General features: G+C 44.3%; 2 protein-coding genes across 5 annotated transcripts; one reads left to right on the top strand and one right to left on the bottom strand.

Moving 5' to 3' along the window:
• Positions 1 to 2,842: 2,842 nt before the first annotated feature.
• Positions 2,843 to 34,672, top strand: RFFL (ring finger and FYVE like domain containing E3 ubiquitin protein ligase). Its single transcript, XM_009977179.2, has 8 exons — positions 2,843 to 3,091; positions 4,962 to 5,199; positions 21,675 to 21,865; positions 27,099 to 27,512; positions 29,394 to 29,477; positions 29,852 to 30,059; positions 31,393 to 31,416; positions 31,984 to 34,672. The coding sequence occupies exons 2-8, from the start codon at positions 5,190 to 5,192 to the stop codon at positions 32,163 to 32,165; spliced, it is 1,113 nt and encodes a 370-aa protein (XP_009975481.2). The 5' UTR covers positions 2,843 to 3,091; positions 4,962 to 5,189; the 3' UTR covers positions 32,166 to 34,672.
• On the bottom strand, positions 29,451 to 50,778 carry LIG3 (DNA ligase 3). 4 transcript variants are annotated; one of them, XR_015222768.1, is made up of 21 exons: positions 50,738 to 50,778; positions 49,767 to 50,348; positions 49,134 to 49,271; positions 47,997 to 48,194; positions 47,415 to 47,566; positions 46,318 to 46,484; positions 45,643 to 45,720; positions 45,365 to 45,533; positions 44,529 to 44,684; positions 43,947 to 44,078; positions 43,098 to 43,177; positions 42,563 to 42,650; positions 41,568 to 41,645; positions 41,173 to 41,296; positions 40,652 to 40,794; positions 39,727 to 39,801; positions 39,057 to 39,203; positions 37,825 to 37,999; positions 36,832 to 36,923; positions 35,742 to 36,036; positions 29,451 to 29,488 (listed from the first exon to the last, which is right to left on the bottom strand). XR_015222768.1 is itself a non-coding variant. In XM_086624835.1 (21 exons), the coding sequence occupies exons 2-21, from the start codon at positions 50,326 to 50,328 to the stop codon at positions 35,803 to 35,805; spliced, it is 2,892 nt and encodes a 963-aa protein (XP_086480961.1). In that variant the 5' UTR covers positions 50,329 to 50,348; positions 50,738 to 50,778; the 3' UTR covers positions 35,607 to 35,802. The 4 variants fall into 4 exon arrangements, 2 of the variants coding, with proteins under 2 accessions (XP_086480961.1, XP_086480960.1); XR_015222769.1 differs by lacking the exon at positions 29,451 to 29,488 and adding an exon at positions 34,725 to 35,306; XM_086624835.1 differs by lacking the exon at positions 29,451 to 29,488 and having other exon boundaries at positions 35,607 to 36,036; positions 49,767 to 50,151; positions 50,248 to 50,348.
• Positions 50,779 to 60,057: the final 9,279 nt, after the last annotated feature.

The following is a 60,057-nucleotide window of genomic DNA, read 5'->3' as shown; positions in this document are numbered from 1 at the left end:
ATGTATTTATTTGCATTTCTAGGCTTCCCAAGCTTGGCAGGGGAGGTTTGGCCCCAGGGGTTGCAGCCTGGCTGGCTGAGGTGAGGAGGATGGTCTTCATGTCCGCTGGAGACTTCTGATGATATGGCTGGTCCTTAGAAGAAGAAAATTTCATGGAATCATAAAACGGTTTGGGTTGGAAGGGACCTTAAAGATCATCTAGTTCCAACCCCCCTGCCATGGGCAGGGACACCTTCCACTACACCAGGTTGCTCAAAGCCTCAAATTTTGAGGCTTTATTTATGAGGCTAAATTTAACAAATTTAGCTTGTGTCTCTTGAAGCTGTGAATAAAGAGCTGGTACACACAAATTTCAACCAAAATTGTGTGCTACTGTTTTATCTCTCTGCTTGAGGTTCTGTGGTGGAAGCAAAGCTCTTGCAAGGGAGCATGGAGCGGGGGAAGAGCAATAGAACCTTCTTTGGTTATGTTTGAACCAAGGGGGCTCTCTCCTTCCCCTAACTAGCAGGAGGATGAGAAGGGGAGCAGCCCATTTTGAACCTTGCACCAGCCTCAGCGTGAGACCAGCTGTGCACCCAGTGTGTGTCTTTGCCATGGCCCTCAGGAAATGATAGAAGAAACTCTGCTCTTGCAGAGTCACTGGGGAACCGTCATGGCACTGTGATTCAACGGGGATGGTGTCAGTTGGTTGGGGAGAGACTGAGGAAAGGCAACAATGTGCGGGCTTTGCTCCTCCAAACCCACCCATCCTGGGGTTTTGGGCATAGCTGTGACCTGGGGGGATTTTCTCTCCTTGGCTGTCAGCTAATTGAGGCTGCAGCAGTTTTATGCCCTCTTGGGAAGCAGCTGGATAGGAGGGGGAGGAGGGCACGATACGAGGCATGGCTGAGCTTTGGGTGGCAGCTCCACCACTCACAAGTTTGCCACCAGGGTAGGCAGCGTCTGTGTGAGGTGACAGTGACATCCTGAATTTCTGGCTATGTGGCCACAGGGAAGGCGTTGCTGTGGGTGCTGGTTATTGCCTGGCGGGGGGACAGTGGAAGGATTCAGGCTATGGGAATCTGTAACGCGATCTGGAAAAACTTGACTTCTTACTCAAGCTCATTTGCCCTAAATTTGCATTGTCAAATTAGGCTGAAAAGAGTTTGTGACCTAAATATCCTAATTCAGCCTTTCTCCTCCATGCTTAGATGGGCAATTCTGCAACCCGGCAAGACGGGCTGGCTGTGCCAGTGCGTACCAGGACGTCCCCTCTCCCTGCTCCTTCCCCTTGCCTAAATCAGCTGGAAAACTGTGGGAAAGGCCTGGAGCGGGGTGATAAAACCCATCCCAGGGCAGATAGGGCACCCCTCACGCGAAGCAGTGGGGATGCCTTTTGGCACTGAGGGCTTGTTTGCCCTTTGTGTGTATAAAATGCATAAAAATGCATATGTAAGTGTGTGTTTATAGGTTTTGTGTGCATATATGTGTACGTGGGGGTGTGTATCTATATAGGGGTGTACGCGTATGTATGCGTGTGCTTCCCGTGCCGTGCAGCTAAGCCCCCATGCACACAGCAGAAACCGACCCCCCCCCCCCGCTCTGTCCGGACGGGGTCTCGAACCCGGGACCTCCAAGCCGCCGCGGGCGGCGCTGCCCTCTCGGCCTCCTGAGGGCGCCAGAGAAGCCGCCGCGCCGCCAGGGGCGTGCTGCCCGCTGGTGTCGCCGGCTCTCTGCTCTGTGGCTGCCGCTCTGGCCGGCCTCTCGATGGTTGGCCGCCGCCGCGGTGGGCAGTTGCCATAGCGCCGTTGCCGCCGCGCCGAGCGGAGGGTTTGGGGCTGGCCTGCAGCTCGCTCGGCCCGGCCCCGCCGTTCGGTCCGGGACGAGGCTGCTGAAGAAGACAGGTGAGGGGTGCTGCTAGGGTTTGGAGGGGTGCGGCTGTGGCGGGGGCTGCCACGTTGGGGGTGTGAGGCCTTTGGGAGGGCCGCCGGGGCTTGAGGAGGAGTGTGGGGTAGCGAGGGGCAGCGAGGGGGCTGGCGAGGTTTGGGGGGTGCGGGGCAGCGGGGGGCTGGCAGAATAGGGAGGGTGAATGCGATAAGGGGGGGGGGTCAGGTAAATGTGGGGGCCGTGAGGCGGTGGAGCGGCTGCTGAGGGTTGTCAGGGGGCTGCGGGGTGGGGGAACGGCTGTGGGTCGGGGGTTTTGTCAAGTGAGGGGGGACACGGGGCAGGAGGGGCTGCCGGGGCTTGGCGGGGTGGGGGGCTGCTCGGACCGGGGCTGACAGGGGGACAGGGAGGGGCTGGAAGGGGGCTGCGAGCTCCGGGATTGTAGTTTTGGGGAGATGGAGCGAAGGGGCTGCTTCGCGGGGAGCGCTCGCAGGGTTTCCCTGGCGAGGGCGGGTGGCACTCAGGTACGGGCTCTTTGCTCGTGTTTAGGAAGCAGTGCTCAGAAACCCTTTCCTTTTCTGAGTCGAGCTCCTAAAGGTGCTCTGAGGCTCAGTAAGTTATTCCACTTGATATGCCATGAGAATTGAGGAATTCTGGCTAAGCGTCGGCCTTCAGCACAGCTCTTTGCTTAAATCGTTGTCTCTGCGTCTCAGCAAGACTAAGGCACTAGTTTGTTTGGTGTGGTGTCAGCGTACCTGAGGTGGTGCTTCCTTGGTGGCAAGCCCCCACGTGATTTTCTTAATGAGGAACTCTGTCTGACTTCTGCTCAAAATTAGTGGCATCCAGCAAAATGAGAGCTAGGCAAGTCCTTCCTTTGCCAAGGCAGGCGAAAGGAGTTCAGAAAATGAAAGTACTCAACTGTTCTCAGAACAGTTAGTTCCTGGAAACTAGTCAAGGTGTTTCCTGTGAAGAAAGTCTCAATGTATCATCCAACCGTTTTCTTACCAGTATTTCAGCGTGTGATTGTGAGTTAAGGAATGTAAACTCTCCGCAGCGTGAGCCTGTGCGCAGCCCAGTCTGAGCCTTCACAGATCAGGGACTTGGCCAAATAGCGAAGGATGAACGCGCTCGATGTTACGACTGTGTGATAAATAAGCTGTTGCACTTGATAGCTGCACGTGTTTTCAGATGCTGCAAGGGTGGCCAGGCTTGCTTAGATCCTGCAGAGGTAAGTAAAATATTAAAGTGTAGATAAGAGTGTTTTAGTTTTATGGTTCTTTAAGATATGTTCAGGGTAACGTTTAATTTGCTGAGACGTAAAAAGGCTTTGTTGTGTTGTGTTTTGAGCTCACTTCCTCCTCTCTGATGCAGAACGTATCTTCCATGGGTAGCACAGGAGGTCTTGGACGTTGTTTTGGAGAACTGTTTCACGGCAGCGTAGGAACCTGGGGCAGTTATCTGTTCTTTCTAATGTGGTTATGGAATTAACTGGATTTACAAAATGCTTTTTTTTTCGTTCTCCATTTCATTAGGATGGGGGATGACAAGTGCATTATAAATTGGCAGTTTTTGTGTGTTTACATGGTAGTTTTGCGTTCACAGTGACCGGGAGGGGGATTTTGTGTTCATTCTTTGTAAACATAATTGCTTTTGGTAGAACAATTTGGCCTAATTAAACAAAACAATTTACTTAGGCTATTGTCGTGTTTTCCATTATGGGCAATTCTCTCTGCTTTTGTGAATCCCACTGCAGTCACCCAGCTGCAGCCCTCTGTGGTTTGCATGTCCCCTCAGCTGGTAGCAACTGAACTCTTAATTAAATGCTGATTACCTTGACATTTGTGCTCATGGGTTGATGCTTAATTGCTCAACTTTTTGCTGAATCGTATTAGTTTTAAAGCCATCACTTAAATATAGTGTTTAATTGTAAAGTAGAAAAAGTAGGCTGACTTTCAGTGAGGCTTAGCCTTTCTTGTTGGAAGGTACATGTGGTTGGGCTCTTGGGACTCGACTTAAAACGAGAGTCAAATGCAATACTCTGCAATGAGAGCACAAAGCAATAATATGTATGAATTATATTTTGAGGCTGGTGGTCACTAGTTGAGCTGATGACTGAAATCAACATATCATTTCTCCAGGTCTTCATTTTTCTCTTTATTGTGGTTAACTTCAGTGTGTTTTTTTGTTGGTGGTTGTTTCTTTGTTTTGTGGTGGGTTTTGTTTTGTGGGTTTTTTTTTTTTGGTTTTTAATTGTGTAATTTTCACTGGTTATGCAACTTTGTACCATGGTTTGTTGTTTATAACAACTTAGAGAGACTGTAAACTCTTCAATCGGGCTAGAGCACGATTTGAGTTGAATTGCCAGTGCTATATATAGAAGTGTGATTAAGACTTGTGCTTTAGACTTTGAACCAGCTCTTGCATGGTGGAAGGGTGTAAGCAGATTTTCACGCACTCCTCTGCTGCGCTGTTCTCGTATCCGTGTGCTGCCGCTGGCTCACCTGGACCTGGTTGGAGGCAGGTGGTAGAGCTGGACAGGCCAAGCGTCTGCCTTAGCACTGCAGCTTTGCATCCCCATGTCTAGCCAGGTAAAATGCTGCACTTCGCTGGCAGAGGGATGATGCACAATGTGTATAACTGTGTGCACATGTCCCTTTTTTGGACACAGCTGTGTGTGAGCTGCTGCTGACCAGGGAAAGAGGACCTGTTGGTAGTAAAAACTGAGGGAACTCCGTTCTTGTCTGTAGTCTGAGCTCTGACTACAAGCATAGCATGGCTTTAAGTTACCTGAATATTGCTGGCAGTCTGGCGAGGGCTGAATACTCGAGCATCGATCTAACTTCTCGGGGAAGCGTTACGGTCAGCGCAACGGTAAGGTCTGTGCTGCCACAGTGACGCTGCTATTGATCTGCCTGCACTTTGTGTATTCTGCACTTCAATGTACTCACGTAGAGCAAATGTTTCTCCAGCCCTCCGCTGACTGTCTGCTGCCACTGCGAAACCCCAGCCAGTCTCCTGCTCCCCAAAGTAATTCCAGTTATTAGTCTTGATAGTACCTGTGTCTCTCCATATCAAGCTTGTTTTCCTCTGCTTCCCAGGGACAGTCATTACATGAAGCCAGAAATTAGTACCTTGAGCTTCCACCGACTGGCAGTCAGGGAGCGTGGAACGCTTTGCAGGGATGAGTAAGTGCAGTCTCTGTTTCACAGATGGGGAGAATCGCATCACCGCTGGACTGATGTCAGAAACAGAACTCATCTGTGTGCCAAGTCTTCTAACCACCTGATGGTATGTCCCTCCAAAGTTGATTATTCAGTCTTCAAAGAATGTTGCAAGGTTGAAAAATTGCAATTTTCTCTAAGAAACAGTATGACTGTCAGATAAAGAATTAAAATCTTGTATTCGTTTCTCTCTTCTTTCTCAGTCAGTTTCCTCAAAACTGAGATGGTTTATTCTAACCTCTGACAGCCCTTTTCAGCTTTTGTAATTGATGTTCCCCTAAGGGACTTTCTTTAAAAAGAATTGTTGCTTTTGGAGACACTGTTTGTTCTTCTCAGTGTCTGTAAAATCAACGAATTCTTCACATTGATTGCTCTTGAGGTTTTCTCTTTACTCCAAAATATTAATTAGGCTTCTTTCTCTAATGCCTTCTTGCTCTCTGCCAAATAGTCTTGGAATAGGAATTTCCGCATTGTAATTCACTGTAGACTAAAATATTAATTTAACATCAGGGTTTTTTTTTATGCTGCTACCTTTTTATTTATATTCTGAAGGTTGTGGGATATGCTTATAAGAATATATTTAAGCAGCATATGCTTTGAAACTTTTTGTTTAGCCTTTAGACTGATGTTAAGTGAGATTTTAAACAGGCAAATTTAAAATACTCTCTTTCGGGAGTAGCTTGTTGCATAGTAACCTCTGCTGCAGAAGGACAGGCTGAGAGAGTTGGGGCTGTTCAGCCTGGAGAAGAGAAGGCTCCGGGGAGACCTTCCAGTACCTAAAGGGGCTACAAGAAAGCTGGACAGGGACTTTTGACAGGGGTGTGTCACAAGGGGACAAGGTGCAATGTCTTTAAACTGAAGGAGGGGAGAGTTAGATTAGATCTAAGGAAGAAATTTTTCACTCAGAGGGTGGTAAGGCACTGGAACAGGTTGCCCAGAGAAGTTGTAGATGCCCCATCCCTGGAAGTGTTCAAGGCCAGGTTGGATGGGGCTTTGGGCAACCTGGTGTAGTGGAAGGTGTCCCTGCCCATGGCAGGGGGGCTTGGAACTAGATGATCTTTGAGGTCCCTTCCAGCCCAAACCACTCTGTGATTCTATGATTGTTCCTTTGGGCATTTTATATTCTATATATACACACGGATAATTTCAAATTGCAATGTCACAAGTGGCATCATTGAATGAATGCCACTTTCTGTGTGCATGAGCTTATATTGGTTTGGCTTGCTCCCCAAATGAGTCAGAAACCATAATATTGCATCCCCTGGAAGTCCAGACTGAATCATGTGGCACCACTTTTTGCTGATGTCAGAATACCTTGCTCAGAAAGCAGTAGCTCTGGCATCAGTGAATGGCTTCCACGTTTCATTCACCCAGGTACTTTGAGTTGTCAGAGTCACTTGGCTGAATAATTTCTCCAGTGTTGTGTTTGAGGACATACTCCATGAGGTTGCATCATGCATTGATAAGTCGTCTTCCATGAACGTGTTGGTGCTTCTTAGGGCTTTGCCTGAGCCACAGTTATTTGGAAAAGTGCTGAGCAGTGGCGTTCCCAGGAAGGGAGGGTCAGTGAGCAGCAAGTTAATACTCTGCTGCATTATGGTGTTAGAATAATCACAGCTGGGCTGCAGCCACAACTGGTACTGCTGGAGGAATCCCTTCGCTATACCATTGCCTTTGAATTTGTTTTCTACCTACCTTAAACCGGAGCTTTTATTCGTCTGGTAGAATAGGTTTCTTTACAGATAGTTTGGAGGACAGACAGGCCCATGGTTTCCTGAACAGGTTTTAAAAATGACAAATTAATCATTAGAAGAAGGGAAATGTTTCTCAGTTTAGATTAACAAAATAATTTACTGAATCCTTGAACCTCTTCCTATATATTCCCTGTATTCTGGGCTAGCAGCAGAGACGGATAAACTGTCAAGCTTGATAGATTGTCGGAGCTGGTTTTAGTAGTTAAACAATAATGAAACTGTTACATGCTTGCAGGGAAACACTGCTCTCTGTGTGCGGACTTCGTCCTGGAGAAAGTTCCAATTGTTCCAAAGAAGGGTGATGTCTAAAATGCAGCTTCTGTGGCTGGTCACACAGCTGTCTAAATTACTGGCTGTCTTGAGGCCATTGCACAAGCATTACAAAATAGTTTGGAAACAGTTTATTTTTCAGATTCCAAATACAGTGTAAGTTTCAAAGTCCCTTTTGACTATATAATCAAAAAAAGCAGAAATTTAATCTGGTGTTTATATAGAGGCTGATTTGTGCTCTCGGAGCTCAGGATGCAGGTTTCTTCCAGTCAGAGGCTGATACTTGCATAATTCATACCTCGTTTCTTGAATTGAAAGGCTTATCAGTAGTTGCATGTGATGATGTGTTTCCTTGTCGGCTTAGTCAAATCTGGTCTGTCGCTGGGCGTCTTTTTGTGCAAAGGCCCCTTGGGGAAAAGGAGTACAGTCTTGTCTCATATGCAGAAGAGAAGCGAGAGGAAGTTGATTCAGGTATTTAATAAAAATAAAGCCCCAAACCTCAGCCTTCTTTTAGGCAAACTTCTTGTTCTTTCTATTCCTGTTGTTGTTTGTACTTCTTGTTACTTGCTTCTCTGGCTTGATGACAGATCGCAGACTGATTTTGCAATGGAAATAACTAAATCAAGAATATCGCTCTGAGTAGAAATTCCTGAAAAAGTAAAGTAAGAAATTCCTGAAAAGAACTGAAATATGCTGCTTAGCTTGCTGCTGGAGCTTCAGAAGTGAATTGCAATGCCTACAAAATGTGCCTAGAGAATGCAGCAGGAACCCAAAGCAGCAGTAAATGACTGCTTGTATATGGCAAAGTAACGCACTTGAAACCAAAGCACTGCAGCATTTCTTTTTATCTGCCCAGCATCTGCCTTCAGAGACATCTGAAATCTGCAGGTAGCTTTATCTGATAGTCCTGAGTGGTGCTGATATCATCTCTGAAACCTTCCTCGGGTGAAAACCTACTTAAAGATTTTCAAAATGGGTCTATTTTAGAGATAATAAATAGCACCTTTAATGCAGTTTTACCATTCTGGTTTGTTCACCTTTTGCTGCGTTAAATGCTATTTGTATCCCGTTTTCAAACAATGTGTTCAACTGCATACAACGAAGCCTTTTCATACAACAGAATGCAAGCCAAACTCAAGCCTAAGTCATGAAAGGCTTTACTTTGTCCAAGCGAAGTAAGATGATCATTCCTGGAATGAGTCCTGTCTCGTTGTCAGTGTTTTCCAAGTGGTGTTCTGCTCAAAACCTGAGTAACTCGGTAAGATGTTGTTATGGAGGGCTGAGCTTGTCTTTTTACTTCTGGATGGGACTGTTAGTAATACAAGTGAAGGCTTTTGCTACTCTGTCTGGAATAACAGATGCAAGCTTGAAATTAAATCTGTAATACGTGGTAGTGTTTCATAAAAAATTCCCCTAAGAAAAACAAACGTGAAGGATATAAACTATTACTGTATACTTGACTGATCAGCATTAATCCTTGATTATGGAGGAAACAGTCTAAAAATATTTATCAAACCTTCTGACCTTTTAAATAAAAAGGAATTTTTACAACGTCTACAAAAGATTTGAAATCTAAAATCCTAGATGTTTTTCTAAACAGTAATTTGATAGCATGCAGCCTCCTTCAGACTTTAGTTTTGTCTCAAGTACCAAGAATGTCTTTTTTTTTTTCTTTGACAATGCCACATTTGTCATGACACTTTTTTTTCTTAAGCTAAGAAGTAAAACCCATTAAGTAAAACCAAACTTTTTGAGCAGTATTTTATTCTGCATGTTACCATAATTTTCACTGTGAACTGGTAAAGAGTTAAACCAAACAAACTCACCCCAACAAAAAAGATCAAAAAACTAACTGGACTTGCATTGTCTTTTGCACTTGTGTGAAACAAAGTTGGCCTCAAAATCATCTTATCTTGTCCTTTTTTTTATATTTGTGTTTTGTTCTAATGTTAAATCATTAGGATGCTCTGCAAAAGCACAAAGAGGTTGTTCACTGTAAGCATTTCTTCCCAGAAGTGCCTTACTTCTGTGAGCTGTGATGATTCTCTGAAAGTATTTTAACTCCATTATGAATACAGTGCTTTGAAGAAATGAAATATTAACTTGATTCCACTCCCTGGTGAGGTATGATCTGTATTTTACATATGGAAAACTGAAGCACAGAGAATTGAGGTGGCCCAGATGCACAGAGTGCCCGTAACAGCTAGAAACTGAAACCAAAAATCCTCGGCCTGATTGTCCCATATTATTTTATCCCATTAATAACCTGAAAGTAATTACCTGGTGGAACTTGTTGAACTTCAGATCTTTTTTAAAAATAGGAATAAGTGGTATGTGATTTTTGTGTGTGTAATAAAAAATGGGCAGTTTCTGCTGAACTATTGAACTGAGAAAAGTAAAACTCAAAATGGAAGTTGATGTTATCAGGTTACTGGTGGAGAAGATTGTGTCGCAGGGAGCTTCGTAGCAGCAGAAGCCACGTCTGCTTTTGCTGAAATGCCAGATAAATTATTGTTTGTTTGGGATCTGACAACAGAAGTGAAGATGTTTTGAGGTTTTATTTAAAAAAAAATAAGTGTTCTTTGTTGTTAAAGGGCTGTGTGAAAGTACAAGACAGCACAGTATATCTTCCCAACTTCCATGATAGTTGGTATGTTGTTTTTTTTCTTAACGCTCCAATGGCAGAATTTAGTCTAATATGAAAATCTATCTGTCATTTTACAAAGCAAACAAACCCAGAATGGAAAAAAGAGCTCCTCCCAGTAACAGAGAAGCAAAATGAAAATGCGATGATGCCTGTGTACTGAAAAGGTGGAGAAAAAACCCTGACAAACCCAAGGCAAATTAAAAACCCCAAATTAAGTAGATTTATTGGTTTATAAAAACCCGATGATTTCTGGAGCTCTGACTCATGCTTGGGCTTGGCCAAAAGCCATGAACTGAAACGTGACCCTCGTCTGCTTGTCGGCTTGGGCCATATATGGGAAATTTCCTCTTCGTGACAGAGGTAGGGAATCCAGAAGGTGCAGGTCCTTAAAGACTGTCAGAAGCTTTCATTACCTAGCATCTCCTCAGTCATTTTTTAAAATGTATTTTATACGGGCAGGATCCAACACCGATTTCATGTTCAGCAATCCTGACTTTCTGCTTTGATCAATGTAAATGGCAGCGGTTTTGGGTGAGCTGTGCCTTCAATCGATGCCCTGTTCTACCTGTTGGCAGTTCATACAGGTGCTTAAAATGCTTGGCACAGAATTTTAATGTTCTGCCATAATATATGTATAGAGATCTGACAATAAAGGAAACTTACCTTTTTTTTTTTGAGGGGAGTCGTAGCTTTAGTTCCAAGAGACAAATGTTTACTTGTATGGTTTGTACTGATAATGTAGGTAAGCTGCTGTGTGAGCTCTTGCAGAGTCTCCTGGGGATGTTGCCCTTCAGCTCGGTAACCAAAAACATGGGACGAGATGGCTGTTGGGTTCGTTCATGTTTCACTTTGAACAAAGCCCAGACTTCAGTCTGCATTGTTTCGGGGTTACTCGTCCTTAACGTTCTGCAGAGATTGAGGCTAGAAGGAGGAGAGGCATGGCAATCGAGCGAGGGCAGTGGCAAAGGAACCAATTTAGGGTCTTTTAGCCCTAGAAACAAGTCTGGTATAGATGGTTGGAAATGGACTTTTTCACAACATCTGTCCCATGAATGTCACAAGCAGTTCATACGAGTTCAGCCGACAGACACCGGATGGAAAGACTTGAACTTTCCCTCGGTTTTCAAGCTCTTCTCCAGGGCTACATGTAAGCAGTTTTGAATTTCAAACCCTTCAGTGCCAAATGAAGATTGGCACAAAAATGATACTTAATATTTATGGAAATGCTTTAAGGGTGCAACTTCAAAGGCTCTCTCAAATTTTCACCTCTACTAACTTACTTCAAATGAGGGTGGGTGTTTTTCCTTGTCCACAGATGAGGTGACTAAGCCATAAATAAACTGACTTTTTTATTTCGATATCTTTTGTTGTCTCAGTAACAAAACTAGAATTCAGGTGTGTTGCTTTTCAGTGCTGTGTTCAGTATCCTGGACCTTTCTTTAACTGCTGACAAACTCCTAAGTGTTTCTGTAGTCTGGGAGAACAGAGCTTTCCACATCGTTTCAGGTGTGATGTATGTGCTGGTCTTTGTGCACGTCTACTGCAGGAGATAATACACAGTTGCATTTTATTCTATTTCAGCACCTAGTTTGGATTTGAATTCAGGTTAATTTGGAATAGGCATAGCTCTGAGATGAGTCTGCGGTGTTTGTACTTGTTATGATGTGCCTCAGTTACATACATTCAGATCTTTTTCAGTCTAGCCAAATAAAAATGATCCTTTTTCAGGCTACAGATAAATAGGTTAGAGGTTGCCTGCCAGTCTGCACGGATCTTTGTTACGTGCAATTTTGCTGCACGTGCACTTCTCCACGTGTATGAATTCCAAGGCTTTAGGTTGATTTTTCTGCTATAACAGCTCCTGAAATAAGGGGGAAGAAAGGATAGGCTTTGTGTCAGGAATTTTGAGGCTATCTTTTGGTTTCTGAAGGAAAAAAAGATTTAGAAGTTTACTGTTTAAAAATAAACCCCAAGCTTGGCATGAAATCTAATTTACAGGATTTCCAGCTGGTGATGTAGCTTATTAGCAAACCCTCTCGATTCTGAGTGTCTGAGAAACAGCGATGGCACGGAGTCGTTAGAGCATTAGTGCCAACTGCAATCCCAATTTCAGACAAACAGTGTAATTCTGACTGATCCTGTACCACCTCCAACCCAAGCTCAGCTGTTGGATGGGTAACACTGCAGGACTGAAGACTGTGCTTATAACTGTCTCTGTTTTGGGAACAGCTGCTCTAGAGTACTTCAGCTCTCTGAATCCTTGTACACCACGTGGGATAGGGAGTTTCTGTGCACATGGCTGCAATTTGTGGTGAGGTGCCTCCTGTGTTCTGTGTCCCTACTCTGTCTCTGTAGGTTGGGGGTAAGGGATTTTATAAGTTTGGGGAGCTGTGTCTGGGATAATGCCTCTCTTTCTCCTTTGTTCAACTGGCCCCATATGGTTGTGCTTCATTCCAAAGATGAACTGTTGATGAATATGTAACTTATCCAGTTGGAGAGAAACCTCCTGTCACAATGAAACAAGATGTGCAGCTGTCATCATAGGCCTCTTGGGCCAAGGATTTCAATGGAAATAGCTTGATCGCTTTTTATCTGAAGTGGGAACTCTAGTGATATGATGAAAATACAAATTGACATCCTTTCTTCTCCCCTTTTTTCTCCAGCTCCCTCTATTCCCTCCATTTAGGAGGAGAATATCATTAAAGCCATCCAACAGTGGTTGCCTTCTTCTGTGGTGAAAGCTGAGACGGTTCAAAGCTGTCCCCCTGGTGTTCCTGGTTAATTGGGAAACTGCTCCTGCTTGTTTGTAATATCTGAATGCTGAAGTCATTTAGTTCATAGCAGTCTTTCGCAGCGCAGCAGAAAGAGCAACTTTCTATTCTGGGCAATGTAAAATTTGCAAAGCGAGTGAGGTATTTGTAGTGTTATGAAGAGGAAGACTCCCTGAAAAGCTTCTGTTGTGCCTTTGGAGACCATTTCTGGCTTTCAGGTGGGCACAGATCCAGCCAACGTCCCCAGCTGTTGCTGTGTGGCTGTCACACAAGAGTGGTCTAGGTGAGTTTTGAGATGAAGTCTGGAGAGTATGGAATGACGACCTCCCTTGAGTGGAGCTGGTTAAGGAAGCTACAGTTATTTAAATTTGGGGGTTTTCCTTTAGCAATTTATTGCTACATATTGCAATTACAATTTTAGCAGCTATCCACTGCTTGAAAAAAAACAGCTGGCTGAAACTAAATCCAAGGAAGACCTGTGGTGATGGGAATGAACAGAGAAAAAAATTCAGAGTGCAAGCCAGCATTGACCTTTTTCCCCGTAATGAAAAGAACCGATTGAAATGGTACGTGGTAGTCTGGGATTCCTAGACTGCTCATTGCTAAAGTTATGACAGAGAGCTTCCACTTTCACTGCTGCTTTTGTGTGTGGGACAAGGGATCGAGGCACACACACACCCGCGCAGGATGCTGGAAGGGTGGGAATGGTAATAAATGGAGCACTCTGGAATCTTACTTCTCCAGAGTTTTCTTTCTTCTCTTTCTGACTTGGTTCATGCTGACTTAATATTGCCTTGCTGATGAATACCATAGTAGTGTGAGAGAGTGTGCTGAATTTTTTTAATTGTTTTTCAGCATAGCAAGAGAGTGGAGGACAAATAGTCTATCTGAGGTCACAGCACATTAATTGGGAAGACTTATGGGACTAAGGAATTAAGATAGACTGGGTAAGATAAATAATTTTCAAAAACTAGTTGCATGGTTTCATTAATCACTTTGTTTTGTTTTGTGTTAACTCACTGGAAGAATGTCACTGACCTGCAAAGGAAAAAGGCTGTTGTTGAATTTCCATCTTAGCAGATGTCTAGAGACCTAATTACAGTTAATAGCGAGAACAACTTTTTATCTAAATATTTTTCAACATATAAAGTGCAATTTTGGGTCAAAATAAACAGTTTATATTGAAATAATACACACCCAGGTACCCAGTTCCTTTTAAAACAAAATAGGATTTCCAAGCTTCTCATGTTAAAATTGGGAAAAATCATTCGGTTTTACTTGTGCTACAGAGGAGCAAGTGGGTGAGAGCTGAATTTGCAATTTGGGTGACAAGGCTGGGAGTCAAGCGAGAGGGTTTCTGTTTGTGCCTCTGGAGTTAGCTTCCTCTGCAGCGCTGTCTAAATCACACAGCGTTCAAAACCCATTTTCTCAATTTTAAAATGAAATTTGCAGCTCTCTAGTTTCAAAGAGGTGCTTGAAGCTTAGGTCGTTCGTGCTTGTAACAGTATTGGGAGGATTTACTGATGGGCAGAGGGGCTTTCACTGAAGATCTGCCCGTAAATCTAACAAACAGAGCATCAAGTGTGGCTGAACGCTTGCAAATTGCCTGTAAGATAGTGTGCTGGTAAACACTGATAAAGCTGCAAAATGTTCTTAGAGAACACCCACTGTATTTTTTTTCATGTATTTGAGAACTCCAGTTCTTAATTTTCCTCTCTTTTAAGCAAACTTTCTAAGGGCCTACCTCGAAAATTATTTACTCCGATGTAAACCAGGTTATAGCAGTACAAAAGGATCTCTTTCTGCACGACGGTTTCCTCCGTGCCATATAACTCGGGAGTTACTTTGCCACTTTTCTCAGAAACGGCAATAATTTAAGGCGAAAGCGTTGCGTTGAAGTTGTGTGGGGCTGTCTCTGTGCTGAGCTGCTGTGGCCCCATTCCAGCTTTTTCCTGCGCTGCTTTGCACCCTGCCCCAGTGGGCTACGCTGTTTACTTTCTGCTCTGTGGTAAACGGATGTCACTTCCTTGATTAAAATGCTGGTGTGCAGCCAAATTCTCTTCCTTTGGACTCGCACGCTCGGAGAAGCGGCGCACCTAGTAAGCACGCACGCTGCTGAATCCAGTTGTGTGCCACGCTCCTTGATCCGGCTCCTGGCTGGACGTGTTGGGATGTGCTGCGTCTCCTGCCTTCTGAAACGCCCGGCGCCCACCTGTAGAGGCTTTTGAAGGCATCTCTGGTGTGGAGAAGCACAGATGTCATGCTGTGTATTAAAGAGTCTGAAGATGGATGACCAGAAGGTACAAGCTGAGCTACCAGCCGTGTACCGTCCTTGTCCAACGGGGAAGGTCTAGACAATGTATGGGCATGGGGTGCCGGTATCAGCCTGCTCAGTCCATCGAAAGCAGCCAGTGGATGTGAGTGTGCAGATGCTGTTCAAGTGCAACTGCTAGCCCTCGTGTGCCCGACAGCGCAGGCACTCTTGGATGCACAGAAGCCTGACCAGGACGCCACAGAAACTAACCTGGACGCCCAGTTCTGACTATGCTCGACACAGATTGACCCAGATGCCCCGTCCTCTGCCTTTGTAGCTGGCCAGTTTCTCACCTGAAAGATTTTAGACTGACATCAAAGTTGCTGATCAGACTGGTGAGCAATCATATATTTGTCTTTGTAAAGATTATTGGTGTTGCATACTTAGATGATTAGAGATGTGAAATGTCTCCAGATGTTTTGAAAGCACAGAACAAAATGGAAAAATGTCTCTTCTCTCCATACCAAAGTTTCAGTATCTTTTCCCTCTGAACATGCTTGTTTCTGGCTGTGATACAGTGCTGATATTTATTTATGTATTGTTTCAAGATGTGCACGCTGTCACCTTGGACTCATGTGAACTCATCAACACATTTTTTTCTATCCTTAGGTAAAAACCTTATGTGTTCAATCCAGTTGTTGTATATAGCAAATTAGATTTACGCACTTTGTGACCAGCCAGGGCTGGTCCCCACTCTTCATTTTTCTTACGCTTTGTACTGGTTAAGACTCCATCTCTGCAAATGTCATGCCCAGGCTGGCAACCTGCCTCCTTCCCTTGTGCCTCCTGCGAATGGCTCATTTGCTGACTTTTCCACCTGTCCCAACATATGGTTGCTCCAATTTATCATAATTCAGGTCTGTGTGCCTGTGACACAGGCTGATAAAAATAATGCTTAATGTATAAATGTCATTTGAGCAGGTTATTCTATAGCTCTGTTACCAAGTAAATACTAATTTTTGACCGAGCAAGCTGTGAATTCAGTTTGTAAGTGGTAGGCTATTAGTGAAACTAATTTTAGCAAGGCGTTTCTTATCAGTGCAGGTTTACTTAAAAAAAAAAAAAAAAAAAATTGGAACAAGGAGCAACTGTAACCAGGATGGTTAACTCAGTAAATACTTAAATCATTGCAAAACAGCGTTAATGAAAGTGGGACCTGATGAATTTTGCAAGGGGATACAGCATGGATTAATAATATAAAAATAATTTTGAAAGTGCTTTAGCAAGACACGAATATTTTAAAGCCACACTGCTCTGTTCTGGCTTCCTGAATAGATTTCAGTGATCTTCAAGCTCCTAGAAATGGCAGAAATTACTTCTTTTGTGGAGAGCATTAATCCCAGTCTGGGTGTGTTGCCTTGAAAGTTGTGTCTTACCAATGAACGTGGTTTTGCTGTTGTGGAGGCCACACAAAGGATAACAGGTTGGATATGCATTGCTGTATAGCATCTATACTTGAAGCACATAGGCGTTACTGGATTCTGCAGTTCAGCAGTTACCTGGTGTTTGGCAAAGAGCAAGGGGAAGGTGGAAGGAGAAGACTGAGACACTTTGCAATAATCTCGTGGAAACTGAAAAACAGGAAAAGGCAATTCGGGATCATTGGAGAGTTCTGAAAGGTAGTGAGAGAGTAGTCAGGGAGGATGGCCTCTCGCTGAATGAGATGGAAGGAGCTCGATGGTTCAGGGAGCTAACAGAAAAGCAGGTCCTTGTGGTGAACAGAGTCTCTAAATTCGGTGCAAAGGCAGCTGATCGAGCTAATGAGCAAACATTGTTGTAGGAGAGCATGCCCTAGCAAAGCTGCTATTTGTCTTGCATCTCCCTCCCTTTTTGGCACCCTTCTCTGTTCGCAGTTGCCTCAAAGGTCATCAGCCTTGGTGTTCTGGTGGTTGAAGACCTCTCAGGAGGAGGAAGAGTACTTGTTGCTGTGGTTCTCCTTGTGTGGGAGCAAAATCAGCTGCCCATGGGAGCTCAGTTCCTTTTGATCCCTTAAGTGTCTCATTGGTGCTGCTGCATCGCAGCCCCCAAATTCCTGAGCAGTCACAAAAAGGAGAAGCCAGACACCATCACTGAGAACTCTATTATACAGAGCCAAAAGCTCAATGATTCTAAGAGATGTTCCTTTTCCTTGTTCTAGTTCCTTATTGTTTGGACTCTTAAGAAAATAAAGGGAAATTTTATATTCAAACATAAGTCACAGTTTTCCTACACAGCCAAAGCCTCCTCTTTGATAGAAAATCCACAAAGCATGTGTAATAAATCGTGTATGTAGACAGCAATCTCTGATACTCCAGCCAGCAAGATTATGGCATTAATGTTGCATATTTAGTGAGAACCTGAGTTCAAATGCTTTTTTAAATGAAGATGGAAAGTATAAAAATCCAGACTTGCATTATGAATGCTATCTTCAACAGCGTATGGGAGGAAAACTTTGACATAACTGGTATTTCCTCTGGAATTAAATAATGCTTGCAAATTTATACAAAACTCCTGGTGATGTATAAAATGTGTTAACGAACAGGTGGTGAAATGAATTTCACTCTCTTGTTTAAAATCAGTGAAGAGAGTCATGGCATTCACAGCTTCCTACTGGGGAAAAAAAAAGTCCAGCAGAGCATGGTAGAGGGCTGGCACTGCTTTGCCCACAGACCATGGCAAGCAACTCGCTGTCTTGTCCTGTATTTACTGGATTTCTTCTGGCTTTTCCTTAAAGAAACTGAAGAAAGAAGATAAAACAATCCCCCTTCCCAAAATCAAGCCCAGCATGATGATTGCCATGTTGGTGGCTGCATTTGAAGGTCCAGGATAGACTGTTTGATCTTCCATCTCCGCCCCTGGTGAAGCTCCTTCTCCCATTGCTCTTGCAGATGCTCCAAGCGCAACATGCAGTTAGGATTTAGGGCAGGTACTTTTTGGCTGCCAGAAGTCATCCGTTGAGTGCCTGCCATATAGATTTCAGTTTCCAAAACCACGCTCAGCTGCATAGTTAAAAAAGTTACTTTCTGTGGCTCCCATTGGCCAATATGAGCATCATGTCCAAGAATAACTGAAAGTGCTGATATCAGTGACGCCTGTAATGTCAGTCATGCCAGTAAGTCAACATCTTTTATTCAAGAAGTTGCTTGAGAATTCCTGAAACCTGTGGTGTCGTTAACTTTTCCAAACAGACATGTTAATACTAGTCAGGTTACTGTAAGTGTTTACCAAGCTCTGGAGCACAACAAAGAAGCAGCTCTTTCTGCTGGGACGTTTTGTGGCTGGGCATTTGTCACTTCAGTGTAGTTGAGGAGCTCCTCGAGTGCCAAACAGCCATCCATCTGCCAAGGATTGGTGGGCTTTACACAGGGCAGTGATTTCCCATCTGCACCAGCACTCCATCCGTCAAAGCATTGCTGAGGGAAATTACCAGTTTCTGGATGGTGCTGACTACATCCCCCAGAGACGTTTTAGCATCTTAAGCCCCATTCATGTCTGTTTGGTGGTACAGCTGCCAGTTAGCAAAGCTGCTTCTAACTGGTGGCAGCATTTTCAGTTCCCATGTAGCAGCCAGTGCATGTCCCAGCTATCAGTGGTATTCTTCTTGCTTTTCAGCCATTGTGGTCTCCTGGGGATTTGGAAATGGTAGCAGATATCTACACAATTAGTTAGGGCGATGTTGACTGAGATGCAGAGCATGATGGCCACTGTATAGGAAGAGGTGGAAATGTTTGTGAGCTCCTTTTCTTGCCCTTGGAGCAGTCCAAACTGCCGCTGGAGAAGGTTGCGGCATCACCCGGGTGCTGTCCCCAACCTGTGCGCTGTGTTGAGAGATGGTGTTTGCTGGCTGGAAGGTATCTCTTGGTGTGCCTGGAGGAGAATCCCACTTTGTGTAAGAGCTGAGGGTGGCATAAAAGAAACGTGGGATGCCTTCAGTGCAGAGTACGTGCTCGGTGGGAACCCACCAGCCTCCCACAACACTGATAGCGAAGTGAGAGCTGTCTGTTTCTGCCTGGGTACCAACCATCAGCACAAAGTGGTTTTTGGTGAAGCATCTTTGTCAGTGCAAATGCTGCATGTAGGCAAGCCCTAACTTAAACTTACACCTATACATAGAGGTCCTTAAAGAATTAAAACCTGACGTATGCGCTGGTACAGGCTGAAGTAGCGTGTGTGTTGTAGGAATGGCTGTTGTGTTTCCATATGCTCCTTTCTCTTAAAGGTGGGAGATATCTGTGGAAAAACGTTACCTATCAGAGGACAGTCCTGGTTATTGGTTGTTTGTTTATGGATGTTTCCCTTCCATGCTTTTGAGATGAGCGGGATTAAGGTTGTTCTAAAGCAACATCTGAGCTTTTTGTCAATCTTTTCATTTCCTGGCAATTACACAAAACTACAACTCCAGCTGAATGCTGAGTTCTGTCTGTCTTTATCCAGTTTGTGCGCTCCCTTGTGTTTTTCTTCCCAGTGTTTGACGTGGTGCAATGTTCCAGAGTGAATTAAAGGGCTGGCTTTTTTAGGAAGACAAAGTTTTTGGGGCAGGCAGTAGCATTTGTGCATTCTGTTACCGTGGGTGGCCTTCAGTTTGCAGGGGTCCGTGAAACAGGAAGAGAACTGACCATGGATGCAGTTTTCCGCTGCCGTGGAGGCTGTGAATTCTTGTTTCACTGTGCAGCTTTCGTGTTGTTTAGACTTGCAATTCCTAGGAACAAATTAAACCTCCAAACAGCACAGTTTAGAACAGAAATTGAGTATTTTTGCAGTAGGAAGGATGTGTTAACTTCTGAGTGGGACTGATAGCTTGAAAATTAATGTGCGGAGGGTAATTGGTTTCTTATCTATGATATCAGAAGTGTGTGTTTTGATTGCAGTGCAGAGCTAATACAAATGGGTGATACGTTTTTTCTGTTCGTGGAACGCTTCTCTCCGTGTGTTTGTTTAGTAGCCAGTCTGAGTGCAATTGTGCACATCAGTTACACTAAGAATTGCTTATCATGTCATGAATCCGTAGATTTTCACTTAAACATGAAAATCTGCTGAGCCTGCAGGGTGGAGTCCATGGGTAAGCTCGGCATTGTGGATTTGGAGAGGCATATGTCCACTGCAGCGACAGCAGTAACTTTGATGAGCCAAATTCAGCTGCGTTTTGAAAGGATTAAAGATGCCACTAAAGCTACAGACAGTGGAACTGCACCACACTGCAAAAGCTTCTTAATTCAAGTACATCAACCCAAAAGACTTAACGCAGCTTAAAAAAAAAAAAATCAACAGAAGAGCATGTTGGTATATTACACCAAATAACCTTTAGGACTCATACCAGCCCATTCCCTTGGGAATCTGGAGTTTCACAGTGGCAATACTTACTGCCGTGAAAGAAATGAATTGGCTGTGTAGCTGAGAGACGTTTTATTTCCAGAATTTTATAAAATTGAGCAGTTGCTGAACACTTGTCAGTGATGGGCTTGATTTTTAAGACATAAAAGAAACGTAGTCCAGGAACTAGAGTGTGAGTGCAGAAATGCAGACGAGGCAATTTGTATTCTGTTTACCAGTAAGTGATGACACATGGTGTATGCTCTGGAAACTGAATGCCCAGATGAATTCAGATTTCTTTGTAAACTCCCAAAAGCAAGTTTACAGCAGTGTGTTTCTGGAATACTTCTGCGTGTGTGGTCTTGGAAGACTCCAAAACTGTGCATTTTACACTGGACTGTTAGGATATTAGGTAAGTGTGTGTGGGTATATATATAGATATATCCTTATTTGCCTTGCAAAAAAAATAAACAAGTGATTATGTGTCTCAGAGGAAATTGTTTTCCCAGGTAAGTTACCGGAAGCTAGTATTTGATTTTTATTCTGTTACTGATATTTACTCGCTGCGTGATGATTTAGCCTTGTAATGCCACAAATTCAGTTGAGAACCAGCATGTGTTAAGTGAGTGACCCTGCTGTGCTTTTCTCTTATTTTGTCTTTTTAGATTCGTAGCTGTAAATCTGTAGAGGTATTTAGAAAAAAAAACTTGAGTATCCATCTGTGATCTTGCTGCTGATTTTATTTAAATGATGTATGAGATATAGTTTGAGCTTCTGTTTGCTTTTCCCAATGCAGAAAAAACAAAGTCAGTGTGTTACAGCTTATGTGGACTGGAAGCAGCCTGGTACAGCAAACTTGATCACAGAGGCTTGTACAGCCAACTGGAACATAAAATTTATCTTATCTTTGCTGTAATCTCTTAACTCTAAGAAATGCCAGTAATAACTATCCTGAACTTTCTTTGTCCTTTCTCCCCAAAGGCGCACGGTGCTGGACTGGGTGTGTGGTTTTTGCATGTGCTTGCGAGTTAGAGGAAAGATCAAAATGCACACACTGTCAAAAATGAATTGATGGTGGGAAATTTAAATTTTATGCATCTTCTGCTTTCTTCTCCCTTTAGCTGACAGTGTTTCCCATGTCATTTCTAATGTGTATCTCTAAAAGAGAAGACTTCGGGGGGACCTAATAGCTGCCTTCGAATACCTGAAGGGAACCTACAGGAAGGCTGGGGAGGGACTTTTTACAAGAGTGTCCACTGATAGGACAAGGGGAAATGGGTTCAAGTTGAAGGAGAACAGATTTAGATTAGGTTTTAGGAAGAAATTCTTCAGTACAAGGGTGGTGAGACTTTGGAATAGATTGCCCAGAGAGGTTGTGGATGCCCCCTCCCTGGGGGTGTTCAAGGCCAAGCTGGCCAAGCCTTGAGCAGCCTGATCTAGTTGAGAGGCGTCCCTGCCCATGACAGGGAGGTTGGATTAGATGATCTCTAAGGTCTCTTCCAGCCTATGCCATTCTATGATTCTATGATTCTTTTCCACTCTCAGTTACCATGTGGGCAAGCTGTTGTAATTGGTTTTGTCTGGATGGCTCTCCCGAAGAGATGCAGCCACAGCCGCAGCAGGGAGCCCGAGCCCAAGCCTATTCCAACCCGGGGTACAGCTCCTACCCGTCTCCCACCGCTTCTGACCAGAGCTGCAAAGCCTGCGGGGTGCACTTCGACAGCTCCTCGAGGAAGGTGAGTGGTGAGCGTCTCTGGCGGCGTGCCATCTGCCTTCCGTTTCCTTACGGAGAGCGGATTGGAAGAGAAGTGGGTGCACGTGAGAGGCCTCTGATTTGAGGACGCACCATGTGGGAAAAGACAGCTTGGCTTTGCTTCTGTGTCTCTAGTCATTCTTTTGCAATTAGCACCACTAAAGATGACTGGAAATGTGATGGTTAACCTTCAGTAGACTTGGCTTTCCCAGGCGCTGAAAGAAGAAAGCCAAACTGCTTGTAATCATTTAAAGGAACGTTAATTTGAGCTTGAGTTTTTGAATTTATTTAAAACCGTGCCCTTTAAAAAAAAAAAAAAAAAAGTGGCACAAAGTTTAGTAATCTACGTGTGCTTTTTCTCTAAAGGAATATTTACGTATCTGTTTTCCAAATTATTGTTGCTTTAACTAGAAAGCCATGTAAGTTTATTGAGGGTGTGTGTTGAATTGCTGAAGCTCAGAGTGCCAAAGAAAAAGAAAAAAACCAAATCCCAAATCTATTCTGTCTCATTTGTAAACTTCATTTGTGAGCATATAGATGCCAAAATAATTGTTGCCACAAGATTTTTAATTAGACAACAAACCCTGTGTGAGATATTATTTGGGCACAGTGGTTCCTGTAATGCTGCTTGAAAAATGTTGTAGTGAGGAAGGTTGTTCAGAGTCCAAACTCTGTGGCTTAAGAAGTGTCTTATGTATAGCATGTTACTGAACTTAAAAATTACAGTGAATTTTGACCACAGCCCTTTTAGATTAGATGGGAAAATTAATAAATTAGTCTTTCTTGCACCTTTTTATTCATGCATGCTGGCATATATCTGAGAAATGGTAAGTCTTGGCAGAGCTGTTGCTTTCTACTCACAGAACAACAAGGATGTTTATCTTTTTTTGCACTGAGAACTGTAATTGCTCCAGAAATTACTACAAATTTAAATTTTGGTAATGTATTTTGAGGGTTGGGTATATATGGCAGTATATTTTGAGTATGTAAGTATGCTTAGACTTTTTCTGACAGTAGGCAGGTTCTGGGCCAAGTGGGAACGGTGCAGTCACTGCATGTGACTCCACATAGTGTTGTCTTTAATGTTGTCATCATTAATGTGATGGAGCTTCTTGAACACTTGTGGAAAGAATTGCTCTGAATCCAGTGCTTACTCTTCTGTACAGTAGCAAGTAGGGGATGTAGACGATTCTGCTCTTGAAATGAAAACAATTCATGCAGTTCAGCATGGATTATGCAGCAGCAGTGCTAGAACCATGGTCCCACTTTTCCTGGTATCTTCTAGAATATATGGTCTAAAATAAGCTGTCTTTAAAGCAGTCCCCGGTATGAGAGTCATCGCTACTGCTTCAGATCTGTGAGAACATACTGACTGACTGGGGCTGGGGAACATTCTGGTGTGGGAATTGTAGAGGACGTGCTGAAGATTTGAGACGTTTCTGTCCCAACAGACTTCCCTGTTTTTCTACTGGAGTTGGCTGTTGGTGTAACTGGGGCAGCAGAGCACAATGTGTGTTTGTGTCTCAGCTGCTCCCGTTCAGTGCAGACTATCCGTGAAAATAAGTTCGAAGTTTGTGTTCTGTATTGCAAAGGGGAACTCCTAAACCTTCCTGACTTGAGCTTGATGGCTACAGGTGGCAAAGCTTGAACAGCTGCAGGAAGGTCTGCTAGATCATCCATCAGTCCCTGGTCTCCAGAAGAGAGCTGAATACCTAACTTATAAAACACTGACATGTTTGTAAGCCACGTTAATTCTTTTTAGTGCTGCTGATACGGACTGAGAGGGGTATGAAATCTCACTTTGCTGCAATAAGAGCACAGAAAACTCTGCATTCTTTCCCAGGAGAGGCAGTACCTTTGGACTCTAGTGTCCGGTTAATGTTTATACTGAAATACAATGGATAAAAATTAATTCCTTACATATTGGTGACCATAAGGATAATCTGGATTGCTTTTGGGGAAAAAAAAACACTAAACCAAAACCAACCAACAAAAGCCCCCCAAAGCAGAATCTGAAGATGAATCCTAGTGGTGAACTGATAAGGCAGAGAAATGCCTGGTTTTATTTTGACTTCTCAAATGTATCATTTGATAACTAAGGCAGACTCGTGTTATTACTGTTAATTGCTTGCAAAAAAACATCTTAAGTATCTTAAGTACTCGATCTTTTGTCATAGTTGTATTTTAATTTTCATATCATGTGGCACCTAGTAAAAGGATTAGAGTAGGGACATTTGAAAGGAGCATGTACTTATAAGGTGCTTTTAAGTAACTGTTGGAACATCTTTAAAGGATGTAAAATTTAATTGTGGTAGCAAAAATCTGAGGCTTTTTTGTGTTTTCCTTCTCTTAGCTGACTTTTTGGTCTTGATTCTTCTACAGCAAACTGATTTCACAAAACCTTTTAAATTTAAACCAAGTGTTTTTCGTTTCCCTCTCTGCTGATAGAAAGCTATAGCAGTCGTTCTCGGTGGATGTGTCAGATTGTTATTCCTTCCTCCCCCATTTTCTGATTTCAGTGCCTTAAATTGGCTGACATTTTCAGGAAGATGCTTTTCTTTGCATACTTGCAGAAAAAGTTCCTGGCAAGACCGTAAGATTAGAAAACCCCCTGAACAACAGTAGCCGTAGTGAAAGCTCGAATGTTGGCATTTTCTCCGTTTATCCCGCGTACAGAGAAGAGCCAAGTGTATCAAAGCCCCATCCTGGTATCTCCGGGAGACTAGCTGTTAAAGCAAACAGCCAGGAACAGCTTCCATTCTGGACAGACTTCTGATTTAAAGTATTTCACTTCTGTTTGACCATCCTGTGATTTTTTTTTTTTTTTTTTTTTCCTACCATTTACTAAGCATCATTCAAAAGTGGGCTGACCTTTTAGTAACAGGTTTTAATTTACAACAACACTTGAAGCGAATTGTTCTGAAGAGACTGATGTCTTCAATCATTGCCCTTTCAGTCAGAGTTCAACAAATATATCGAAGCTGCGAAAGCTGCTTAATACTGAGATGCAGCAAAACAGCTTCTGTGCATATTTAAATGCTTGATGCTCAGATACAGGCTGGGGAATTTTTTTTTTCTCTGAAGATGAATCCTAGCGGTGAACTGATAAGGCAGAGAGATGCCTGGTTTTATTTTGACTTCTCAAATGTATCGTTTGATAACTAAGGCAGACTCGTGTTATTACTGTTAATTGCTTGCAAAAAACCACGTTGTATAATGCAGCCTTTGTACTGTGCTCGCTTACGGGATATCTAACATGTAAGTACTCAAGGAGGGGTTTTCTGGCTGGAAGGTCCTTGGCCATACAGGGTTTCCCTTTGGAGTCGGTTTGGCAGCCTGCAGAGCATGGGAGAGGCTTCCCCCGCCAGAGCAAAGCAGGGCTGGTTGGGTTTTGGTTTGTTGGTTTTCTTCCCCTCTCAGTTCTTCTGGTCATTCCTGTCGGAGATGGGTGATTGAGAGAGGGAAAGTGTTGTCAATGGGGTTATTTTCCATTACTTTGCCTTTGTGGAGCATCTGTTCCCCCACTCTAGACACACGCACAACCAGTAGTTCCTGTCTCTGCCCTGAAAATTTCCTGAGAAACTGAATTGCTCCTGCAGCCGTAGGGTCAAAAGAAGTCAGTTACATACTAATGTTTTTTATAATGACCAAGTTCAGGAAGACTTCTCAAAACTGGATGGTATGTGGAAATCTCCCTTCCTGTCTCGCTGTGTGAATGATGAAAGTCAGTTTTACTTGGCAGGCCCCCAAACAGCAGTTTCGAGATGAGGTTTCAAGTTTGCATGGCCATAAATTCTCTTTGTGGTAGAAATGCTCATGTCTTAAAATGCCCAGGCAGGAAATTGGGATTCTGTCCGCTAACTGTCATTATAGGTCTGTTACAGGGTCTAAAGGAGGAGTCTGTCGGTTTTAATCGTAAGGGGGGGTGTGGGGCAAGGGGGCTGCCAGGTTGTAAGGGGGATCAGAAGAAGTTATGTAAGCAAGTAGTGTCTTTAAACCTTTTAAAACATGAGAAACATCTGCTTTCTTTGAACTGTGAAGTTAAAAATGTTCTTTAATTACTAGAAGCAATTAATGAAACAATTTTTTTTTGTCTCCGAGTTTGTTGCTTCTCCAGTTCTGCATGTGTAATTTTCCTTGCGTGGCTCTGAAGGGTCAGGATGTCAGGATTTCAGAGAGATGCTTGTCTTCTCGGAGACTGCGAATTAGCATTTTTAACCAGCACTGAAACCAGTTCGTTCTTCCCTCAGGACTTTTGAAAACGCAGCTGTTCTGCTGCTATTCCTGTTGGAAAATGTAGAATTTGACTTTCCAAAGTGTTGAACAGTCACGTTTCTGCAGAATTCACATTCTGGCCTGTGAATGCTTGGAGCTTCTGAAAGTTGAGCCCTGAGTGACGAGATTAGAACAGTATAAAATATAAACAATAAGAAACAGAATTTAAACCGTAAAGTTCTTAAACTTCTGGGGCCTAACATTTCCAAAACTTCCAACGCTTTCTGTCTAGCACCTAACTGGCACACAGTGTGGATATTATTTTCAAAATAAGCTGGCTATTTTTGCTGCATAAATAAACATCGAATTCTTTGATGTCTGTTAGACCCTGTAAGCCTTGCTGTTTCCTTTTCCTCTTATGGCGAAAAAAATACGCGTTTAGTGATTGTAACAAATTGGGGGGGGGGGGGAAGTCACTCTAGCAAGTATTAAATTTATGAAATAGAGAATTTTTTTAAAGTAGTTCCCTCCAATGCTAGAGCTTTCTTAATGCACAGAGCAATGTTTCATTGTTTTATAAAGCAGTGCCCAGCTAGCCGTAATCTACTTGAAAGTCTGCTGCCTCATAGATATCTCTGGATTTCATCTGTGGCTTAAACTGGATGAACAGGTCTGGAATAAGGTGCAGAGAACTCCTGTCACTTAAGGGAATTGTTTGAGAATATAATATTTCATTCTGGGTAGATGGAGGGTAAATAGTGCTTTTCGAAGGACTGTGAGGAATCTAATGGTCTGCTCATGGAACCAATCCTTTTCCTCAGCTAGGAACATGAGTAACAAACTTGTCACTTTTCCATAAATTAGAAGGTTTTGATTATGCTTTAAGAGGCTACTACTTACTTTGGCTTCCAGATGGTAGGGGAGCACTGGCTGCAGTCGTGGTGCACCTCTGTCGCAGGGTGTGGTGGATCAGTTTGATTCTGTTCCCTTCTGTTTACCAGCACATCTGCTTGGACTGTAAGAAGAATTTTTGTACGTCCTGCTCAAACCAGCCGGAAGGCGGTCCCCTTCTCTGCCATCTGTGCCAGCGCTTCCGAGCCACAGCTTTTCAGCGGGAAGAGTTGATAAAGATGAAGGTGAAGGATCTGCGAGACTATTTGGCACTCCGGGAGATTTCCACAGAGTTGTGTCGTGAAAAGGAGGACCTGGTATTTCTGATTCTTGGCCAGCAGCCTGTAATTACCCAGGAAGATCAGATAAGAACAAATCCATTTGTCCATCCAAATACTGGTGCCTCTGGACAGCAAGACTTTGTGATTCTCCCACCAACCAGCACAGCATCTTCTACCTCACATGATGTGTCTCCAGTGTCAGCAGATCCCATCTCAACTTCACTAGCTCAGGAACATCAGCAGGTACAGTCTCTCGCCAGAAGCATCTTTGGCAAACTCATTCACCTCTGTTTTTGGATTTACTACTAAGAAGTTACATGAGGTAGATAATGTGCCAAAAATGTTTTACCTTAAAGATGTCTGCTTAAAAAGCAAGGAGGGGCTTCTGTTTAGAACAGATGACAAAATCCTTCAGTTGCATTTTATACATCCTTTTTTCAGGTTTGTTTTTAGTTTTGAAGGGAGGACCTCACGCTTTCTTACAGAATATTTAGGAAAGTAAGAGGAGTTATTTTATACTGCCTTGTGTAAAACTGACTTGCCCTCACCAACTCTGATGTGCCACTCCCTTTCTACACCGGTGGCATTTAATTTGGTGGGCAGTGCTGAATATATTGAACGGTCACTCTGAGAACATCACCACCGTTTTGAGATGTGTTTTCTCTGGTGCCCTGGTCCACACTTGCCATTGCCACTAGATACTCCTGTGATGGGTTCCTTTGGGACTTGATGTCTGGGCTGGTGCACAGATCTAGCTTGTGTGTTGAGGCTGACAACTTTCTAACAATTGTACGTGTTAGATGAAATGGTTATTATTGTTCCTTAATTTGTGTGCAAGACAAGCCCAGTTTAAATCAATTTAGGAACTAAAACTGCGGAGAAAGATGATTGAGACATGGGGTGAGGTTTTTGGTGTATTCTGCGTTCAGATCAAGAGAAGACAAAACCTGAGTCTGTTTTAAGTCTTCAGTTTGTGACGAACACTGCAGTTCTGACGAAACTTCTCAGGGGCATTTGAGCTTAATTATTTTTTATTGACTTTGCTTTGTTTGTCTTTCTGCTGTCTGGTATGGGAAGTTTGCTCAGAGTTTGACATCTGCTCCCAGTGCTATTACTAAGTTAATAGGAGTATTTCGTTCCCTGTGGACTAGAGCTGTGAACATGTATGTACCTTCTAGTTCCTCAGCAGATGTATCTAGTACAAAAGAAGAGTTTTCCTGGGAGGACATTTTTTATAAATCATTAAAAGGCTTTTTCGTTTTCAGGGTATTGCCATTCCAATTTTTACCAGCAAATTCAGCTCTGTTGTCTTCCCTTACTGCCCCATCATACATTTCAGCTTCTTGTCTCTACTTGCTTGACATCCTGCTACAGTTCACGCTCTTTCATCATTACTGTTATTCTTTTGCTTTGTAAATATTAACAAGTCACCACTGAGATAAGTAGGATGGTAACATTACAGCCTGCTTTGTCAGTAGGGAAACCACCGAGGGGAACGACAGCTGCTGAGGGCAAGTCAGCTAGAATTACACTGCAGTTGCTTTCATTTTACGGAGAACTCGGAACAACTGCCCCCTCTTATTCCCCAGCTTTGTTGCTGCTGGTCCTTCACTTAGTATGTGCTATTTGTCTAGTCCAGAACCCACCTGAGCAGGTGTTTCTCTACGGTTACTTGGAAGATGGCTTGTAGCCTTTGAGAAGAGTCTTACCCAGAGCCTGGCACTGATAGCCGGTGTGACATCACACTACGTCACGCTGCAGCATTTCGGTGAAGGATTGCATATCTATATATACACATGTATAAATTTGGTCTGTTCCTGATCCAGCCTCGCAACATAATATGGGATCTTGCTGTACAAGTACTCTACCATAGGGTTTAAATAAAGCAGAGCTTTAAAGACTCAGGTGCTGCACTTCTCTTTCAAAAAGTTTTACTTGTTTAAAGTTTATTTGGTTTTGCAAGTGCTGCACAGGAAATATCTTCTGTGAGCATGCCTGGCTTTACCTTGTGCTGCAGTTCGTCCTTCTGGTGGGCAGGGTTGCAGTTGTGCTAAACTACTGAGCTTACTTCCCTTCGGACACACGGCGATATGCTGTTGGTGAAAACTTTATTTCCTCTTCTAGGCAAACGGTTATGTGCCTCCAGGCCAAGTTGGTATGATGGGAGTTGAGGACGCAGCAGAAGCACCAACAGAGGAGGAGACACAGGTTTGTGTGTCCTGGAATTAGATAACAAGGAATACTACATTTTCTAGGCTGTATTTTCTGCCACAGAATCGTTACTGCAGAGAGGTGGGTGGCTAAACAGCAATTCAGACTGACTACCTGCAGATTCAATCGACCTCTTTAGCATCATCTTGTCATTCACACATAAAAAGAATTGGTGCCACTTGGACACTGTAATAATAAAATGATTATTTCTATCCTGGGACTTGTGCTTCTGTTAGATGAAGGAATTTATAGAGTAATCAGATACACCTATGTCCAAACATGAATTCCTGCTACTGCACTTGTTGAAAGTTGATTATATTGTAGTGCTAGGTGTTGAGGGCAAGAATCATTCCATCTTTGTTCCCTTTCAGTCTACTGACTCAGAAGATAACCTGGTGCAGGGGAGGAAGGCTTCTCTCTCCGATCTAACAAGCATCGGGGACATCAACGCACTCTCCGTGCGACAGCTGAAGGAAATCCTCGCTCGCAACTTTGTCAACTACAAAGGCTGCTGTGAAAAGTGGGAGCTGCTCGAGAGGGTGACTCGTCTTTACAAAGAGAAAGACCGTCAACATCTAGGTAAGAAACTCAGCAAGTTGTGGACCTGTTCTCCAGGTTTTCCCTTGCTACAGACAGTTGCAGAAGGAAGTAGAACGGATCTTACATTTCTGTTTTGTGCAAGTGAGGAGAAAGGAGGAAGTGTCTCTGATATGCATGTTAGAGTGAAGTAGCTAAACTCTATTCACCACTACTTGTACTGGTTTAAGGGGAGAGCATTATGGTAGCTCTGGAGAGCGACTTCCCTGTAGTAGCAACAAATGAGAGCTGTGTGCCCTTCATCCCAGGATTCTGTATAGCTGTGGTAGATGGTGCTGGCGACCGCGTCGCCCACAGAACAGCCGATGTGTGACTGCAGACAGATGACTGTATGTGCTGGGCTGAGCTCTTCTCTATGGATTCATGGTAACTGGCAAAGCAAGCAGGAAGAAAAATGCCACTGAAAAGCAGCCGGGTAACTCAGAGCAGCATGCACTCAGCGACAGTAGCTCCCACTGCTGAACTGGTGTGGCTATCTGTGGTTTGACTTTGTCCTCTTGATCACAAGAGGGTTCCTCCTGCACAGTTGACTGACGAGGGGATAGTGGTGTGACAGAGGTGCACAGGGAATGTATCTGGCTTGACTTCAGGTGCCAGTTGCAGCTCTAGGTGATTAGTTAAATAATTCACAAGTATATGTCTTGTTTACAAGAGAAATGTATTTTAACACTTTGATTTCATAGATAGGTTTGTTTCTCAGTGTAGTCCAAAGTAGCAGTTTTCTTAAAGACATCTCAAAGCTTTGTCCTCTATGAATGATAACAGATTTAAGACAACTGCTTTGGATTTATATTCTTCTTTCATTGTATCTTGTGCTTTTGACAGAATTTACCCTTTTTTCATAATCACTGTTGCCTCTGTGCATGTGTCTCAGCAAGATTGGTGAGACTGTAACACCAAAGAAACTGCCACAAGGGGCTACTGGAAATGTAGTTCCAGGAAGCCAAAAGCTGCATAAATTCCAAGGCTGTCTGAAAGACTGAGACATCACTCTAGATAGAGGCTTATCTTTGTGAAGCGTTAGCTACTGTGAAGCGTTAGCTACTGTGAAGCGTTAGCTACTGTGAAGCGTTAGCTACTGTGAAGTGTTAGCTATTGTGTAAGCTCAGTAAAAAAAGTTTCTGGCCAGTTGAACAATGTATCCTGATCAGAGATTCAGCTGGAACTGCTGCATGGGGATCAGGAAAAAACAGTTTTGGTTTAGTTAATCTCCCTTCCAGGCTGTCATCTCCTGCTTAATAGCAGTGCTTGAGTAATTTTTTTTTTTTCAGCTTCTCTTGCTCTCACCAAGTAACTTTTTCTTCTTATGTTGCAGTTTCTGACACTGATGATCAAACTGGTAAGTGATATTCTTAATCATAGAATAATTTAGGTTGGAAAAGACCCTTAAGATCGTCGAGTCCAACCGTAACCCAGCACTGCCAAGTCCACCACTAAACCATGTCCCTAAGCACAACATCTACATGTCTTTTAAAGACCTCCAGGGACATTGACTCAACCACTTCCCTGGGCAACCTGTCCCAGCACTTGATAACCCTTTCAGTGAAGAAATTTTTCCTAATATCCAGCCTAAACCTCCCCTGGCGCAACTTGAGGCCATTTCCTCTTGTCCTATCGCTTGTTACTTGGGAAAAGAAACCCATATTCCTTCACTTGCCTCATTGCTAAGAATCTCAGTGGTATTTCTGTTTTCATCACACAGAAATTACTGTGTAGAAGTAAAAACTTTCTGCTCCTTGCCAGTTGATGGAGCAGATATATCCATATCAGTGCAGATGCAAGGGGAATTTTTTTCACTGTGCAGAAGTACTTTAGGGAAGCCCTTCGATAAAGCCAACTCGCAGATTGCACAAAAATGACATCCCTTTCTTTGTTTCATACAAACTGTGGTCTCTCGTTTACTCAGGTGGTGCTGGGCTCCCTGGCACAGAGGACAACCTCTGCAAAATCTGCATGGACGCACCCATTGACTGTGTCCTGCTGGAATGCGGCCACATGGTCACCTGCACCAAGTGTGGGAAGCGGATGAGCGAATGTCCTATATGCAGGCAGTATGTGATAAGGGCTGTCCATGTCTTCAAGTCCTAAGTGTGTGTGAGGAAGACTGGTGCTGCCTTAAAGCCTCATCTGTTGTTAGAGAAATGGCCAAAATCGCTACAAATAGTTAGGTCAGAGATGGGCAGATGGATCCCGCTGGAAGCGAGGGAAGGATGAAGCCTGGGGAAAATTGTTCTTACTCAAGCTGTGCCTGGCTGTGCTCTTCCCGCTATAGTGCTTTACACCACAGTGCCTGGACTCCTTGGAGCTGATTGCCAGCAGCAGACAGAAATCATTAACAACCTGCATTCTAGAATAACTTGATCCACTAGTGTTGGGGATGGATGCTTGGCTTTCCACCACAAAGATCAGATTCAGAGGCTTCGTATTTTCCCCTGAATAAGAAACACAAGTGGACTGAGGTCTCAAAAAGTGACATTTGTTTTGCTCCTTAGGCTGTACACCCAGCAACGACTTTCTTTTCAAAGATTAAAACTTTACTGTGCTTTTTTTTTTTTTTAATTATTTTTTATTTAATGTTAAATTCTTATGCTTGCAGGACAGGCAGACAGCCTCGGATTTCCATATTCAGAATAAGTATCATTCTAGCCTAGTGCAATTGTGGAGAAATGTACAATTTTATTTGAAGATGGACTTTGTATTACTGAAAAATGCAAGGGGAGTGTGACTCTGTGAAACATACAGCCTTACCTTGTGGGGTGGTCGTTTTCTGTTTACATGGCAGCAAGAGGGAGATTCCTAGTTGGACTGTTGTTGATTCCTTTGACTTCACAGGCTTCTGTACAGCGTATGCCAGCCATCATTTTAAAACTGAACTGACTTCACTCGATTAAGGAGTTACGAACCTAAGGCTTGATCTTTTAGTGAGGAAAACATAGAGCTGAAGAGCAGTAAGGATTCCACTGCTACACAATCATATTTAAGTACAGGTGACTTTCTCTTGTTAGAGGGGAGACATGAAAGCATGCAAACTTTCTCTCCCTTGAATCGGTGAGACAAGCGATCACCATTGTACATGGTTGTTTACTACTCAGCTTCCCCTGTCCTCCCCTTTGCTCAATTTTACAGTCCTGTTACTTCAAACTGCTTATCAAAAGCACTTTATTTTGTACTCTTTCTGCCTGTGAGGGTGGGTAGGAGATTCTGCAGTCTGGTAGGTGACAATTGCAAGCCCTTACAGCTATCCTCACAAACGCACGTTCAATCGGAAGCCTTGCCGGAGCAAATTGTAACTGGCATATTTTTCCCTCAGTGGCCTGCAGTCCATTTGGCTGGTAACACAGCTCAGTTTTCAGAATCTTGATGCCTTAAGTTTTCAGCCACTGTGGGATCGTATACTCACTTCAAGTCATTTATGAAGTTGAGTACCTTCTGCCGCAGGTTTTTTTTCCTGTCTAGCTTTCCCCTTGATGGTGGTGATCACTTAGTGTTCAAACTGAATCTCTGCATGGCTGCCAGCAGAAGAACAGCATGAAAAACAAGAGTCCACTTAGAGCTTCTGGAGAAGTGGAAGTGCAGCTACAGCAATGATCACCAAACTCATCTGCTTTTGCAATAAATGGTAATATATGTTAACAGCAAATTAAACTTGTGTATCTTGCATGAGTAGCAGCTTCTCAGCTGGCATGGAGCGGAGGGTCTCTACTCTGCACGCTGGAATCAATGAAGCACTGAAGAAATCTGTCACTCAGTAGGTAGCAAAACCTCTGCAGTATTGAGGTGGTCTCTGAACTCCACAAACATGCAACAGCTGCTGAGGTTTATTGAACTAAAAATTCTGAGTTTTACCTCTTTCCCTGTTTAGGCTGCTCTCTAATATTTGGCTTACAGTTTAACAGCTTCCAGCATGAGAAGAATACTGGTACAATTCAGTGCATCATGTTAAAAAAAAAAATTGCAGTTAAGCAGTAACTGTATTTACTCTTCAAGAGGTTCACAGGGACAGGAAATACACAAAGTGTTGAACAGCCTCATTTAGTAAATTCACTGTGAAAATTCATGTTGTATTTGTGAATAAACTCAGGGCTGGGGGAATTTAGCAGGAAGTTATTCCCCTGTGGACAGATGTGCTTTTGCTTTTAGAGGGTAGGCTTATTTTCTACAGCAGATAAATCAAGTTGCAGATCAATGCCTGAAATTTTAGGAATGAGAAGATGTACCCACCATCACTTTGAAATGTGCTTTCTGAAGGGAGGACTCTTGTCTTTTTTCTTTTTTTCCTGACTACAGTCTTTCCCTTGCAAAAATGGATTCTCTACTATGGATAAGATTTTTCCTTTAAAAACAATCAAAATCCAGAGGAAACCGATCAATGATCCAAAGGAATATAATGATCTGAACTAATAAAGTAAATGGAAATATTTATGTGCTTTATGTACACTGTATATAGTTTAAATATTATAAAAGTTAATATTCTACTTGAAATGGCATTTATTCTCTATTAAATCATCTTGGTACTATGATGGTTAAACTTACTAGTTTTGGTACAGAAGTTTGGTTTATAATTTTATAATAAAGTTGAAACGTGATTTAGTTAACCTTGTTTTCTGACTGTTCCCAACAGGCTAGGGGAAAGCAGAGATGTTACAGCTACTTCTGAACTTCAACCAGAAAAGGCTTGGGATAGCAGGTGCTTAAATGTCATTAGTGGGTGGGGTATAAGTACAGAGAGGTTGAAGGAAAAAAGTAAACTGAAAACAGTAACTTTTTAGCAGTACAATCTTAACTTTGTGAAGATTACAAAGGGGAGAGCACAGCCTTGAGACTAAGGGAACCAGTGAACTGGTCAGTTCACTTCCTTTCATAATGTACACATGCACTCAGCCTACACATGCAGAGTTATTCAGTAAATGTTAAAAAGTTAAAATGAACCCGTTTCTAAAAACCTATCTATCTTCCTTATTTCATTAATATTCAAGTACTTGCAACAGCTTTGAACAGCTTCAGCTAAGGAGGAGTCTCATCTCTCCAGAGGGTGGAGTTCCTTTCTCAGCTTCACTTGTTGTGTTCTGCTGTTCATGTTTCATGAGCAACATATTCTAGAAAACAAATACTCCAAGAGGACGCTTGGATAATGCTCAGCAGTTGCTGTGATGGAAGCTTATTCATTGTCCTAGGTTTCATATTAAACCTATGGCAGAGGTGGGAACTGCTCCTGGATACGGACCTGTGCTGAATGTTAGAAGACAAAGTCAAACCAGGAGAAGGACACCTGTCCTTCGTGTACGTTGTAGCCATGCAGCAAAACGATCCTGGTGATACAGCAAATAGTTTCACATATTTGGTGGTCTGTTTGCCTGTCCAGGCAAAGAATAACCTTTGGAAAATAAGTCCTGACAGCAAAGAAGAAACTGCTTCAGTTTTATTTCTTTATCTATAAAAATACCCAAACTTTAAAAACCCAAGGAGACTAAACCAGCACCTAGATAAGTGCAGTGGTCTACGTTATGGGCAGAAAAATGGATTCAGCAGTGACGTACCTTCAGAGAGTTGTTTTAATTAATTCCATATGGTTGCTATGGATCTTTGTAACTACCTCTGATGGACTTGGACATTTTATTTTGATCCATGTCTCCACAGAGGAATCTCACCATCTCTTCCACCTACCTAGTTATCAGCTGTTGCCTTCAGGGAATTCTTGTCAAGACCCGTCAGCTGCCCCACACTCCTAGAATGGGGCTACCAGTCTCCGTTTCCGGATGCATTTCCAGATCCAGTCAGGAGACACACGTTTAGCACCAGGATTCTCATCAATGTCCCCTATAACGTGTGTTGCTGAGGCTGTGTCAAATTCTGGCACAAGATCCCCATCATATGCTATAAAGTACCGCCGGATTTTGTCGAAGTCCTTCACAGAGGGCGACAGGTACAGCTTCACACCCGTGAATATGTCCAGCAGTGGCTGCATATTGTGAAAGAGGATGAGAAGCACAGGTTGGTAAAAACATTAGCTTGGTCTGGAAATTACACTAAATTCTTTGAGGCATGAAGGAGCCCAATAACAGTTTCCGAGGTTATTATTCTCGTCCCATCCCTAATAACTGTAAATTGCTCTTTGGACCTTTAAATCCTACACAAGAGCAACACCCATACAGTTCCTCTGAAAGCCAACAGTGCTTCCCTAGCTAAGGGGAATTACCACCCCATTATTCCCCTTACTGATGATGCTGATGTGGTCCAGTAAACATGATCTCAATGTCTTTGTCTTTACAAGCTGATGCTTCTTAATTAAAGTAGGAGAATGTAACCACCCTGGGAGGAGTCTTGCTGTTTGCATCAAAACAGCTACTCCAGGCCTATCAAGAAATTATAGCTCAGTGATTCTTAGTCCACTCCTACAGTTTGCGGCACAATGGGCTAGAAAGGACAGTTCTCTCCTTTTACAGCTCCAAACTCTTCCATAGGCAGCGCTTGGGAAGAGCAGCTGCTCAGCAATCCCAATGCTTTGTGGAGCAGGACGCTGTTGGTGAGTGAACAGAGTATTGGCCTTTGAAAGCCAGTTATGTCAGCTCTGCAGCCATCCCCTTCCTTTACAAGGGGGCTTCTTGCTGGTATTGCTGCCATTGTATTTAATTTTAATTTGGGGTCCTGCTATAGGAAGATTTCAAAGACTTTCCAGTTGGAAGGCAAAAGTGAACAGGTAATTGAAACTGCCTCAGCTTCCTCCCACCAGTGGTTGCTGTTCAGCTGACTGTACCTTTTTTCCATTGTCATCCATCTCAGATGCTTTTCTCTTCTCCCCTCGTTTCTCCTCTGATTTTTGAGGGGATCCAATGACTGCTTTACTCTCTAAAAAGAAAAACTTGTCTCATTTGTGCTCTCTGTCCAGATACTTGTTACTAAAGTGAGGGAGAGCAGAGTGAAGAGAGTAAAAGGGAAGAGTTTCCCCCCCTCTTTTTCTGGAAAATCCATGAATTAAAACACATAACTAGTAAGACGCATTTTTTTCTACTGCCAATGGCATGGGGCATATTCCTGCCCTCGGTTCCATAATGTTGCTGTTCAACTTCCCTGTCTTTCCACACTGTCTTTTTGAGACTGCTCAGAAATTTTCTTCAAGTTATTCCCCAGTGACAAGGCGCTGGTGAACCAAACTCATTTCACTGCTGTGCAATTTACTACCTGGAAATCCCCTCCACCCAGGTGCCCTATTACATGCATGAATTTCATCCAAATAACATTAAACACTGGTTCACAGCCAAAAACGTCTAACCAAAGGGCATGAGATCTGCAGGAAAGGAAGCAGCAGGTTTGCTGTTGGGATCAGTCTCACGCAGTCTGCTAAGGACCTTGATCTAATAAGATGAAAAGGGACTGCAGTCTCAGAGAAATCACTCCAAAGTAGTTTTGGTACAACCCGTAGCTGAGACTGTTACGTTCACGATATCCCTTCTGAGCAGCATATATCTCAGAGAGCTTTTATTGCCTAAATGAGTTGCCTAAGCACCAATGTAACCGGTGTCATCAGTGCTGTTTCCATCTTTTCTCAATCCCAGCACACCCAGAGCTGTGGCTATTCAATCCACGCTATGAATAACCAGGCCAAACCAAGGGTCTGAACAGCTTTGCCCATTAACCCTGCTGCCACGGGATCTTCAAGCATCTGACAGAAGGCAAAGATCCAAAGGCAGCCGGCCCAAGTGCAGAGAACACACCTTGAGGTTCCTCTCCCTGGAAAGTACCATCTTACCTTCTGGCTTCTGGGCTTTTGCAGGTGACTTGCTTGGGGGAGTTTTAATAGTGCTGTGTGGTGTGGAAGACCTGGAATTTCCCTCATTCTCTCCACTGCTGCCAGCCGTGGACTCATCTTCCTCCCCAGCAACAACACTGAAATCAGCCTTCTCTTTGGAGAGTTGGTACAGCTCCTGTCCCACCAGAAACAAAGCACAGTGAAACCTCTGACATCAAGACACGCGCCATAATGCATGGTCTCCTCTTGTTTGTTCCCCCCCCAGAAGTGTTGCTCATACACTTTTTCTTCCTGCACCTCTTTGTAGCCATTTTCTTGTCAACTTTCTTCAAGCTCTCTGTGTTCCACCCAGCTGCTTGACATTAAGAGAAGCCATACAGGGAGGTACCAAAAGCCACATTCACATCATCTGCCACAGAGCGAGACGCACTAACTCTTCAGAGTCTGGCTCCCTAGCCTGAAAAATGAACACCACTCATTGCTCACTCAGGGAACAGTCTGTCTGAAGAGGGTATTTTACCTTTCTCTCTCCTCTACCTGCACAAGGAGTCCAAAAGACTGCTGGACAGCAGGTGGGCTGCATCACTCCTTGCTTCCATGGCATAACAAGCACTTACATCTGCTGCCAGTACCCCTGCAGGCAGTGTGAAGACAGCCCCCAACGACAATAACTAGACTGAGAACAGAGCTCATCAACAGCTGACTTACTGCTGGGGATGGCAGAAAGCCAACTGGTTTCTATCAGTAGAGGAGGCACAGAAGCTGGGTGGGGTGGGTGCAGCCCCAGGGGTCCTGGCTGGCTGCCATTTGGCCCCTGTGCCCTGGAACTGGGCCAGGCTGCCCTCAGCCACTTCCCAGATGCCTCCCCCAATCTCAGCAATTAATGGGAGGCCAAATGACCATAAACACTTAAGAGAATAGAGGTCAACTCTTTCAGGAAGGAAATTCCTCACCATGAAGGCTGTTACAAGAGCAGATAACAACTAGCTGCCAGCACAGACTTTCCTGAAAGTGCACAACAGCACAAGAGATTGGAGAGAATAAGACTGACATCAAAATAATCCAGCAAGCAGCCTGAGCCTAAAATAAATGGAAAATGTAACACGTCATGATAGGTACCAGTCAGCAGGTATCTTCACTACATACCCTGCTATCAGAATTTATCTTTTTAAACATGGACTGTTGTCAGAACTTACTCTCAAACATGCTGCAGACACACTGTGTTAACTCACCTTGAGCTGCTGGAGGTTGGTGGCTGTCTTCCAGTCTTTATCATCTCGAATGCGGGTGCAGCGCGGGAAGCGAATGGAGATCCCATCTGCAGTGTGGGCTTCAGCTTTCGAGAATTCGGCCCCTGTGATCTCCCACACTGGCGCTTTCTGAACACGGCATCGAGGAAGTCACGTCACATTCCTGTCTTCTCTCAGGAGCCAACTCTAACGCGTCTGTGTTCCTCTACTCCTACAACAGCCCCCTTGTCCCCCCAGCACAGAGTTCCATATCTACAAACTGAGCTTCTTGGTCAGGTTAATTAGAAAACCTTCTATTCCTACTTCAGCCATCTTCAACTAACACGATACCCATCTGTATATCTGGGTTACAGTTGTGCTTCAACCATTTTAAGTCAGATTTTTCATGCCTCAAATTTAAAATAAGTTCACTTCTGGAAGGGATTTAATGCACGAGAATATTTCCCAGAAGTGCTGCAGGTGTGATTTCTTCATAAAGCTCTTAGCTTCAAACGCACCTGCGAGATTCAGAGATAAAAACTTGCGCTTAATTTCCTGTTCCAAGTATGAAGACTGATCTTCTCACAGATACAATTTGTACACTTAAATGAAGCACAGAAGATTGCTGTATCGGGGCTGGAGAACATCGCTAAATTACTATGACAGCACTTACCTTTGGATCCGGGACAATGAAGTCTGGGTAGTAGATTTTGTTGATTTTTAGCCACTTTGGAATTTTACTAGGATCCTAGGAATTAAAAGCATAAAAATAAAACAACAGGTCATATATGAACCTATTCTTAGGAAAGAAGTTGCTGAAAGGTAACCTAGCAGTAGATCAGCATACAGGTGTTACATTGTCTTTGTATGGATGAAACTTGCTTTGCCCTGGGGTGCAAGGTGCACTGACCTGCAGCAGTTTCTCTTATCTAGAGAGTCACAAAAGTTGCCTGTAACAGCTCTCAACTACTGTCATTCTATGGGTACAACAATAACATTGTTGCTCCAATTGGGATTCATATAAAACTACCAATTTTTTTTTTAAGATTCTATAACCTTGATGCAAATGGCCTTCAGGATGTCAATTAAATATTAAAATTCAGCTCTCTGTTCGTGAAATCTTGAAATATAAGGTTCTCCACCTAAATAATTCACTCACAAAAAGTCTTGGCTCCAACACCTCAGGTTATCTAGCCACAAGACAACAGACTGATTTGATTGTTTCTCACCCGCAGCCCCATCTAGTGACTGTCTTCACCAATTGCAATATGCAAAAAAAACCCTCAAAAATGGTACTTGCTCTGCTCTTCCCAGTAAAACTTTGTCTTAGCAGGAAACAGATGGTGCCTGGCTTCCCACTCAGTGTCTGAGTACAAATCTCAGGCAGCACCTCATCTTCGGGAGCTGGCTGCACCTCCATCTCCTCTGTCAGAGCAGTTTATCTGATCTAACTCTAATTGAGCCTCTCTCCATTCCCAGCAGAGCACTTCAATCCTGCACTTAGCCAGCACCTCAACTGTAGCTCAGTAGGAAAAAGGCTTTTCCAAGCCCTTTGCTCAGCATTCCTTTGATCGCCCCCATGCCAGCGCCCCTCTCACCTTGCTGATCTTCACCATATCCAGCTCTTTTTGCAGACGCGCCAGGGTGGCATCATCATGGCCACCAGAACACTTGGTCACGGTGCACCACTTCTCACTCTTGGGATCGTAGCAGCCCATGAGGAAGATGGACATCATCCCACCTGCAAAAGTGGAGAGCAGAGTGGTTCACATCTTCTACAGGACAAGCCACAGCTTTTCAAAAAGCAAAGTAATGAACTAAAACCCTTTTCCATCTTTGGGGCTGGTGAAGGCTTCTCAGCACCAGCTCCCATACACAAAGCTGAAGAGAGAGCCTCTACACTGTGCAAGACCCCAGCTCAAGACCTAAGGCTTTGCTGAGCCAACTAACTCACAGTAAACTCACAGCCTGGCATGTGATGAGCTACAGCAGACGGCCACTGCAAGAGCCAGTCTCATTCTGTAGGAGACCAAGTGCTACAGGAGGCCTGGAATGGATAAAAGCTTGAGAGTTTTCTGAACTGACAGATCTCTGACCTAAGCCAACTCCAGACACTTACCTTTACTGCCTTGTCCATAAAAAGCTCCCAGCACCACCAGGTCTGCTGTGTCAGCCATCGCACCCTCGTTGAGGTAGTCCTTTTTCACTTTCAGCCAGTGTCGTTTTCCTGGTTCATAATTACCCTGCGCAGAACAAGGGAAGAACCCCCAGTCAGAAAGATATTCTAATGGACAGCTGTCTCCTCCAGAAGCCTCTGCTTTTATCCAGCTCAGAGGCACAGAAGCACAGCAGCACTCAGATATATGAAAAGCAACTTCGATTGGGTGTCAGCATCGACAAGAACCCAGAGATGATTAAAGGATGCTCAGCCTTGTGTGCTTCAGCCACAGACTGGTGCCTGTTGTTATTCCCCAATTCCCAGCATACACCAGTGAAGAGTAACTGTGAACTTGCCTTTGTATCTTTCAACACCAGTCCTTCCAGTCCCTCACGGATGACGCGTGTGATCATATCTGCCAGATCTGAAGCTTTCTTGAAAGGAAAGGAATCATGGTTAGCTCAAAACTGTCAAAGGCCTGCAGTCATCAGGCTTTCTATTTGGAGCAGTGGTGCACTAAAACCAAAGCAACTGCAGAGAGATGAATGGGTCATTTCATGAAATACGTTTTCCAAGGAGAGTCTGTTCCCTTTGCTGCACATCCAGTGACTAAGCTGGGAATATGTCCCAAGAAGAGAAGGGTACTCCTCAGAGACGAGGCAGCCACACTGATTGTGTCCTGAATATCTCATACACACAAGATCAGATTTTCCTCAGCCAGCAGTGACTGCTCACTCCTCTCTCCAACTGCCTTAGGACCTATGGTCTTTTCTTCTTCCCAAAATGCTTTCTCTGCCCCAATTGTCCAAACATTCTCCACCAAAACCAAGGTGCTACAGAAATCAGTAGCAGCAGGGAAAAATAATGGGACATAGGGTTTGTGCGTAACCATCAGAGGAAAACCTGAGCTGTCTAAATGCATTTTTTAGCACTCAGAGTGTGTCTGGGCTGTGCAGCACTTGAAGCTGCCAGTTTGGGAACTGGAAGCAGTCTCGATCCCTTCAGTCGTACTTCAGTCTTCTCTGCACAGCTCAGCGTTGCACAGAACGGACTAAGTTACAACAGGCTTTAGCTCATCCTAACAAAGTCAAAGATTCAATCACTACAACATCACTAAGAAGACAAAAAAACAGATATGCAAGTTAAGATTCCACTGAAGTGGTTGTAGCAAAGACATGGCCCTCCTGAACAACCCTAGCTCATGGAGTCTTGCACACCGACCAGAAGTAGGACCATTCTGACAGGCAGGGAATTGCCGGATCAGCAGGCTTAATCGTGGTAAAGGGGCAACGGAGCGTCCAGAGCGCAGTCTCTGAGACCACCATGAACACTGCTGTAACGGGGAACTCACTGTGACGTGCTTCATCTCCGAGAAGAGGATCCGGTTGGGGATTTCCACCATGTTATCATGGAGAAACTTACGACGTTCACACAGAGGCCTAAACCAAGGTACCGAGAATTAAGGACAAGCAAGAAATTCACATGAACGTTAAGAAAAGCTATTTAAATAATTAAATGACTTATCCCACAGAGTTCCTGAAAGGACAATCGATTCTTACTTTCCTCCAGGAAGTTATAAAATAGAAATTTTCTATTAAGGGTGCGTTTAGTTTCAGAGGATGCAAGATGAGCTGGGTACTGAACCACGCTCAGGTCAGTTGAAATGCAGTTAATTCTGATTATTTTGGAACTGCAGAGCAAGACAGAGCTCCATAGTGAAGCTCCTTGGCACAGCCAGGATTCTCCCATGCTGTCCTGATTTTACAGAGGTAAATGGCCAGACTTGACAGCCAACGTGACTTGCTCCCTCTGCAGTGGTGGTGTGCTCCAGCAAGTTCATGCTGGGAAAGCGGGCAGGCTACTCTCACACTATGTCAGACACGGACCTGTCCATCAGGCTGACGTCATTGAAATAGATGCAGTCAAACACAAACAAGCAAACGTTGGCATCTTGGAAAGCAGCTTTCTGAAAGTCAGTTAAAGAAAGATCAATTAAAAGAAATCCGCAGTCGTAGCAAGCAGCAATACAGAGTTTTAGAACAATAACAGAAACAAAAAGATGTATTTTTATCTCCATAATCTTTTATGTTATATTAAGCTTAGGCCTCTTCTAAAGACAGAAGTATTCTGAGAATTGAGATTTAGACTGAATGAGTCAAAGCACAAGCTAGGAAGATAAAACATGCTAATTTCCTAGTGACAGGGAAATAATGCCACGAGTATTAATGACTTTGGGCAACATAACATCCGTCTCTACTGCTGCAACAAAAAAACAGCGAGCATTGCAGAGGCTTCAGATTAACCAACACTTTAAGTTGAAGCACTTACAGTTTAATTTTTGTTTTACTGTCTTCTTTCTCACCACCACTTAGTCTAGACATCAGCACGATATAATATTCATACGGACTAAATACTCTCTGCATCATTGTGGTCTTCCAGTCTGCCATACACTGCTCAAGCAATAACAGAACTGCAAGATTTTCCAAGAGTTTAATACTTATCTTGAGCTGAAGTTTTCTTACTGTCCTGCTAGTGATCAGGTTAATATCAAATCTATTGTATTAGAGCAGTACCTTTTCATTAATATCAGCCTTCTCAGGGATCTTATTTTTTCCCAGATGTTCTAGCAAGCACCAGATCTCTTACATTATCCTGTGACAACAGATCGCATGCTAGTGTGTTTAAGTCAGCAGAAAAACAGCCTCTAACCACAAGAAAGACTTTTTTTTTTTTACCTTGTGCACACCAAGAGTCCCAAAAGGAAGTGGCTTGCCAGTTTTGTTGTCAATCAGAAGAACTTCTGAATCCAGGATCATACTTTGCCCACCAGGGAAAGCCTGGGGGATGAAGTCCTTAAAATGGGCTACCTTGGGAAAAAAAAAAAGAAAAATACATCTACTGGCTGAAGAGAGGGACTCCCTCCAATGCAGATGTTTTCTCCAGAAGCGTGTCTGAGGCACTAACATATCTGCACTAACTTTACGTTCTGCTATGGTACAGACAGCACAGTCTGCAAACAGAAAAATGAGCCTTGAACAATTATAACCAAGTCACCCAACTGGCATCAAGCCTCCCAAAAGGCAGGGCATAAAGAGGACTCTAAGGCAGATGCTTAACTTCAGTTTCAAGCTCTTAATGTCCACCAAAACTGATTACATTTCTGTTAAGTGTTGCTTTTCCAGATTTCAGGTATCTACATAAATTAGAAAAAAGTCTGCAACAGAAGGCATCCTCCTTGCCCACAGAAACTGTTGTGAAATGCAGTCGTGTTTATAGAGGAGCTGGCACAACGGCAGAGATGGTTTATAGGTGCTTACTTTATGTGGGAGGACAGGTTTGAGGCTTCTGCTGAAGTAGCTGAAATGATCTCCATTTTTATGGACCTGCACCCGCTCACCATCATATTTGATCTCCGCATACATGCCGTTTGGGCACTTCTTCATGGCATACTCAATGGACTTGCAGGCTTCAGCCTTGGAAAGGTGGAGAGAGAGAAGTTCCAAACAAACTCAGATGATATATTTAAAAAGAAAAGTTACTTTCATCTAAGTTCATGAATGAACTACCAATTCCTTTGTAGATCCTTTTTGTCCAGGATCTCTGATATCCAGTCCAAGTTTTCCTTTCTTAATTATTAATTTACTTAGAAACATCTGCACACGCCCAGATAATCACAGCTTTTCAGCACTTATCTGCTCCAGATATTTAATGGTGTAAGTACTGTGCTTTTTGTAGGAGTGCGCTTAGCCCAGAAGTAAATATTTAATTCTGATTTGTTCAAACAAAACCCCAAACTTATTTGAAACTCTAATCCAATGGAAAGCTTACGCTATTTCCAGAGAAGGATCAACTTCTGGAATGACAGCAAACAAACAAACAAGTCACTTCTGGACGGAAAGCAAAGCAAGACTGTAGATTCTGCAGTGGTACTGAAGGTACAAGTACTGAGTACGTTGGACACCGGCCTCTCGGTAGAAAACACTTTATAAAATGGAGTTAAACCAAAATCAGCACTGCACACTCTATTAGCTCATATTACACACAGTCACTTATCTGCCTACTGATTCTTAAGAGAGAGGGTCTCTGACAGCACACAGGAGAGCTTCATCCCTCACTCAGCTGAAGGTTACCCTTGCAGGGGAGCCAACATTACCAGCATGGGCTGAACTGGGGTCATCAGAGAGGCCTGCACGCTGAGGGTGCGCTTCACACCTGGCATCTTCTCAGCCTCCTGCTGGTTCTTCAGCACTCGCTCTACCACATCCTGGAGGTTCCGTGATGCTTTGAACGCCTCGTAAGCATTGGGATCCAAAGCATCCAACCTTTAACAAATTGAGGAGAGGAGGGGAACGTTGATCAGCCTCAGGTCTGCTGCTCCTGGCTATGGGGCTAATGCTCATGTCTGGTTTTATCTCACAACGTAAGACTTACACATGCTTTGCTCCAGCATTCATTTTCAAGTCATGCTTAATTAGCCTGATGATGCATTTCAGGTCGTTGCCCGTACATCTGAAGTGCAAGAGAAAATTCAGAAATGGTAGATGTTTAGCTGAATTACTTTCCAGCTGAAAAAACCAAACTGATCCAAGACTCTGTAAAAAAAGGTCCTCCCCTTCTGCAGAGTTTAAACACAAATGAGGACACACGTTACTAGTGACATCTCAGAGGCACAAGAAAATATCCAAAAGGCTTTTTAGCATCTTTATATTTGAATGCCAGTATTAATTCACTTAATGCATCAAGAGTAAGTGATAATAACACCCTCAGCCTCAGATCAACACAAAGTGAGCCAGACCAAGAATCTTCAACATGTCTACATGGCTTGAAGGCTTTTCCCAACATACCTACAGACAGCAACTTAATTAACAGCTAAGTACCATTAAGGGAGTTCTGCAAGCCACTTGTTCAGTACTGATTGACCAGTGTCTCGACAGGCAAGAATGAACTTCCCTGGCAGGAACAGGAGCCATACATGTTCTCCATTGCTGGTCAGCAGCCAAGGTGTCTTCATCAAACCACAATAGATGTTAGGTTCAGTGTCTGTGACGTGTAGATAACCCCTCCTAGTGTCACAGTAAACCTTCAGAGACCGATTAGTTTCCTTACCTGCGAGTGATATGATGCAGCACACTTTGCTGGTCATCCTCCTTAGTGAGCTTTGATAGCTGGATTAGAAATTCATCTACCTCTTGGATGGTCAGGAGACTTTTGGCTGCGGGAGGACAAGACTTGCTCTGTTCAAAGAAGAGGCGTATGGTCTCGGAAACATCTCCCTGTCTCCAAAAACAAAATAAGGGTGTGGATCAGAGCTGTGGCTAGACAATGGGGACACCCCTGGGGATTCAATATGGTTCCAATAAGTAGGATAAAGCACAGGAGTGATGATGGGATTGGATGAAGGAGTTGGAATCAAACATTAGAAAAAAGCCACCACAACACCGAATAAAGCTTCTCAGCTGTTTCATTTGCAAAAAAAATGTAAGTAAGAGTACCAGCGCCATCTCATTGCTTTATTTTTCACTGCTGCAGCATCACAGGCCCTTTATTTCCTGAGGATGAATCCACTTGTAAATCCAAGGATCTGAAACAGTCTAGTGATGTCACTAGAAGGCCATGTATACCAAGGCAACAAGCAAAGGTGAAAGAATTAGCTTCGTTATCCAATTCACCCATTTTCTCCACCTTGCAATGGATCAGAAGTCTGCGCAGTCAGTTACCAACTCCTGGGTACAGGAATTAAACGCACACGGGAGCACCTGCAATTGCACCAGTGTAGCTTCATTTTACCAACTAACTGAAGCTCACAGTTACAGATCTGTTAATCGACTCACAGCTTTTGATACATGATGTTACAGAAAAGAAATATAATCAGTTACATAGGAATTTGCTAGACAAAGCAGTTTAGGCAAAGCAGATGCAGCCCAACTTGCCTAGATATTTTAGTCTTGCTTTCTAAAATGTTGCAGGTGAATTCATATCTTGCTTTCCGTTCAAACATTATTTTCTAAAGGTTCCAGATGGCAGAAAGTGCTATGAAAACTGCTAAAGCAAGGGAAAAAAAAAAAAGAAATAAAAATCACCAACTCCTGTTCTATCAGCCAAGCTAACAATCTTTCAAATAAGAGTAAAAAATCCCACATTACGGAATTTCCATACCAAGGGACTGAACAGCAGAAATTAAGAGAACTGCTGTCTCTCCTCACCTGTTCCAGGTCCCGGACCATTTCTTCTTGGCTGCAGTTAAAAATCCGACTGAACAGCTTTACAATCTGCTTATCATTCAAGTTGTAAACAATTTTAATGACGCCTGGTAAAAGCAGCTTAATGGTCAGGTATACATCCCCATGAAAACCATCTGGAAAAAAAGCACAGACCATCAGAAACTGTCACAGTTTATTTTCATGTACAGGCTATGGTTGGTTGTGCCCATCAGCTCTGGGGGAAAAAAAAACACAGCTGGGGCTTCCTTCAACATGAAAAGAGATTTCTTAGGGGAAACATTGACAATTGTCCTCCAAATCTGATCTCAGCACTAAGTTTGGTGGCACCTACCAACACTCCCCGTGATCCCAGGCTGAGATGCTCTTACCTGAATGTGTTACTTGGATAAACAATCCACTCTGCAAACACGATCTCCACTATTGTGATGGTTCAGAAACCATCACGGCACTCAGCTCAGACTACGCAGCAATCAGATTTTACTTCACCCTTGCTTTTGAAACAATACTTTGAGGTCGATTTTGAGAGGGCTTTCACATGCTGAGAACACCAAGCAGGAATCATACCTCCTCCAGATCCCTTCTTCAGGAAATCCTGGATGATCTGCGTTTTCACATTATAGCTAGGCTTCTCAGCAACCATGGCACAGAGCTTCCGGAACTCTCGCAGCAAGCAGTCTTTGTGCTTCGGATCACATTTTGCTGCAGATAGGCTAGACTTGTGCGAAGCATTTGCAGAGACATCTTCTGAATTCTTTGGCTTGGCTGCATCAAAGACATAAGTTGCTTTTTTAACAAGTACAATATGGTGCAAGTTTTGAAGTTGAAGCTAACTCCGCTTGGCAAGCTGAAAAGAACAATCCCAGTATGCTGGCAAAGCTTCAGAACTGAATAATGATGTGTGCTATGCCAAAAGTTGTGACTTGAAATTTTAATTACCATAAAAATAAAAATGTCTAAGCTATTTTTTCATTAGTTTTGTTCTTCACAGGCCACCGGAATATTCTGGACCTTAGTTCTACCAGATATGATTAAACCTTGGTGAAAAGGAATTCCTGCTGGCAGATACTTCTGGTTTATTTCTGTTTTATAGACCTTTGCCCTTCACAGCAAGATGTTTTCCTAGGATCATTTCTAAAACAGGGGAGAAACGTCCCCATCCCCTCTGCTCTCCTAACACTAACAGCCCTACACGTTCTCATCGCTTTGGCTGCACACGTGGCAACACGAGTGCTGGGTGGTTCAGAGCTACACATCTGCATTGGGTCGGTCAGTGCTCAGACACTGACTGTCGTGCTGGCAGCTGTTTCCCAGGACAAACTGCTGAGGAGTCACAGTGTTCTGTTCCATGAATCCTGCAACTAGGAATCTCTCACAGTCAATTTTTTAGGGATTTTGAGCTCCGCATGGGATATCTTTAGTCTATACCTTGACTGAAACTGGCCCATGGAATAAGGCAGTAGTGGAGTCAGCCTGACAATGTGGCTTACTGCATAAACTTTGTTTCCTTGGGAATACTAGAAACTCAAAACATCAGTTCTTTGAAGACTGATGGCCCAAGAAAACACTAAGAATTTTTGACAAACCAGATTTTAAAGAAGTAACTAAAACTAAACCTAAAAACTACTGATCTAAGCCAAGTTAAAACACCTCTGACACTGATATCAGAAGAGAAAGATTTCCCAGAATCAGCTTAAGTCCTACCTGTGAAGCCAGAGAACTTCTTTGGTGATGGAGCGATAAGAGCTAATGGATCTTTTGTAGTTATTTGTCCTGTGGCTGTGAGCTTAGCTTGGACTATAACTTTCTTCTTCGGTGTACTTGCAGCCTTGGAATTAGCTTCTGTAAAACAGCAAGGTTCAAACCAGCAGTCAGGAATAATCACATATATCCCTCAACACATTATGTAAGATATACTTCAACAGTTAAGTCTTAAAAGAACTGGAGATGTAGGAGAAAAAAATGGCAGAACATTTTTCAGATATCAAAAGTTAAAAAACTACATAATTTACTAAAGATCATGGAAAAAATGCTGAAAATGGAAAATAACTGATGCTTCCTCCTGGGATTTACTGGCCTGTGTCTGCATGTGAATTAAATCACCTAGGCCTTCTCCATAATCAGTTGTGACAAATGAATTAAGAAGTGCTATTGTAGAAGTGACGACTGCTTCCCTGTCCTGAAAGGCTGAGACATATTTGAGCAGCGCTTCCCACTTTGTCATGGGGTCACACTAACATAGCAGCGAGGATTTTGTGGTAAAGGCACAGCTACGTGGCAACCACTGGCATACCCTGAAAACGAGTAAAGCAGAAAAAGTGTAGCCCTGTGTCTCACCTGAGATGTGCTTGTTGATTAATTCTTTCTCCTCATCTTGTAGCTCTTCCCATCCTTCCAAGTCTGTGATGTCTTCAATTTTCTTGGTGGTGGCCCGGGCCTTCTCTAGCTTCTCAAACATGCACTTCACATGGTACCACTCCTTCATGTCCCCACCAGACTCCGTGAAAGGATTGGGAACGATCTTTCCAATGCGCACCATTCCTTTCACAATCTTCTCCTTGCACTTCTTGCAGCCTGCCGTGCCACGCTTGGCATAGTCTACGCAGTACCTCTGCTCTGCCATGTCCTCTGCAGCTGTACAGGCTTGGCGAAGCCAACTGTTCAAAAGCAGGGAGAAATGGAGAGCCCCAGCACCAGCACTGCCCTGATTTCTCCCTGCGGACTGGAGAGATACACACCGTAACAGCAGCTGGAACCAGTAACTGGGGCTGGCCCGGGGGAAGCCAACACAGCACAGGTAGGGTCTTGGCAAGGAGACCTGTGTGCGGGAGGTGAAAAGTCCTGTGCCCCTGCGGAGTGCCCAGGCAGCCTTCGATAGTGCCCTGCTGCCTGTGGGCATCCAGCCCGCTCCGGTGAGTGCTGCAAGTGAGAGAGGAGACGCTGAGCACCCCCTAGCCGCCTGCGGGCCCTCTGCCCACGCGGGACACGGGGCCTCTCGGAGGCCCAAAGCCTCATCTGTGCCCCCGGCCTGCCCCGACCGCTGCCTCCCCACCCGGGACCCGGCCCCTCGAGGCCCCGGCGGCCTCAATCACCCCCGAGCCTGCCCCACAGGCCCCGATCCTCCCCTCGCCCGCACCACAGCCCCCTCCTCGCCTTCGGGCCCCCCAGCGCCTTCTCCCCTCACACACGAGCCCCGGGATCCCCCCCGGCCGCTTTCCCGCCCTGCCCGCCCCAACCGCAGCCTCCCGCTGCTACAGGCCCCTGGCCCCCGCCCTGCCCACGGCCGACTGCGGGGATGAAGGGCTCACCGGGATCCTCACGGCGCCGCCATTCCACCCTCACCGGCGGACGCGACACCCTCCAGCCCGCGCTTTAGGCCGGGGCCGCCGCCACCGCCGTGCCTGTGAACGCGTCCTGCCGGCTTCCGTAGAGCGGGGCGCATGCGCGCGGCGCCGCGCCCCACCTCTTCCGCCCGAAAGTGGCGCCCAGCTCGCGCGCGTGCCGAGGCGGGCGGCGGGCCCCTCCCGCGCGGCGCTGGCCCCGCCCCCCGAGGGCAGGCCCCGCCCCTCGCCCCGCCGCGCGCAGGCGCCGGGGCGCGTGCTCCCGCCCCGGGCACGGCCGAGGCCGAGGTGGGCGGCCGCCGCGCGGGGTCTGCGGGAGCGCTGCGCCGCGTGTCCCGGCCTGACGTCGTGCCCCGTTTCCGGCCGCCGAAGCCGGTGCCCTCTCCCCGGCCGCGCCGCGTGGGCCCTCGAGGAGCGCGGTGCCGTGTCGGGCCGCTGTACCAGCCGGCCGTCGAAGCCGGCTCTCCGAGAGGCCCGCGCGGGGCTCCTGCGGGGCCCAGCCCCGCGAGGCTGGCTGCTCAAGAGCACCGTGTCGTGCTTGTGCGCCTCTGAGGTGCTCCATGGCACTTGGCCTTCAGAGCGGGCCGTCCGAGAGCACCGCGCTGTGCCCGCACGGGCATGAAGTGCGGCTCCATCACTGCCGCCGGAAACTGCCCCTCCAGGAGCCCTGTGTGGGCCCGAGGTGCTGCCCTGTGCTCGGCCTCCCAGCACCGGCCCTCCAGGAGCACTCTCTGGTGTTTGTGCGCACCCTGGGGTGCTGCTGCACCGCCCCAGCCCCCTGAGAACGGCTCCTCATCTCAGCGCAGGCGGGCACGTGCCAGCTGTTGGCTCTCTGGTGGCGGCAGCCATCCCTGTTTCTCTCATGGAGGTGCTGTTGTGCTGTGCCAGGAGATCGCTGCGGAAGCTGGAGGGGATGTCTTGCACACCACCGCCAAGATTCCTGACTTTATCCTGGAAAAGTGTGCTGTACAGGTTGTCATGGCTGAGCTATCCCTGACCTGCCTTGCTATACCTCAAGGCAGAGTATGAGGCATAAAGTACAGAATTTGCTTCACCAGACAAGTGACTGTCTTTTTCTTGGCTTCCAGCTGGTTGCAAGGTGAGCTATGAGAAGTCTTCCTCTTTTTCTCAGCACACCAAACTCCAGCTACACAGACCACAGTGTTTGGAGCTGTGGATGAGCATAACAACTATGTCTGGTCTCAAAATGGGGATGAAGTCTGTGAAATATGCATTTCAGATTAATAAGGTCTGGCTATAAAGCAGTCAGTCTACATTTACGATACTTTACATTACAATATTTAGCTCTTGGACAATGTGTTCAATGGACAATCTTGGAATAAAAGCACATTTTCCTGTCCCTCGTGGCCCAGAAGTGGTGGGAACCCCAAAAAAAAGAAAGAAACAAGCTCCCCTGACCAAATCCAACTGGGGCATTGAGTCACAGCAGAGGACTTGCTGCAGGAGGATTCAGGGAGTTCATGAAGGACTTCTTGACCACTATTGACTTTAGGTGGAAAGCACCCAGACAGCTCTATGCTCCAATTTTAGAACACTGAACCAAAAGACTGTACGCATTCGACTCCAAGACCGTGCATTGGACAGACTTGGATTAAAGGTATGTGTGCGAGTTTAACGTGGTCAAATCTTTAATCGTTCAAATTGCTTTGAAAAAGATGTACCATTGAGAAATTACTTACAGAACCAGCAGGGACTGGTGCAACAGTTTGCGTTAGCCCTGACCTTTTAGAGGGGAAGAAAACAATAAAACCCAGGAAAAGATGTGGTGGGTACGGTGTTCGGAGGGAGCCTGCAGGGAGCACAGTGCACCGTGCGGTGCTCACGGCATCCCCTTTGGTAACATGTCTCATTCGTTGTGTGTTTGAGCCTGGGAAAAGAGATGGGAAGGAAAGATGGACTCAAGGGCTGACACTTGCTGCAGCGCGTCGTTGTCTAATGGAAATAAGGCAGCGGAACAACCTCTCGGTGGTAGTGTTCGCTTCCCTAACTCGCTGTCTAAAAGTCAGCCACACGATCTAAACTAGGCTGTGTCTATAGTCAGTAGAGGAACCTGCAGAGGGCATTTCAGAGGCTTCAATTAGGGTGAGATGAATTACCTTCTGGCTCTTTCCAGTCTGGAGGGGGTTTAGGTGGCAGCATGGACAGGTAAGTGAAGTAGGAGGGCTCCCCTCCGGAGAGCCATGGTGAGGCCGGAGATTGATGACCTGACCCGTGATGAAATGCAGTATGCACAGGCAGGTGGCAGAATACTGCCAGGAGAAAGTGTGAGTTTCAGATTAATTTCTTCAGTGGGAAACAAACACAACTGGTGTTTGGCTGCTTTTGAAATGCCTGGGAATAACAGCAGCAGAGCTGGGGCACTTCTAATTCCAGCTCTCTTTCTCTGGAGCAATGCAGCTGAAGACTCTTCAGCATGGAGCATTAATTTTGCTGTTCTTCCACTGTGGCCCCAAGGGAATGGGTGAAAAGTTGAAACTATGCATCTTCTGAGTTTTTTCTGGCTAACAGGTCTGAGATGACATTAGGAAGCAATAGGAGAATTTCAACTGACATGGGACTGAAGGCCCCTGATTTTGGCCACTGCTCTTAAGTTTTCTGCTTGAGCAGTTTCTTCCCCTGAAGTTGCAATGTACATTTACTATTCTTATTCTGAGTGAGAAAGTACGTTTGCAAGGGGAGGAATTAAAATTACCTTGGGTTTTACAGTCTTATTTGAACAAACTTTTCCAATTCCCACTTTGGCCAAGATGTGCCTTGAAACAGCTGTGACTAGACGAATATACCCGGTGAGCGTCTTTCCACAACATGACACGACACTGAGTTCACAGAAAGCTGAGAGAAAACTAGGAGACAAATCACTGCTGTTCCTCGAAGGATCGGTGAGGAATCACTGCTGGTGTCTCTCTTGGTAGCTAAAGCTGGAATTGCTGAGATGAGCCTCTTAACGTAATGCGCTCTCTGTGTAAAGTCATCAACGACAGACTAGTAGAGAGGCCCCTAGGAAGGTAGAACTCTGTTTTAAGTAGTTTATTCCACTAATACAGGGAGGATAATGCCCAAAAAGTCAGATTTAAAGGTTTAAGTCTGTCCTTGCTTAAGGAAAGTAGCCGCCAGGAGTCCTGTCAGGAGTTAAAATATGCGTGAAAGTGAAATAATGGTCTCGGGGTTTTTTTTTGTGTTACAAAGCAAAAAAACACCAGTTTTAGTTTTATCTTAAACTAGTGTTGAAAAGAGTTCATAAAAAAAAGGTTCACCTTGTCTGGATCTTCTGGGAATACCTTAAATTGATGAGGTTTTGAACTGAAATTAGAGTTTTGATGCAAGACTTCTTTCAGAGTTACATTCCAATGAATCCAATCTTCTTGATATTGAGAAAATGTCCAGAATCTCACTAAAATCAAATAAAGGGAGGGAGATGTTTAGAATTTTAATGACCACAATGATCAAATATATCTCCCTCTATGCCTGCTAAAGAAGATACTGAATCTGGACATGTGGTTTATTAAAATACAAGAGATAAGAGGAGAAGATTATTGAAAACAGACATATATACATTAAATACTATTGAAAAAAAAGGGAAGTGATGTCAGTTAAATAACAGATCAAGAAGTCATGTAAGGGAGTTACAAAGCTCAATATTACTCACTTATTTGCATATATATTTGTTGTTAAGACTTACTTTGTCAGGGCTTTGAAAGGAAAAGCTACTACCAGCTTAATGGTGAAGTAAAACCACAAGAGTGGTAGATGGCTGTTCAGTCTGAAAGGATTCGCAGTGCTGTTGGTTTGAGAAGTGGCTTTCAAGGCTTGCTGCCTTCTCAGGGTGTGCAAAGTCAAAGTGGGATATAACAGGAATGAAATCTCTTAGAAGCCTCTTTCTGTCCCTCAGTATCACAGAATGTCAGGGATTGGAAGGGACCTCAAGGGATCATCTAGTCCAATCCCCCTGCCGGAGCAGGACCACCTAGATCAGATCACACAAGAACGCCTCCAGGCGGGTTTGGAACATCTCCAGAGAAGGAGACTCCGCAACCTCTCTGGGCAGCCTGTTCCAATGTTCTGTTACCCTTACTGGGAAGAAGTTCTTCCTCATGTTTAAGTGGAACCTCCTATGTTCTAGCTTATATCCATTTCCCCTTGTCCTATCATTGGATGTCACTGAGAAGAGCCTGGCTCCATCCTCATGACAGCCGCCCTTTCCATATTTATAAACACTAATGAGGTCCCCCCTCAGTCTCCTCTTCTCCAAGCTAAAGAGACCCAGCTCCCTCAGCCTTTCCTCAGAAGGGAGATGCTCCACTCCCTTCATCATCTTTGTGGCCCTGCGCTGGACTCTCTCCAGCAGTTCCTTGTCCTTCTGGAACTGAGGGGCACAGGACTGGACACAATATTCCAGATGCAGCCTCACCAGGGCAGAGTAGAGGAGGAGGAGAACCTCCCACTGAGGAGTTTGGTGGGGAAAGGGGAGGATATAATCTATTCTCAGTGCACAAATGAGTTTGCGTTCACGTTTTCTTCTTATGGGCAGGAAGGGTGTTTCCTGGAAGACTATGTGGGAATAAATGTGATCTAAGGTGTAACACTAAACATTTGGATCTCAAAAGAATAGCTGTTCCCTTCTGTGGGACATGTTATCAGGTGGACGGGCGGTGGTTCACCTTCCCTTTCCCTCCTTGTTAGTGCTTTCCGGGCCGGTGCTTGTGAGTCAGTGCATAACACGTGCAGCCATGTAGCTCCTCTGCATCCCTGTTCCCATCGCAGTGACATGCCTGCCTAGGACGGTGACAAAAAGGAGACGACGACTGTGGCATTGTCCTGAAATTGGTGTGTACAGCCCTCTGCAGAGGAGCCAGTTTTGGAATGTGAACTTTGTCCTTTAATCCCAACACAGCAAAAGTCTGTCTTTCCCCTCCTCCTCACATCTCAGCTGTATTTTTTGAGGGAAAATCTTGACATTGAGTACATGGACATTATGAATATCTGAGTACAGAGAAAGAAGTGTGAAATTTGTCGTTTCTAGTGCAGGTTGCCGAAAGATTTATTTAATAGCCACAAAAAAAAAAGTGTCAGCGATTTCCAAAGGCATTTAGGAGATGCTCGTGCCCATTTGCTGTTAATACTAATGAGAAGTGAGTGTCCAAATCACTTGGACGGGTTTTGGAAAGTCTCAGCTAGATCCATGTCTTCCTGGAGGAAATTACATTTGACAGGAGGCTTCTGATGCAGAGAGAATAAGGGCTTTGGAGGCCACTGTTTGAATTCATTGTATTTCGGCTCAGAAATCTGCCAAATGTGCAGTATCTACAGATGCTGATATCGACACCTCTGTTCTCCTGTAGCTAATATAATATCCTTTCTTTTTCTGCTTACTGCATATGCTGCTAAATTAGACAGACGTATTTGCAAGGTGAATGACAAGTGTAATTGGCTATAAATGCTCCACTTAGAGAGATTGCAAACTATGTTTAAGTTACACCCAAGTGCACCTGTACTTGAGATGCAAAGTCATTCAGCTCCCACAGCACCTTCATTATAACCATCCTTCATCCTCCCACACAAATAGATTCTGAGGAAAATAATTTCTCCCCAAATGTACATCTGCTGCAAATTATGCCGGCATCATTACACATGCAAGTGTAGTGAACACAAATCTCATACTGTATGTTGGCGCTGATTGAAAGATGACACCTATTTTTGGAAAACAAAGGAAAGCTAAACTAAAAGCTTGACAATTTTTTTTTTCGTTTGTTTCAAAGCATTTCTCAAATTCTTTTCTTATTTCTACATGCTTGGAGAAGTTTTTTTTCAGCATTTTAATTGAAAATTTTAGCTTCAAATCCTTGAGAATGAGTCTGAAACCACAGGTGAAATTTTTTTTTAGTTGACCTTGTTAGGGAATCACTGTTACTAAAACCTAGATGTCATTTTGATACCACTCTTTGCAGCATTTAAAACTGATTTCAGAAAAACATGAATGTTTTCAGGAAAGGCTATAAAAGTTTAAACTTTTTTTTTTCTTTTGGAAAATCTTTAAGGCTTCTGATAAAAAGGCTATTTTTGAATGCAAACAGCTTTTTACTGAAACACTTCTGACTAGTTCTCCTGCAAAGTAGCACTTGTGACCAGAAAGAAAATGGTGCAATTTAATCGGTGCCTACCTTTCATTGTCGCCGTTGGATCTGCGGTGGGTTGTGTTAAAAGCACATGTGTGCAAAGCACTGCTTATTATCTTAACAGCCAGGAATCTCGCAGGTTTCAAATTCCCAATTTCTCTTCTCTGTTTCTTCATTATACTAAGTGGCAGTTGTTTAGCAATACAGAACTGACAGGGCCGAGCAGTTTTAACTTCTTTTTGTGTCTCAGGTAATCTGTGTTCTCTGCTTTAATACAAAGTAGTCCCAAGGCTGCTGCATGCTCTCCTGTGTTCTTCCGAGCCACATCTGTCAAATCTGTGCTCAACAGCTGGTCTGGACGGGTGTCATCCATTCAAAGCAGAGACAGTTCAATGAAAGAAACTCCGGAGCGAGTTCAGTACAGACTGTGCCCCGCTGGCTGCGGTGTGGGACTGAGGAGCACCGGATTGCAGATCTAATCTCACTCTGATACCTGAGCAGCAATAATGACAGTCTCTGCATTTCGTTCTGCCCAAGGAGGCTGTGGGATATCTCTAACTGTATGAGGTATTAGCACTCTGTAGGCTTTCCACGGCCAAGACCGTGTGTCAGAAGGCAGATGGAAATTCAGGTACCCGATGATGCTTCTGGAGAGCCCAGCTCTTGGTCTGTGCTGTTGCAAATACAGGAGTTATCTCTGGGCTTTAATGGAGCCTCAGGATGCCACCTGCTAAGGAGGCATAGACAAACCTCTACTTGGAGGGAAATCCTGCTGTTTAATGTTACAGGGAACTTTCTTACTTTAGTGCTAAACTACATTGTGTCTCTTTGAATCTCTCCTGAAGTAGTGTGCCGTGTTACACATCGCTGTGCTAAGGGCTGTATGTGTGATTAGTGACTTGTAGGACTCCCAAAAGCTACAGTCTAAACTTTTATCCAACCTTCATGTTGCCTATCACCATGCCACATAGAATCATAGAATTGATTCAACGATGCCGCTTGTGACATTGCAATTTGAAATTATCCGTGTGTATATATAGAATATAAAATTCCCAAAGGAACAATCACAGAATCATAGAATGGTCTGGGTTGGAAGGGACCTCAAAGATCATCTAGTTCCAACCCCCCTGCCATGGGCAGGGACACCTTCCACTACACCAGGTTGCTCAAAGCCTCATCCAACCTGGCCTTGAACACTTCCAGGCATGGGGCAGCCACAACTTCTCTGGGCAACCTGTGCCAGTGCCTCACCACCCTCAGAGTAAAAAATTTCTTCCTTATATCCAATCTAACTCTCCCCTCTTTCAGTTTAAATCCATTGCCCCTTGTCCTATCAAACATCTCTTGAAAGCGTTTATGATCAGGGGACTGCAATTCTCAGAGCCAATTCCACATTGGAGCTGACTTGTATTAGGGAGACAGGATGTTAAAAAAAAAAAATTAAACTGATCCTTATTAGAAACTGGAGACATAAAAGTCTCCAGAGCCAGATTGTGACTGCCACTGCAGAGCTGTTTATGCAGCTGTTTATGCAGAGAATAGCTCTCCAGGGATGGGCTGTTTGCTGCTACTTGTGCTCCAAAGACCCTGCAAGTAGATTCCAGCGCTGGAACCGGGGGTTTGGGGTTCCTGCCTGAACAGTGTGAGTTGGAATGATTGCTAAGTCCTTGTTCCCCCCTCTGGAGAGCGGATGGATTGTCACACTGTTGTACCTCTGTCTCATTTGCAGCGTGCCAGGGCATGGGAGGTGGGATAAAAACAAAGCCAAAGCAAATACAAAGCCAAAGCAAATACAAAGCCTCTGACCTACCTGCAAATGTTGCTGTAGGGGCTGTTTGTTACTGCGTATCCTCAGAGCTCCTTGCAGGATACCAGTTTATTGCTGACTGGGATATCTTATCCCTTGACTTTCAATGAAATGTAGCTCCTTTTTCTTTCTGAAGGGTTCTGCAACTGACTTAAGATGAACTGAGAAGCTGCCGTTTGGCTTCCGTGCACGACCAGGTCCTTCTCTGCAGGGCTGCTGCCCAGAAAATCAAGTCCCAGCCTGCACTGATGCATGGGGACTACGCTGTCCCAGGGAGAGGGGCATTGCTGAACTCATGAGGTTTCTGTTGGCCCCTTTCTCCAGACCGTTGAGGCCCCTCAGCAAAGTCCAGGCTTGGCCTGTCTCTTTATTTTCTCATCCCATTCCTTCCTGGCACACAGTTTTCCCCCTTCATTATTCCAAATCTGGAATATCATTGAAATAAACATGAGAGAGGCAACTGGTGTAGTGGAGGGTGTCCCTGCCTATGGCAGGGGTTTGGAACTAGATGATCTTTGAGGTCCCCTCCAACCCAACCCATTCTATGATTCTATGAGAGAGTGAAAACACCTGCACATCGAAGCAAATGTATTTAAAACACCATTAAAAAAAAAGCTTTTCCGTTTTGGTTATAGTCTGTTGTTGGTATTTTGGAGAAAGCCAGTCTGCTCGCAGTTACACCATTACCTTTACACGCAAGGTCACGTTAACTGTCTGAGCAGATGCTGGCAGCGTTGGAAACACCCACCTGCTGCAGATGAAACCCAATTAACCGGCCTCATGCTGCTATAAAAACCCCAAGCAGCAACTCTGCTGGTTCTTTGGCTGGGGAGGGAGATGTGTGGGCTGTGTTCAGGCTCAGAGTTAGATGTTTTACTCTCTCTTTTGTCTTTCTGAAGGCTCCTTCCCCTTATGATACGAGATGCCGTGCTGAATAACAGCGTTTGAGAGCAAAGCCTGTCTAATCAGTGAATTTTCTTTAAACCAGACCTAATTGCCTTACCTAGATCAGTGTCTTTTTCTCCTTTTTTTCAGGGGTATTTTTAGACTAGTCAGTAAGTCTGTGATATGCCAGGACCCCTTAAAAGCTCTGGGTACCTTTGCTTGTAGAGCCTAAAAGGAAGGGGTGTAGGATTTGCCTTGTAAGGAGCCTGACAGCTATTCTTAAGGTGTTTAGATCTAATCCATGCTAATGAGATGGCTTCTTATCTAATGGAACTGCAACACTTCTTAACTGCTTTCTGTCTTCTTTTGGAAACTTACATATTAAATTACTATGAGACAATAGTTTCTAAAAGGTATTCTCCTAACCTTAGTTTCTTCACTAAATTGAATGAATCTAGTGA

This window comes from Tauraco erythrolophus, chromosome 21 (assembly GCF_009769465.1).
Source record: "Tauraco erythrolophus isolate bTauEry1 chromosome 21, bTauEry1.pri, whole genome shotgun sequence".
In the NCBI taxonomy this organism is placed as follows: Eukaryota; Metazoa; Chordata; class Aves; order Musophagiformes; family Musophagidae; genus Tauraco; species Tauraco erythrolophus.
Note: the sequence above shows the minus strand (reverse complement) of the source record. Positions and strands in the feature narration are given on the sequence as shown.

Bases quoted from the DNA above. Each gene is read 5' to 3' on its own strand.
- LIG3 (XM_086624834.1), bottom strand. From the start codon at position 50,328: ATGCCCACAGGCAGCAGGGCACTATCGAAGGCTGCCTGGGCACTCCGC. The intron at 48,195-49,133 runs GTAGGACTTAAG...TCTTTGATGCAG, and splicing joins GAAGTTCTCTGGCTTCACAG to CCAAGCCAAAGAATTCAGAA. The intron at 36,037-36,831 runs GTACAGTCAGCT...CACAATATGCAG, and splicing joins TGGATGACAATGGAAAAAAG to CCACTGCTGGACATATTCAC.
- RFFL (XM_009977179.2), top strand. The intron at 30,060-31,392 runs GTAAGAAACTCA...CTTATGTTGCAG, and splicing joins GAAAGACCGTCAACATCTAG to TTTCTGACACTGATGATCAA. The intron at 31,417-31,983 runs GTAAGTGATATT...TCGTTTACTCAG, and splicing joins TGACACTGATGATCAAACTG to GTGGTGCTGGGCTCCCTGGC.